The sequence below is a fragment of the Clinocottus analis genome, unplaced genomic scaffold (assembly GCF_023055335.1).
Source record: "Clinocottus analis isolate CAN_PGR_092001 unplaced genomic scaffold, fCliAna1.0.p SCAF_9, whole genome shotgun sequence".
Taxonomy (NCBI): domain Eukaryota; kingdom Metazoa; phylum Chordata; class Actinopteri; order Perciformes; family Cottidae; genus Clinocottus; species Clinocottus analis.
This window is the reverse complement of record NW_027176251.1, coordinates 9,683,981-9,756,069: the sequence shown is the minus strand read 5'-3', so window position 1 is coordinate 9,756,069 and position 72,089 is coordinate 9,683,981. Positions and strand designations below refer to the sequence as shown.

Here is a 72,089-nt window from a genome sequence, read left to right as displayed (position 1 = left end):
CCTTACCGGTGTTTGAACTTCAAGGTGGGGTGTGTCAAGTATACATGCTTCCCTAGCAGCGGCACAGTGGATGCACACGTGACGAGAGGCAGCGTCAATTTAGCCCAAGGCCTGGCCTAGACCTAAAGGTCACGACCTCCCTCTTGCAAATGTCTTGGTACCTGCACCTTAACCTGAGGGTTTAACCCTGCTTAGTTTTCAATCCTGAGTTTGACCTTTGCTTTGGTCTGACTTCAGGCATTTACTGTAGTGGCCTGTGCATTAAGAGATTCAGTGTGTTTGGGTGTGTAGTCTAGTATTTCAAATTATCACATACACATACATTCGTGGACAAAAACAGAGTTAATTAAACAAACCCTCAGAATAAAAATGAAAGATAAGCACACATACAACATACTGACACTGTTTTTCACACAAACTCACAAGCTTCCCTCAACCCATATGTTTCCCGTTTTTACTGTTTCATCATTCACTCACGGCTTGAAAAAAGAAAAGGAAAAAAAAGAAGACTTGCAAATGTAATATAAAAACAAAAGCCAGAGAATAACTGCAGGGGCTGGTAAACGAAGCATAAAGACCCCGAGTGACCGAGGGGAATTATTTGGCTCCATTAAGCAGGCATTAACATGAATTACTATCTAATTAAAATTAAACAGCTCATTAATAACTTTGCGGAGGGGCCTGAGTGTGGAAGTTCTGGAGAGTGTGTGTGTGTGTGTGTGTGAGAGAGAGTTGCTGTGTTGTGTCGTGGCCAAGAGAGCAATCAAGTGGGATAAAACTAAGCAGCTGCCCCAAAGAAACGTCAGGGCCTGAGAGGGCTTACCTGTGGAACAAAACAACTGCTCTGAAATAGCCAAATGCAAAGATGTTCTTCACCAAATAAAGTTAACTTTCATGCACCTTTTAAATTTGCAACAGCAAAAACTATAATAAAACAAAAACAGAACTCGGCAGGCTTGTGGAATGGAGGTTGTGGTGCACTGCATTCCTCATCGCCATGTGTTTTTTGACATCTCTCCACTTTCAGTTATTTAACAAAAGAAGGAAAGTGCTCCAAAAAATTTGACCTTAAAAAGGGAAAATGGATATTCAGATTGATGTGCTCAAGTTTAAAACAACTGCAGCACATCGAGGCTGTCAGGGGAAGACTCCAGATTGGCAACGTATCAGGACTTACATGCATTTTTGGGTTTAGACAAAACTTCTAAACTGATTTTAACATCTTTTGTTGATCTGATGCTTAAAAGGGACAACATATAGTTTGTAAAAAAAAAAGATGTTGTTAATACTCAACTCTAAAATAAAAGGGTAAAATGCTCGACCTATCAGAGTCATGAACAAACAGACTTTCCACAGCAGGTGACATGTTTGCACACACACACACACACACACACACTCTTTGAGACACGTCGCCTCACTCCTGCTGCGTCCTGTTGGGTCACGACCTTTGTGTTGGCCGGCCGCTCAGCCTTGCAGGATCTGTCAGGAGGAAAAGATAGGAAGAGAGAGAAAGAAAGCGAGAGGGGGTCACAAGTCTGAGATCATTATGTTAACGGCCTTGACATTATCATAACGAGAAGAGTTTTACAGTATGGAGTTTTAGTGGAGATGCAGTTGAGGCTGAATGAAGGTGGCGATAATCATAACAATAGTAACCACACCAATACTGACGGGGCATAAGAACAAAAACAACACCACCTGTAGCACATATATAACCTGCACTGATTTGTCCGTTCTTTGAAATGCAGCATCAGCACTGGGAGACCAAAAACTTTTGAGCCTGAAATCAGGTTTGCCACCACCCTCGCTCTCCGTGTATTGATAGTGGGACCTCATTGTCGGAATCCACAAGATTGTCCGAAAAGCAGGAACTCGACAATATAACAACCGAATAAGGTGAAGGAATAATGTTAGATAGTCCTCAGAGATGGTGAGTGAATAACCGAGGGAGAGGGATATGGAGTTAGGCCTCAAATGTATGCCAGCGCATGCATCCACTCTCCCTCTTCCACCTCTCCCCCTTCTTCCTTCTCCTGGCCAGGAGCTGTTTACCTCTCTATCAGCGGTGCTCTCTAAAAGCAGGGACTCCATCCATATTCACCGGCCTCAAACTCCTCTGCTTATCTCCCTCCAACCCTTGAAAAACCTCCCCGTGTTCCCCTCTGCACATACATACATACATAAACACGTCTTTATGGAGGCAAGAGGCAAACACGCTGGGCCAGGAGGGGGCCGGGGATAAGAATCACCTTGAATTCAAAGCAGAGGATTGTGGGTCCTCGGCGGGCAGACGGACAGGCAGCCAGCCACACAGGCTAAGGTTCACGCCGGCTAAGGCTCACGCCGGGGTGACACACAAACCACGGGACAGGTAGAGGAAGGCTTCAGGGGGAGTCAGGGGATGTGTGCACCAGGGGCCATTGGCAATCCAAGGGATTTAAAATATAGTGAGGTGTGGTGCTTTTGAAACTGTGTGTTGTTAGATGATAGGCGGCAGGTGCATGTACTGGCTTTGTTGCTGTATGTGAACACACACGTTTGTGTGTCAGATAGTGTAGTTATACTCGCGGAGTGAGCGTTAGACTTGTGACGTTTTTTTTAAATTTCTGCCTTATAAAATTTAAATTATACATTTGGTTTAATTGTCATGATCCAAAGAGCTCCGAAACCTCAAGTGACACAATAAATATATGTTTGGAACACTTCAGAAGTCACTGAGAAATCTAATTGGATTAGCAGTTATTCCCAATGTGGAGATTTACATGAAGTGGACAAGTCACTTATGTTGGTGGCTGCTTTGAAAATGGGAGCAGGAGACTGGCTGATAAGAGTTGACAGAATAAGTGAGGAGCTCAAATAGTGCTTGAGCAGAAGCAGAGACACATGGAGTAGGGGAGGGGGGACCGGTACCCCATTCCTCTGCAAGCTGCGTTGTTTGGGGGATTGAAGTTGGGAACTCTCTCCACTACTAATTGCGCGCTGGTGCCATTCATGAATATTCATTCTGCTGTGTTCAGACCCCGCCTAATTAGCCGAGAGATAGAGGAAGAAACTCGCACCTTTTACCACAAGAAAAGCCCTCCCCCTTTTTTTTTTTTTTTTGCATTCTCAGGGGGATGCTGGCAGAATAGCCCAAGTTCATTAGCCAAAAAAAGAAAGCGAAAAAAGTTACCTGAAAAGCACGGGACGATTTGGTCTTCAAAATGGATGGGCAAACAGGTTTTTCCCCCTATTGCATATTTAGTGCCTATTACGCATGTCTATCAAAAAAAGAAAAAGAAGAGAAAAAAAACTGGAAACGAAATACAATTATCTGATTGAGTGCGTTGGTGGATAATATTCTATTCGCTGTAGTTGGAGGGTACATCACATGAATTTTAAAATCCTAACATAGCTCGTGGCAGGTCGAAATGTTCCCCCTGGAATTGTGGAAGACTTGTATTTAACATCTAATATGAGGCCGAGGCCGTTTTAAGAGCGTGAGCGTATTATTCCAGGTGTACCTGTGTTAATACAATTCGATTTTTAGCTTAAACTTTACTTCAATGTTTGCATATTTATAACCTTATGGACGATGACCAAAATAAACTGTCCTAAAATCTAACTTTTCGCTTCAAAAACATCTAATTCAAGTTAGATTATTTTAATTGTTTTCTGATTATTAATAGCATTGCATTATCCGCATTATTGCGACATCTTATGCCTAAAACTCTGAACTATGTTGTCATGGGTCATTTTTACACATCATTAGATATTCTTTAATGCATATTGCACCGAGAGACAGAAGAGAAAGTTGTTTAATTGAAGAGTCAATGGGGTCCTATTGGTTGAGGTGCGTCCTGACAATAACTGCTGCATATTAAGCAGACTGGGGTGAAGGGTGGGGGGAGATTAACACGTGACTGAGGGGGAAAAAAAGAGCCCCTCATTCTAATAAATAATCCCTGAATTACAGAAGCAGCAATACACTCGCTGCATTTAGTTGAAGATCGTTTCCAAAAAATAAAGCAAGCACATTATGCTTGGGCACGTTTAGTGTCCTGTGCATGTTCACATTATTTTTTATAGAGTCCGTTTTTTTTCTTTCTCTTCAGTTCCTGCATGTTCTCTTTATGTCAAGACGCCACAGGAAAGAAACTCGTGAGAAAGTGAAGAATAAATTAGAGAATTGTGTTTTTAGGGTGATACAAAGAAGAGACTTATGTGCACACACTTATTTCTGGTGAAAGGGTCAGCCAACTTCCTCCGCACTCGTCTCCGCGGTTCACACTGAGTGTGCCTCGCGACTCCTTTTTATCGCTCTATTTTTTTTTTTTTAAATTGTATCCATCATATCGTGTTCATTTCCAGCCGCTTTTCCTGTACGGCACGTCATTCACCACAAACTTCTGTGTGATCCCTTTCATCGCGCGCTCCATGGAAACCTAGTGCGTCCTGGCAAAAATGCACCTCAGCGCACACAAGGCCATATTCTGTACAAAAGGGCCAAAGCATCTGGATCTTTCTTTTCCAGCAGCTCCTCGTCGGCATGGCAAAGCACAAGACTGGCTCTGTGTGGCAGAAACCACTGCTTTTTATAGACTGGGGGACAAGAACGACTGAATGGCTATAACGCATCTTCATTAACTGAGAGCTGCATGGAGAGTCTGCAGCGACACTGTCTCTCAGGAGTTTGAGCCCTGACAATAAGAAACGTCATCGCCTTTAATGAGTCGCGGTAGAGAAGCAGTGTGCATACGTGTCCTTTATTTATTTACGTTTTATTGGATTCCCCCCGGTTATATTCTCTCAACTATTGCAATAAATAATGCTGAGATCAATAAATATATGTATTGGCATATTGCTTTTATAGTTCAATCTATCCCATGTTGAAATTGGGTACTTTAATCATGCAAATTATTATTCATCGAGAATCAAAGAGAGAGAAAAAATGTTTGCAAAATGTAATCTATTAATCATGAGAAGTGTTTTCTTAAAATGAGATATATCACGAATACAGCCTGTAAAAGATGCATTGCTCTTAAAAATAATATTCATATATCTTCAAATCTGACATTGTTACTAATAAATTGCCCCTAAAAGGACACGCCGATAACTCGCGCGCGATTGTCTCCCACTCATCTTAAATAAATATATAAAGAGCGGGTGGACAAAAACCACGCCTTTCAAGAGATGATGACGAGCACCTGTGACCCCGACAACATCTTCCCCACACACACACACACGCACACACACACACACACACTCGCACACACGCACTAACACACACACACGCACTAACACGCACACGCACACACACGGTACATTGTTAACGCTGGAGACGAGAGCAAGGACGCGGTCACAGCGGAAAGGAGACAACTTACCTTTTAGTCATGTAGTCCCGGATTAAAATGAACTGAGTTGAGTCGTCCTGTAAATGGACACAGAGTGTCGTCGCGTGGGGAAGATGACAACAAACAAACACGCGGCAAAGAGAGAAAAAAATAAAGAGAGAGAAAAAAGGCAAAACATTGCTTTCAGGTAAATGATTAAAATGAGACTGTTGCGCGTGAAAAACCTTCCAAAAAGCTCCTGTTTTAGAAGGAGTGGAACATGTGCCTGATTGCAGAGTTTTAGGCGAATGGAACGGGAGAGATGTAAGATTTGTTTAAAGCCCCGCATTTCCATTTAAGAACGTGATTGTGTTTGCAAAGATCCCTTTCAATCTTCGCATCTCCCCCCCCACCCCCACCCCCCACCCCCTCTTCTTCTCTACCCCTCAGCGTCTCCGAGGCTGCTTTGCAATTCATAGAATTGGTAATTTGCTATTGGGACAAAACGTGAAGGGAAAAATAATCAGATCAACCGAGAGAGGTAGTGAGGAAGGAGCCAGGAGGAAGAAACACAAGGTTTCTCTCTGCAAGTTGCTGCTTAGTAAAATGCTTCGAGAGGTAAATGATATATATATATATATATATATATATATATATATATATATATATATATATATATATATATATATATATATATATATATATATATATATATATAGCCTATTTTATGTATAAGTCTAGATTTACAGGGAAAACAGGAGCAGCTTGGCAGCGAGGATACAATGTCTTGTAAAAATAATAAATAAACTGTTGTATGATACATTATAATTACCAGATATGGCACTTAACCTTCAGGATTACAAAATAAGATACTAAACGATATGAATAAACTGTATGATATTTGTCACCTGCACCATATGTGCACGCGCGTGTGTGTGAGTGTAGGAGAGGAGGGAGCGTGTCTTGGCCTATCGTCGACTAAGTGGGTTGTTATGATGAGATCATCTACAACATTGGGAATTACCGAGACAATACAAATAAATGGCATACGCGGAGGCTTTGAAATAAGAGCAAAGGCTCCGAAATTTGTCACACATTTGCAGCCGCATTCACAGACACATCACATGGCGCTTATTTACACGCCTCTCGTGGTGTGGGCGGCTGCGGAGCTGCAGCATCGCGCCTTATAATCTATTTAAAATGAGGAGCGCTATAATCATCAGTGACCTATTATAAAGGTGCACGGGTGCGTGTTGGTAAGTGCATGCGTGTGTTTCTTTTTTTTTGGGTGGCGGTGGGGGTTGGGGTGGGGGTAGAGCCAACCCTTCAAAAAGATCTCCGTACTCCCCCACGTGGTTATTTGCAAAACAACCGATCTAAACTCAAGGAAACCTAATCAAACCCCGCTGTTGCACTGTTCACCTTCTTTGGAGAGAATTGGAGAGAGAGAGAGAGAGAGAGAGAGAGAGAGAGAGAGAGAGAGAGAGAGAGAGAGAGAGAGAGAGAGAGAGAGAGTAGTAGATAGACGAGGCGATCTGTGCGCCGCAAGTCTCCGAAATGAGACGAGTGCTGTTAAAAACTCAAAGAGACATTTAATAAATAGAACATATGTTTTTCTATAACATGTGTAAGATCGGAGCTCTACCCATCCTGTGCCGTAGCATGCTCTGAAACCTCGCGCCTATTGAATATGTCCCCAGTGGGAGAGGAGCCAATGCAAGCGGAAGGGGGGCGTGTCTTCGCTCCTCCACAAGACCTCCCAGAGCAGGTTGTTGCGTTTTGGCTCTAAAGCCTGGAGACCTCCGAAGTGCTCGTCAGTTTTCGAAGTAGGAGCCATGGCGACAACAGCTCAGTATATTCCGAGGAATAACTCCTTACCGTCTAACCCGCTCATGCATCCGGATTCGGATAGGATGCATCAGGGGACGACCTACAGAGAGGTGCAGAAAATGATGCACCACGAGTACTTGCAAGGGCTCGCGGCGACCAACACGGGACACCCGATGAGCCTGACGCACCACCAGTGGCTGCCCACCTCCAACACCGACTGGTCCAGCGGCACCCACATCGGACAGCAGGAGCACAAAGCCAGCGTGCAGGCGACCCGGGAGGACCTGAGCAGCGGCTTCCACCACAGATCTCACCTGGTGCACCAGCAGACGCAGAGCACCCACCATGGCTCGTGGGCGCCCGCCACGACGCACCACTTGTCCCCGCTGTCCCCTGCATCCAACGGCCACCAGTCTCTGGTCTACTCGCAGCCTGGATACACAAACCTCAACGCGATGCTGAGTCCCCAGCCCGGCTCTCTGCACCACGGCATGCGGGACCCGCTCCACGACGAGTCGGGCAGCCACGACAACCAGATGGAGTCGCCCCAGCAGGCGTTCAGCCACCACCAGGACCACTCGGACGAGGACGCGCCCAGCTCCGACGACCTGGAGCAGTTCGCCAAGCAGTTCAAGCAGCGGCGGATCAAACTGGGCTTTACGCAGGCGGACGTGGGCTTGGCTTTAGGCACCCTGTATGGAAACGTCTTTTCTCAGACCACAATCTGCAGGTTTGAGGCGCTGCAGCTCAGCTTCAAGAACATGTGCAAACTTAAGCCGCTCCTAAACAAGTGGCTGGAGGAGACAGACTCAAACACGGGCAGTCCCACCAATTTGGACAAGATTGCTGCGCAGGGCAGGAAACGAAAGAAGAGAACCTCCATTGAAGTTGGGGTGAAAGGGGCGCTGGAGAATCATTTCTTAAAATGCCCAAAGCCGTCTGCTCATGAAATCACCAGTTTAGCCAACACTCTGCAGTTGGAAAAAGAGGTTGTCCGCGTTTGGTTTTGCAACAGAAGACAGAAAGAGAAAAGAATGACACCCATTGGGGTCCCTCACCCGAATATGGAGGACGTATATTCCCAAGCAGAGACCCCTCCTCTACACCGCACACTACAGAGTCCTGTACAGTGACTATTTTCATGAACAATCCGCTCATTTCCGCAGGGGGATAGAAAAGGGAAAGGGACTATGGAGTTTACAGTATTTAAGTTTGGCTTTTGTTTTCCTGAGAGAAAAGAGACGTGGAAAAGTTGAACAGTTTTGTCCTTAGTATTCGGAGATCGTCAACTAATAGATGGCAGAAGAAGAAGAAAAAACAAGAAAAAAACAACACAAAAAGACAAAAAATATTCGCTATTACTGATTCCGTGCGCATTTAAAGTGAAACAAAGATCTTTATTTACCAAAAGTATATGGAGGAGAAGGCATATAAAGTAAATTTGATATCCCATGGCTGTTTCAAATGGGGAGTAATTAAATGTGGCAACCGAGGCCATCTCCTCCTGGTGTACCACGAACTGTTGGCGCGCACCAGAACGAGGTGGCTGCCTGAAAACCACCAACACTGGAGATCTACACTGAATGAACATTTTGCTTCTTCAGGCTTAAACTGATTAACCAGATTTCTGAATATTAGTGTATACTTTCTTTGTTCTATTAAGTGTGATGTTTTGGTTTGGACATACTTTAACTTCAGTGTCTCTCTTTCTGTCTATGATTTCTTTCCTTATTTGCTGTGGGCACTGGGACTCATCAGAGCAGCCTCTCGGTGTGTCCTGTTTACTCAGTGGGAGTTGATGGTGGTAAAGTGATGGAAATTATGGCACCCGAAACACTCATAATTAGGGCCAGGCACATTTCAGAAAAATGCCCAGTGCAACAGGACGTTTAAGTTCTGACTGCATGCCTTCAAATTCTAGTTCACGCTTTGAAGCTGACCACGTCGAAATCTGACGCTAAAAGGGGAATTCTTTAAAAAAACAAAACGCATTTTCTTTTATTTGGGTCAGGGGTTTGTTTTTAAATGATTGTTTTCTTTGCATGGAGCACTTATTGTTTCGTTGATATTATTTTTATTGTTATTATTATTATTATTATTATTGCAATTTTATATTTGTTAATAAAATTGTGAGAGGGGCTGATCGCCATAGGCTTAAAACACAATAAATCCCATGTTTACAGGTCCCTGGTTGTCACCACAGAGCGCTGTCTCTCACACTGCTCACTGCCTGATAATCAATCCTGTTGTATTCCAAACACTTCAAGAGAGATTGGTCACATACGAAATGAAAAGTAATAATAACTCAGGTAACTTCAGTGCCCCATGTCGGAATATCACGCCTGTACATGATTTTTTTATGTTTGGTTCCTGTGTTTTTAGACGTTCCAATCTGGTTACAACCACACCGTTTCCTTTGTCCCACAAATCCACTGTATTATATTAAAACGCTGGATTCGGAGAATATAAAATAATAATTCCTCAAGGGGAGCGATGAAGGGACTTAACTAGATATATTTATTTTTTTCTGACCTGAAAGGAAATCTGAAAATCTCATGCGTTGTGTGTCGTTTCTCAATGTTGGACCAGTGCAAAAGTCTAAAGCAGTGATATTCAATACAGATGAGGAAAACATTTTTTTTTCAAGAAAAAATAATAATAGTAAAAAAAAGATTTTAGAGAAAATGTTGCCAGGATTATTTCCGATGTGTAAATATGTCCAATATGTAAACTTGTATTTGTCCTGAGATATTGTTTTGTTTTTGTTTCTTTCCGGGCAGTTTTGTACACTTACTAATTCCAAGAAGATATTTTAATATGATTTCATTTATGAATCTGACCATTTATATATATATATTTATTTCTTAAACGTGTTTGGAGCTTTTTGTTTGGCTCTGTTAATGGTTATGTTGCAGTGGATTTCAGTATGTTTCTCTTTTTGTTTACTACATTGGTTGTATGTTGATTGCTAAATGTAGACTGCAAAGTCACATTTATATTTATGTTATAGTAATATTTTATTACTTACATAAAACATATATACAAGAAATGGTCTTTTGTCTTCATTAAGAGCCAAACCACTCGTCCTTTGTTGCTGTCTATTGTAGCCTCTCCACAAACAAGGTAAACATGAGCATGACGGTCGGTGCGAGCACCGGGAGGTGGTCAGTGTTCGTTATGTAACAGGGGCTCGTTTAAATCACAAGCTGTGTACATGTGCTGTTAAAGGGAATAGACAACCGTATTTTACCTCAGGCATTCCCTGCTAAGTTCACACAGTCTCTGACGTTGTTCACATCTTTGTGTAATAATCGCAGTATTAAATTGTGCAATATCAACATACGGACTTATTGTCTTTTCATTGAGTGCTTATTATTTATATTACTACGATTATTATCAGTATTAGTAGTCGTAGTAGTGGTCAGGTGAGTTGTTTATTTAAGGAGTAGGCCTCCTATCATATTGGGCTGTTTTCCTTACATAAATCATCATAACTTGTCATGTTTTATGCATTTAAAAGGCGAACTGTGACGAATCTTTGATCTGAGACAGAGAGGCCTGCAGGCAAAAGTCAGCCTCTTTTCCAAAGATAGAGAGAAAACCTATAAAGGATGAACCAAAAAAAAAACACATTTAAAACGGCAGGCCCTAAAGTTTAATACGACGAGAGACAGGCCTACATTCACAGGCAACATATTTTAATGATTTTTGGCGCCTAAATAAATATTGAGTTTCTCTAAATCACATTTAAAATGTAGTCTTATAAAGTTAGGCCCTTGTGTCTTCCGCATTATCTCGTGCTACAGCGGCAGGGCGCATTGTTTCTACATGTATGATCTGCATTAGACCAGGGGACAGTTGGTCCACAGAGAGATTTTAATTCCTAACAACACATTAACGGTTTCATCCATTACACAGTACAACGTGAAAAGCTGCAACCAATTCTACATCCACGAGGCTTGCACATTTTAAAGTTTGTTAAAGATCAAAACTTATCTACATCAGGGCTATTATTTTAATTATAAGAGACACGCTATTTCTAATAGTTCTATATTTTATTAGACTACTTTCAAAAGGGGAAGAGTGACGATTTCTAACAAGAATACGCGATAAAAAAAAAAGTTTAATGTGACATTGAGTTTCTTAAAGAAACTCAGGTTATATTTTGTAGACAGAATCTTACTATAGCCTCGTATTAATTTCAATGCCGTTTACACATCTCGTGACACTCAATATATACGAATAGTTTCCCTCATTTTGCGTAATGCGATATATTTTTTTGGAGGTAATCAAATAAATGTGATTTTGTGTGCGGTCATTTGAAGCCGATACCGCCATGTCATGCGTTGAAAACATTGAGACATAATATAAAGACCGGATCGTTTTCAAATCGGCCTTCTTTTGCTGCTGTGATGAAAGTAAAAAACATGGTATTTGCACTGGCTGAGGTGGTCAAGACGTTGAGAGGAGGCCAACATTAAGAAGCGAACCAAGTCAGAGAACAGCGGGTCACAGGCGCCCCCTGCTGGCAGAAGGATAGTACTTCATCACCGAAGCTGTAGGTTACTTCCAAAGATGATAGAAATGAACAATAATACCAAAAACAACAATATAACATGAAAATCAAACTTACTCATCATTGCCAAGAACAGGTCACCTGTTTGTCTCTGTGAAACACACCAGCTCAAACACGCACGACAAATAACTGCACCTGCTCAAGCACAGTGTTCTGCACCATAAGAAGTTTACAACAGAGACTAAGTTTTCCTTTTCAAATATCAAGCACATGAATACATATCATTTGGGTTTAGGTGTACAGTACTGCTGGGTGTAAACTGTTGTTTACTGTGCAGGAGCACAAGTGGCATTGCCTGCCGTTAACTCAAACTCTAACTTAGTCGTTACTTCTTCATTGCCGTTGTGAACCAAGCAGAGAGACACTAGGTCCCATTTTTGTCCCTTTTTTTTTTTAGTTTTACGTCAACCCCCCCAGTAACAGGACAGCCACTCAGCCCACCGAGGGCCTCTAAGTGACCAATAGAAATGCTTTGAAATGCAATGCAAAACACAGAGTGAACATAGATAGAAGAATAGAGGTCCACAGAGAGTCCACAGTTGTCCAGACAAGAGAAATCTTGGTGACTGGTACCAACTGTTATTATATGATGATATGCATTTTTTATTCTGTGCCGTATGGAGGGACACAGCCCCCATTATACCGATAAATCAATAATACATGAGCAGAACTCATCACAAAACAGCAAAACCCAGCTATTTGACCTTACGAATCACTACAGTTCGCCCTTTCCTCCTATCCTCCTTTCCTCCTCTTCCCCTCTCAGCAGCCTGCTCTCCTACACTGAGTGGGCCCTCGGCAGCACTTGCAGAGGAGCTCCAGCCTCAGCAGTGCCCGGGCGCTCGTGAACACGATGCCTCCTTCATCGGGGAAGTATCGTCACACAGGAGATGTGGATTAGTGATGATTAGCAGGGATTATGGCTGGTTAATGGTGGGAAAATACATTAGGAACCATCGGCTCCGAGAGGGGGAGGGGATTTCACTCACGCTAGCGGATTTGCATTGATCCACAGCAAATGAATGAGGATTAGCAGCATCAAGCTATCTGCCAACAGATAAATAACATTAAGCGTATTATACGCCAACGCCTGTTATTAATGACATTACAAACACCAGTACAATGCTGGCAATTATGGAAATAATGGGAGCGGCTGAATAATTTACTTATTTGGGATTCTTGGGATTCCAGATCATCCTCATGTACAGCGACATGGGATGATGCTGGAGAGCCAAGATGGGAGGCAGAAGCGCCTGTAGTTCTCGGATACCTCTTTCTAATATGCATGCATTATGGGGTTTATATATTGGCAAAGCCTTTAATCATGTTCAATACATAATTTACGCCTACTTTATAGATTAGTAATACGCCGTTTGTAGGAACACGTTTTGGGTTGCTAAACTGTGAAATCCCTCATGGGTTGATGTATGTTCTCCTTCAGCAGCACTTGTCTTTTGTTCTTTTCAAAATTCAAATCACAACGAAGACCCCTCCAATAGCTAACTGTATCACTTACACATGGGGAAAAAAATGAAAAGCACCTGGACTAAAAGACATCCATTAACGCCAGACATATTATTATGGCAGTGAAAGAAGTCTTCATTAATATTTTAACTCACCTCCTAATAACCCAACGTGTGCATCTTCCAAAACCTGACAACCTCAGAATGATTCATAATATACATATTACATATCTATAAAGTATTAAATACATGATGTTTTAATAAGGTAATACATGATGTATTGCCTTATTAGAAAGTGTTTCTTGGCTTGATGCGACAGACGCTAAAGAAGCACATGCATAAATGCATCATTTACTCTGTGCTAATCATAGCAGGCTCACTCTTCTCAAATAGATGCTTTTTTTTTGTATTTTATGGCAGATAATGTTAAAGTTATATTGGGACCACACTGAGATATGCTTGACGGAGGGAGGGCATCTATAATATACATCCTCAGCATTGAAAGTGCTCATTCTTCCATCATACCTAGCTTTTTAACCTAACGGTGAAGGAGCCTGTAGCTTATGTACTCTCTATTACTAACTCTTCCTCCAGCTGAGTTCTGCTCTCCTTTTTTTATATATCGTTTATGTAATAAATACTCCACTCCCACATGTGAGTGGCAGAGAAGGGGGGATGAAAACTGGAAAAAAGAACAGAATAATGCATTTTTCCATCAAAAATTCTTTCTCTTCCCCTACCTCAAGGTTTCCTCCTCTGAGCCACTTGAAAGATGGGCAACAATGTGGCCACACAGTGAACACCTAGTTACCATATGAAACACTCTAGCAGTGAACTGGAGGAGACGGAGACAGGAGAGGAGAAGTCTTGTCTTATTTATGATACTGGGCCTTGTAGCTATATGGGTTCCCCCTTCATGTCGACTCCAAGGTATGGCCCCCATATGCGAAAGGGGTTTAAGTGTAGCTCTCCCCACTCCTCTGCATCTCTTTGCTCCTCACTCTGAGGTTTTGAAGAAGAGAAGTAGCCCGTCTCCCTCTTTCATGGCTTTGAGCGACATTTTATATCGCCTCAGGTGTCTGTCAGTGTGACTAACAGTTCTGAGAGTGGAGAACTAATATCTCAGGAACTTGCCTTCAGGCAGCAGCACATAGATGTTACTGTTGGTGGCATACAATGAGAAGAAAGTCATAGTTTAGAGGCATTTGGCAGCAGCAATTATGACTGACTTAGTGAGCTGGTTGGTACTAAACAATGAATGTGACAAGCTTAACAGGTGATAAGAGCAAAGTGTGAAAGGCAAGATAAATGCAATCATCCGTACAACACAAGCTGCCTTCATTTTGGATGATGTCTGACAAAAAGTAGCAAATAGAGCAAGGAATTATATTAAGGATAACACTCTAACCAAAGAAAGCAGAAATAATAATGTTTTTGTATAATCTTTTGTCTTTTTCAGGTCTGAAGTCACATAGGTGCTGAGGAGGTCCTTTTAAATTGCTGCACAAGGTTGCAAAGTTAATTGTTGCGCCAGGAGGGCATGCCATTCCCATGTTAAAGGTTGTCCCCTCTCTTCACCTTCAAGTTGGGCTTTTGTCAACTGTAGCAAAGGCATTGCAATGCCTCTTGACTGCAATAACAGGGTTCACTGCTGAGAGTAGAAGAAAAGATAAGACCTTGCAGTAAAGAGACACACGATAAACAATAGGAAGGTCATTTAACCCTAGAGCACATTGCGTTGGCCTTCCTTCATCAAGGATATTCAACAAGAAAACAAAAACACATGGCTGAAAATATGGCTGTTCACAAATGCAATGAAATATTTCCTCTCTACATACCCTGAGTAAGCCCTATGGTTCCTTTAAGAAGGCATATGGACAATCTTGGAAAGGATAACAGCTGAGGTAGTTCCAGCTCTGCTCTGCACTGTTTTGTTGCCAGCCCTATAATCCAAACCCAAACAATATTCTTTGCTGTAGTCGTTTACCCATGACTGATCCTTCGTGTTATGCATGCCGGAATGGATATTATATTGTGAACCCCGGCAAATTGGAGCCGGACATTAAACAGATCATCAAAGATGATCCCGTTGGCCCCGACAGTCGGCTTTGCCCTGCGATGCCGAGTTCAAAGGATGAAGATCGGTGGGCAAATGAGTGCTGTTGCTCAGCGCACAGTCAAGCGAAACAACAACAACAAAGATAAGGCTGATGGAAATATATAAATAAGGATCTAGGTGTGGGGGATAAGGCAAGTAAATGGGGAAGACACAGCACAGAGATGAAATGGAGACCTGCCACTGTGCTCAAGGACACCGCGTGCCACTGTGTAATTAGAAATGTACACAGATGATTTGGATGCAGCGATATGATTAGGCAAAGCAGTCCCCAGTCTTAGGCCTAATCAGCTCACTTCTGAGAGATACTCCAAGACTGCTGGTTTGTGTGTGTGTGTCATAGAAGTAAAGGGGGTGTTACTCACTACTAGGCATCGCTCCGCTCAGTGCTGGGAGGGTGCACTGGAGAAGATGTCATACAGACACCCTTGCACTTTAAGTTAGACATCGAGAGATGGGGAAACGAATAGCGATGGGTACGAGCAGACACGTCATTTGAACACATGCTTCTGTCAGCTATTGATTATGGAGATATTTCATATATACATGCAAGTGCATCTACACTGAAAATGTCACATTTAGTGTATCACGCTGAGTTACGAGTTTCTGGAAAAGTTTCTGAAGCCTGATTCCGCACACAGAAAGTTGGCTTGTCCTCTTTTTTTTTTTACTGTAGAATGGAACATTGGTACATGTTTTTATCAAGCCCTATTACACATGTCCTTTTCTATGTTCTCTACTGACAACAGATTCAGCATCTCTGCAGCCTCCAATCACGTAATCATCATTAGGTTTGTCATTCCCAGAAATGACACAGTTCCTTAGCGAAAGCACTTTCATCTTGGTGTGAGCGACAGATACATTTTAAACTACAATCATTTCATTTTGTACTTGTATATGTAGTCTGTTATTTGTTTATGTGGTACATGTGTGAAACATCTAAGCTGCCATCTTGGCCAGGATTCCCTTTTAAATGATATTCACAATCTCAATGGGTATATCCTGGCTGAATAAAATAAATGTAAAAAAAAAAACACCACATATACAAGATCTGTTTATGTTGTGAATTAGGGCCACCGTTGGTTGAAGAGGGAGCTACAATTGTTTGTACTGCATGTATTATGAACCATGCTGCTCAGCTAGTGTCAAAGACTTGCAATGATGAAAACACATGCCGAATGAGAGGAATGGAGGGTACCGTATAGTAGAGTATAGAAGACCGAGCGCCATGAAGGAGAAGATTAAGGGGAAAATGAAAGGAGTGATAGAGTAAGAGTTGGCAGGAGCCCTCATCATGCAGTTTTTCAGAAACATACATAGATAGTAAGTAATACTACACTTGACTGAAAGTAGGAGTCTTCCAATTCTACTCAGTTCTAGTCTGCGACGCTTTCAGGTCAAACTTCAAACCCGTCTTTTGAGAGCATCATATTTTGAGGTCGGCTCAAGAAGAATTGAGCGAAAAGACCTAAAACCCCAACACATATGTGCCCTGGAGCGAGAGGCCGGGACGTGCACAAAAGAGCTGATGGTCTACAAAGACCCGAGTAATGAGCAGAGGCCAATTAAAAAGAGCTGCTCCCTCCTCCTTCTCCTTTTCCTCATCTACCATCTCTCACGCTCTTCCTCCTCGGTCTATCTGTCCTTCTGCCACTCCTCCTCCAGTGGCTTGTTATTGATCACCTTTAACCCTGTCTCTCAGTGGTGTCAAAACTACCATTTAGGGTCGTCCCTTGGGCTGAGCGTGTGTCGATCGCACCCTGCCCCATAAATCATTACTGAGGGCGGTGGAGGGCCTGAAGAGCAGAAGGAAGGCCTGACTTTCACAGAAACATTTCGGCAGAGCCCCCATGGGTCAAGGGTCGTCAATGGTCCCATGGATTAACACCCAGACACCCCCACTAACCCTGCTTTCTCCAGCCGACCCACCCCTATTCCCCCACGGGCACAGCAGCGGCACCCTTTTGATTTTTAAATAAGACAAAAGGTCAGTCAGAGCCCTGACCCGTCTTCTCCGTTATCTACCTCCCTGAACGTGACGCTTCCTCTTTATTCGCGATGGATCCTAATTTTTTTGATACCCGACTAATAGGAGGAGCAAAGTTTTAGGGAACGGGAAGTTCACAGAACGATATGGTCGAGAGAGTTCCTCAGTGGCGCGAATGACTGTGAGCTACAGGAGACTATTGTTGTCACTGTCTATCTATTTGGCTATCTCTGATGGTCTCATACAAACTCCCCTCTACCTCCTCCTGGGCTGGAGGCGCCTCATCGCCTCAGTACACGGCTGCATATCAGCCAGATGCTGCATCCACCCACAGTCCTCCTCCTTTCTACACCCCTTTCCTCCCATCTCCAACCTATGTAGAGAGGCAAATAAACAATTCTGTCTGTCTCTTTCCTTCTAATCTGCCTCTGTCTGTTTGTTTGTCCACCTGCTGCTCTCCCTGCAGTGGTCAGACCAGGTTAGTTTATCCTCCCCAGTCGCAGTCAAGGGGCCTGGGGATGAGGGGATGATAGGCAGAGGTGACAGGTCCTTTGTTGGGGTAAAGACTCATGACCCATGGGTAGGCAGGCAAAGGACAGGGTAAGGGAATCTATCACTTTCCTCAAATCCTGAACCTTCATAGCTCCCTGAGTGGTGTGTAACTGGAGGGAATTGTGTTTATTTATTGTATAAGTTAGCAACCAGTGGTAGATTGTTGTAGAACCATAAAAGTACTAAAATACTAATGAAGCACTACTTTTTTGCTACTTAATTCATCTAGTTGAACTAAATTAAGAAGTAAATATTGTATTTTTTGCTCCAGTGCATTGATTTGACAATTATAGTTACCACTTAGATTGCAAGACACCTATTAGCTTCTAAAACATGATGTTGCAATGTTTGGGATTAAACACAATTATCACCTCCATCTTTAAAACAGCTGCTTCCATGTTAATTCTTCAGCAATAATAATAGTAATAGCATATTGCATTGTGTAACCACTGTGCATAGTAACTACTTTTACTTTAATATAACTACATTGATTCTGTAAGTAAAAACCTTTTTTTTACATGTTGGTATTGCTACTTTCACCTCATGAAAAAAATCGGAATACCTCTTCCATATTGTTAACAATGAATAAAAATGGTCAGATCTTTGTTGTCAAGCTTCCACATTCACTTTGATTCACATGTGATTGTTGCAGCTGCGTTAGTCGCATATACAGATGAAAGGTGATCCATTGATGCTGAAGGGGGGATGGTGGGGAAGCGGAGCAGCACGTGGTATGGATTTGGTACCCATTGTTGGTAGTGGGTTCCCATGTGCCTCTCCACCCACTCAAACCCACTCACCTCTCCCCTGCGGGACAACTCTACCAGGGGGTGCAGGCGTGGGACAGGACACTCTGCCACCGAGGGGATTAATTGGTGTGGCACCTCTTTGGTGCACATGGCCAAAGCAATTAAATAGTGGCCTTAGGCCTTCAGTTCACCATTACAAAACCAGTGACAAAGCAGCAAATTAGGCCTTTCTCTCTATACTTATGCCCACATATGAGCACATATGCCTGAGAGATTAAACAAATTCTGCATGTGTCTGCAGAAGTGGTTTTATGATGTGTGAACACTGGGAGGGGGAAAGGACTACAGGTATGTCAGCATCAACGTCATAAATGGGAATGATTGAGATTATAAACATGTATTCGTTAAAACTTGTGCTATGTGAGCATATTTGTGAATATGTGCCTACATGGACATTGGAATGGACAATGTGCAGACTATAAGCAGGGTCTGGTGGCTTTCTTATCTCTTCCACTGTCTCTCCCACTCCCTGCAGCCGTCAATTAGTGAGCCTGGGTGTGCAAAGGCCTTGTGCTCTTTCACATCAGCCTTTGTTGCTTCTCCCTCCCTCTCTCGGTCTCCCCCGTGTTTGAAGATTGAGAAAAGACACGAGGCAGGTTACTGTAGCTCCTCTCCAGGGTGTTGGTTGCTGTCTGCCCCTCTGTATGCCTGCCTGGGCCTGAAGCAGCAGACCACAGTGTCCACAGAGTCTCCAAACACAGGAGGGAAAATAAAGGCCCGGCCATGGAAATCCAACCTCCGTCAGAAAGGGATGGCTGTCTCAGATATACCATCACCTCTGCCAGTGCAGAAAGACGAATGGCCCCTGAGATGTGCATGTATGGTAAATGCATATTGTGTATAGGTGAAGGAGGAGAAGAAAGGGGAGAAATGCAAGGACTGTGCTGAGAGAAAGGAAAGGAGGCAGGTGAGGACACGGAGGGAACTGGATTAAAAAGGAGAAGGAGAGAGATGAAGAGAAAGAGGAGCAGACACGACAAGAAAGACAAGGAGGAAACGAGCAAGGAAAGGAAGATTAGAGAAATAAAAGGTGGATGAGGAGGGAGAACAATAGATAGAGAATAAAAGAAAGGATGAGTTTTGTGAAGGATTTTTCATGAAAGCAAATGAGGATGATGGACACGAAAATAACAAGAAGAGTGAAAATGAAAGTAGATGTGGAGAACAACGAATTTGGATGAAACGTCCAGTTTATCTTTTACATATTCATACTTTTATTTTTTTACTTACTATATACAATTTCCTACATGCCGCTCAGGTTAAAAAACGCTAAGCTTACTGTCTAGTAGACAGAGTCTAAACAACACTGAAAAGAACAAGAAACCACTTTGGTCCTGCAATTGTCACCAAAGTAAATTCATATGAAAAATAAGTGATTTTATATAAGTCTTTGAATATATTTAATATATATTCAGCTGTTACAAAATAACTTCCTTTAAGGTCAAGTACCAGTCTGTTTTTTATATAGACATGTTGAAGATTTAGCAGTTCACAGGTTCTCAGCAAAGGAAAAGCACCTCTCCATACACATTTGAAGCCCTTTTAATCTGTTAACTGTCAATGTCAAAACTGAGAGCAATTCCAGATTCTATGTTGAATAACCGACGGCTCCATTCAGAAATTCAAGTGGTTTAGCTAGCAGCGATTGTTCTATTTAGTTTAGCCTAGAAAGAACCACTGAATAAGCTTCTTTTTTTTTGTGCAGACAACCTTTGTCTAATAAGGGCCAGACGTGTTCACCCCCAACCGCCCGGCAGCCCTTCAGCCCTCCACCCCAGCCCAGATCTCCAGACACTGGGCTGGAGAGAGGCGTGAAGAAGGGGGCCAGACTACTGGCCATCCATCACACCAGTCTGACCCGCCCGCAGTGCTGAAAAGACCACGGTTATCACTCACCCCTGACACAGTCATCGACGTTTGCCCTTAGACGGACGCACACACTCCCACACACACAAACTCACACATACAAAGACACCGAGGCTCACATATGGACGATCTACAACACCGTTGCAGTCCCTCCAAAATGTCCCGTCACCCCTTGTACTTCCCTCCCTTGAACTCTCATCACCATCCATCAACCTTCATCATTCACCAAAATGCCAACACGCTCCACAGATGGCTTCCAATAAGATCATGAGAAATGCCAGGTGACTCCCATCGGGGACCAATTGTGTTATTCTGCACATTCAGCTATAGGAAACAGTCATTTCCAGTCCTAGAAAACAGTTATGCAAAGTGAGTGTCTGCTTCGATCTGGACTGGTGGGGCCCTTTGTGCAGATCTGAGTTGGGCGTTACAAAAGCTTGCATTGTGCTACTGCCTCTCAGCTTTATTACATATGTATGTGTTGATTGCTGCAAAACAACAATGCTAGTGCATGGCATTAAGCAGTAACAATAACAATGATGCTTGGCGCTCCTACTCAGCGTTGGATGTTTATCTAACAAACCTCTGTGTTTGCGCCCAGTACCCAATGGTGTGAAATACCAGCAAGGGAGCCAGCTTTGGAGTATCATGAATGGAAACTTTCTAGAATCAGATCAGGAGTGTTTGACTATATTTATTGTTGTACATATTGTGAAATATTGTGAAATAATACCGCAGAAGTCAATCCGAATCATTTTCAGTTTTGGCTTTATTGTGCTTTGTATCGAGTCTGAACACTAAGCTTTGAATAGGAACCCAATGAGATCCATACTGTGCAGATGTGCGATTGATACAGAATTCAGTGGCACAATGGACACATATGAGAGACCTCCATAGGCTCAAAGGTCACCTGGGCCACCCACGTCACTGTGGTGCAACAAGCCTGTGTGGAATGCCAGGGGGTCGTTCTGGTCGAAAACCTTGGGTTTGTCAACCGCTCAACCCTCCAAGCATCGTGACACACCCGAGCGGGCCAAGCAATGTGCCACCCCCGTCAGCACCCTGTGGTATCAGAGACCTCCCCACCCTTGGATCTCATTCACACAAACCCACACATGGGCGTACGCAGACAACAGCCATCTCTGATGCCCTTCTGATTCTTTGCGTTGGCATTTAGCTGCAGAAGTTTAGTGTGTGCGTGCGTATACTTGTGCCAATATGTGTGTGTTTGTTTCGGTGGGGCAGTGTGCAGCAGAAAGTGTGTGTGTGTGTGATGGAGGGGGGGGAGTGGAGGGGGGGCTGCGATGACAAGAGTTGTGGTGCAGATGTCCCAACAGCCAGCGGAGCCTCATGAATGGCCACTGTTGTGATGGTGATGGGGAAACGCGTTGGAGGCCTGGCCTACGCACTCCAGTCATCTGAATGGCTGGAATTCAACTTGGTCGAAAAGACAAGCTCATGCGTGCAGACTGGAAACAATGTGCCCTCTTTATTACTTTCTCTCTCTCTATCTGCCACTCTTACTCTTTATTCCTTGCCTTTGAATCATTCCCCCTCTGTAAACGTAGCTTTCATTTTTTATTGTGACGCAAATTGTTCATTGTAGCTTTAAAATTGCTGTTGAGCACTACATGTTATGTAATATATAAGACAAAAAACATGAAAGCCAATTGAATCATTCTTGACAATGCATCTAATGAAGCAAATTATTCTGAGAAGATGAAGCACATTCTACTGAAACAAAAGGAACAAAGATTGATAGGAAGTCACGGGTTAATTGATTTGAAGTGGAGATGTTATGATTGATCTATTGATTAGCTGTCCCGTGCTCTGGCCCTTTTTAACAGCAGACATACGGCTTCACTCAAGGGACCCTGAAGCTGGGGCCTTAGAGGGACACACACACACACACACACACACACACACACACACACACACACACACACACACCAAAGGTCTATCTATTTACCAATCCAACTATTGGGACAATGAGACAAAGGAGAGACAAGACGAGGCTGTCTTTTCAAGCTCCGTTCTATTAAACATCTGTTCAGCCAATCCAAGAAGTCAATGCTTTGTCAAACACATTTCCAGATTCACGGACTGTTTACATCTTTGAATTTATTATCACATATCAGCATTTTTCAGATGAAATGATGTGACTGATATTCAATTCACAAAATTACTGTATGGTGCTGAAAACTAATTTTCCAGACGAAAGTAAATCTTCCACTGCTCAGTCCGCTCTAGATAGTATTTACAGTACTCTGTCAACATCAGATAAAACTGAGAGCACATGCACATTTCCACTGATTCCCAAAAGACACATACGCCATGTTTTATTCAGAGTTGCAGTATTTATCAGTCACAGATTGATTATACTATTAGTTTTATCAAAACCACAACCATGAATTGACAACAGCTTTACCAAACGTGTGAGATGACACCCACTCACATGACATGATCACCCATACACAACTAAAAATATCTTAGCAAAACAAATCAGATTTCTTTGTTAGAATTTACATATTAAATATTAAACGTCTTCAACTTGTGTTTGATACCATTATGTATCTACACCTTGCTTCACAGTGAAGTGGTAAGCCAGACTACAGTGAAGTCCTTTATCCTGATTTAACAAACAGATAAATCACTCAGCTCCGACCCACACAGTCTCTCTCTCACACACACACACACACACACACACACACACACACACACACACACACACACACACGGGAGCAACAGATAGTAAAAGTCTGACGTGTCCCAAGAGAAAGCAAGAAAAGGATTCTTGTTTGAAGCAGGAAGGGTTCATTGTTCACGAGATGCCAGAGCGTGGGCATCCAGGCACAGATTAGCTACAGGGTAACATTATCTCTCCGGGCCAGTTTACAAGACCCAGTCTGGCCTGGCTCGGTACTGGCATAGTTTGGTCATCTAGGTACTTTATGTTCTGCGTGGCTCTTGTCTCCCGCAAGGAACAAAGTGCTGGATTGTCGGAGAAACCCAGAGGGGTGAGTCCCTGCGCTCCTCGTTGCTTCTCCTCCTCTCCTCACCTCTGGTCCCCAGACCAACTGTGAGGCTGTTGGAGTTCAAGCCTGGCCACGTGTTGGCCATTACACTCCCACAATGACCTTGTTGAGCTCAACATTTAGAGTCTCATAAAAACATTATTGTCCAACTCCTGGGATCATTTGTCCAATACCACAAAGACACAGAGAAAAACAAAATGTTAACCCCTCGGGGTTTTGCGTAGGCACATTTTTCAGATTCTGCCCCTCTCTGCCCATCCACCCTCCCGGTACCACATTGCACCCACACTGACGTACTTCCCATCGATGCCCACATGACACTCCTACACCAGCGCATTCAGATATGAAGAAGGCTGCTTGGTCAAAATGCTGCTCCATCAAACAGCCATTTTGTGTTTTGTAAAGAACAAAACCAACAATAATATCCATTCTCTTTTCCATACGTCACAATTTCAGCCTTTCTCCTCTCAACTAATTGCCTTTTGGCCACTAATGTTCCTGCTTGTCATCTATTCATCTGTCCATCCATCTATCCCTCCCTTGTTTAGATGCGTAACTATGGACCCATAACAGCTAAAAGTCCTTAATGGTCATTTAGTCTCTAAATATGTCTTTTTCACATTGGCTGCTTACATGTACCTGCGGAGTGAATGGGCAAGGTCGTGCCAGCCTATTAGCCGTATTAAAAACCAACCCATTATGGTAATTGGGGAGGTCTAATGCATGTACAGGTTGCTTAGCGCCCATGTATTAGCTCTGATAGATGACTCAGTGATTAGCATTGAAAGGTACATTGTAGTGCAGCAATGCTGCTTGCCCCCATGCTTGCTGTCCTCTGATCCCGTCTCTCCATGTGGCGACCTCTACTGTGGACACTTAGGTCAGTTATGCATGTCCCTGACCAAATGTTTGCTGCTGGGAATCAGAGGGACCGCTCTGGACAAGGACATTCGTCATCCACTGTGACAATGACAAAGAAAAGTTACTTCTTTTTTTTAATGGGCTGAAAACCATATTTAATTTACATTTGGCCATCAGGACATAAATGTGGTTAGAAATTTAGGAAGGCACATGTTTCCTTCTCTTACCTAACCTAACAAACACAGACTTAAGAAGTAAATGTAGAAACTGGGTTCTGATTCTCTACGACAACACACCCACATTGTCAAAAGTACAGTACATGCCAAATGTTTTATTATTACATTAAAAACAATATTGGGAATTAGTACTGATCAGCATACTTTTTTAATATTGGGACTATCTTATTTAATTATTATTTATGCAAATATGTCAGAATTCCAAAAGCAATACAAATTTTTGAATGGAAAATATGGGAGGGAGGTGACAAGAACCCATGGTCATACTGATGAATGGTAATACTAAACTACACGTTTTTCATTCAGAAATCTATAAGGAAAATGCTTTGCCTTGAGTATCCAAATCTCATTTCATAAAATTGTACCTTCTGTCCTGAACCACCAGCACCCTCCCAAATCCCCGTTTTACTCCCAATCCAGAGCTCCTGCTCTATGAGCGGCCGTGACTGGGTCTCTTAGGGAAGGGAGCACATTCTCCTTTCATCCCCTCTTAGAGGACAAACATCAGTCCCATCACACCGCCCATCCATATTCATGAGCCGCTTATAAATATCTGATAGCAGCCTCGCTACAGCTGTTTAGCTGGGAGAGCAACGTAAAGCGTCTCGCACAAACACACACACGCACACACACACACACACACACACACACGCGCACGGACACGGACACGTTTTGACCGGACATGCATGTGCACAGACACGCATGTTTAAATTGTGCGTATTGTTCTTCACGCACATGCATCCACTGGGCAGAGGCCAGATATCGGCTCCACATCTCCCAGTGGTTCTACCTGCTTGGCCCCCTGATAGCATCGGCTCATTGCAGGGCTATCGCTCTCTCCCGTTCTCTCTTGCTGGCTTTAATTAAAGCGTAAATGTGACTACAAAATGAGAGAGGAATCCCTAAGTGCTGTATTTACCTTCTCTCTGACAGGGCTCATGCTTATCAGTGAGGCGAGAGTATACTGGAGCCAAGAGACAGGGACTTCTCAAAGGCCTGAGTAATCGCTCAGGCCCCTCCGCCTCAATTACACCTACACTCTTATACACACACACCGCTCAACCTCAGCATCACCCGTCTTGAGACGCCTCTCTCCCTGTTAATGCAGATGGGATATAAATGCTTAATATTGGTTCTCATCAATTGCAGGATTTTAAATGATCTAATGAAACTTACAGTAAGTACCTGAAGCCACATTTGTGGCACCTCATTAATTAAGACCCAAAACAACAACATAACGTGTGAAAGGGGAATTTCTTATGTTCAGTCATTTGGCTGTAGCGATTCATGACAATTATTCTTCTACTAATTCCAAACAAACAAAGGCTTTTCACTGTTGCTGGAACATTTCACTTTCATAAAACTAGTACAATTTGTATCACTAATGTGCTACATGGAATGTAGACAGAAAACACAACACACAAGAAGATGTTCATGAAAGTGCAGCAAAGTATTGAATGGTAAATGTAGTGTGAGAAAACGTCAGGATCGCCGGCTGTGAGTGAAAGCAGAAGGCAAATATTTGGCTCTTTACCAGCTAAATGTTCCACTACGCTCACCAGCTAGTCGCTAACCTCGTCTGTCGCTTGTGCAGTTAACGCACAGTGGGGTTTATTTTAGTTTCTTTGTTAAAAACAGCTGGGAAAGGCTGGAAACAATTCGGATGAGAGTGAACCAAAACTGTATTTTCTTTTGTTGACGTAAAACCAAAACAATGAGCTGAAACAAGATGCTAAAACTCTCCGTAGACCTGAGGAGCAATGCAGAGTCGCATGATGATTCACTGTGTGTTCGTGTCTATGAGCTTTCACGTTCATTTCATCCATTGCTAGCATAAACATATTGATTATAGCAGCTTTAAATCAAGTATGTTTTTATTATTATCTTAATGCAAGATAAAAAGCTGTCTTCGATTTTCTATATATGAAGGGGAGTCTTGCACAAATTTACAATGCAAAATCCTTGGGAGAGGAAAACAGAAGGGGGCTTTCTTTTTCCCAGATTAGAACGGTGATATGAACACCTCCCTATCAATGTCTGCTCGTGGCTTCCTAATCACATTCCTGCAACTGATAGTGAGGCAGAAACAGGACGTGAGAGGGAGGGTGAGCAAGAAGGGGAGAGAGAGCGAGCGAGAGAGAGAGAGAGAGAGAGAGAGAGAGAGAGAGAGAGAGAGAGAGAGAGAGAGAGAGAGAGAGAGAGAGGCTGGTAAAGGCACAATCTTGGAAATCAAATACAATCCACTGCATGCTTAGTGTGGCAGAGATAGAGCGACAATATTCAGAGGTGACATTGCAATCAACGGACAATACTGGCACGAGTTCCCGCACTTGCAGAACGGCCCAAAACTGCACTTGTGAGGAATATTCATGGTGTTTCTTTTCTTTTGATTCCTTTTTTAAAATTTTTAATTTACTGATACCTAACCCTTCCAGTCGCTCGTCTTCTCCTCCAACTAATTAGAAACATTAGAAATGCTGATGGCGGCAAGAAAAAAAACACATTTTGCTTCGGTTCTGAGGAATATCTTTGTTCTGCTTCCAATAAAAATAAAAGGAGATTTAAATATTGCTCCTCTGGAGTGTGGCTGTGGAAGAGAGGCAGGCAAAGAGAGAGTTTGAGTGTGCATCTGTGTGTTGAGCCGCTATTGGTTGTGCACACGGAAGGATGAGGAATTGTGTGAGCTAGTATGTGTGTGACACTGTGTGTGTCCCAGAGGGTATTTCTGTTCCTTGTGTGGAGTACAGTTAAAGCGAACAATAGGCTGCACTACAACCTATGCAGCGTGATACTACAGAACATCAACAAAAGACAGACAACAGGCTTTGTAGAGGAATCTGGATTCTACTACTACCTCACTTTTGGAAATGGTCAAAAATGCTGCGAGGTCTTAGCCTCAAAGGTCTTGAATATATAAACGGTAAACCAAGACGAAGGCGTAGAAGTTGGATCAGAAGGGCCAGTGGTAAACCTCTACTTGGCATAGACAACAGAAGACATCCAGTTGAACTGTGCACTGCAACAGGTGCATTAGTCCGTTTCACAAGTCAGCCATCCAAACGAAAGCACAAGGACAAAACAGTGGGGGAATAATGATAACAACACATGCAATTCACAGGAAATACATCAGAAATTGCGGGAGAGTAACGGAGGCAGTGATATTAAATTACACTTAAGCTGAGGAGGAGGAAATTGAAGCATAACAGAGGTGAAATAAGTAAATGAATAAAAAAACAAGAAGAGGAAAGGAAAAAAGAGAGGAGAAAATGAAAATAGAAGGTGGAGAATTGAAAAGAGAAAGGGGAGGGAAAGCTGAAGCTAGCTAGCTTTTCTCATTAGCCATGCAGAGCATCTTGGCTCTGCTCCCACACCTCCCGGCTCATCCTTGCCTGGGCCCTGGCTGCCAGCGCACCCCCACCACCATGAGCCAACCCTCCCTCCCTCCCCTTCCAGCCCCTATAATCACACCCGCAATCGCAGCCCCTAATTAGGTTAATTAATTTGTATCAGCCCTTGTAGGGACTTGGCTGATGAGGCAGCCGTAATAGCACCAGCGATGGGGCCCCCTGCAAAAAAAAAAAAAAAAAAAAGATAAAGAGGAAAAAAAGATCTGATGCAAGCCTGTCAGTGACAAGACAGGACTATAAACCACGGGGTCACGTTTACCTCCCCACCCCCAACCTCTCTCTCTACTACGTCTGTTCTCCCCTCTAACCCAAACTCATCCCTTCCCCCTGCTCTTATTATCCAACAGGGGTGACACTGACACCTAAATACTGATATACAACTCATCCTTTGACATTGTGTCCACTGCAATGAAAAGATCCTGTAAAAATAATAATAGAGTCGGCCTCTAATAATTGAGTGTGCATCTTCTCAGTGGCACACTTCAATGCTGACAGAAGTGTTGTGTTTTGCTTGTTTGTTGACACTTTGGCAGTCTGTCGTGGTGTTCCAAAAGTAGGGGAAAAAAGTGTGCGGTATGATAATGATTATCTTGGCGGTTTGTCTCAGTCGTCGTCGTCAGAGAGACCGATTGAAGCATCGCATTACAATCAGCGGCCCTCCTCGCCCCTCATCAGGCCACTGACGAACAAACTCTGATTAACACCCCATCTGATTACTGCAATCACCCGGGCTAACCACACACATGCACTGTCCCCCTCCAGTGCGCACATACACGATACAAGGCACATGTGTACACAAAAAGCAGCTCTCATCAGGCATTTGCCATTAAAGACGCAACACACCAACACAGAAGAGACAAAAAAAGTGCATGGTGGCAGCGGAGTGTTTTTGTGTGAAAGACAGAAGTAGAAATTAAGAGACTGGGAATATTATAATGACGTGTAAAGGAGATTGAAGGAGGGAACTAATGAGTAGTTTTGAAAAACTTACACACCTGAAGTATCAAACCCAAGTACTGTGTCCAGTGTGTGTTGCCAGAATAATGCCCTGGACTCCCCTCTTCCCCCCTCCTCCAACCCTCATACACTAGAACTGGGTGCGTTCAATTGTGATGCAAGCAGACACATGCATAAATATACACACACACGCACAATCTCAGGCAGACAATGACACGGGGAGGCTGGGAGACAAGGACAGATCCGGTAGTTAAAGCGTAATGAACACGTCCCCGAGGCGCGCGCCTGGCATTCCCCTGAATGATGGACTGACAGTAATACCGGGGCAGATGGGTGCCCTCCACGCCCCCTTCAACACCACACACACATGTACACACCCTCCCCCTGGTCTATCCTGTCCCTCTCTCCTGCCGAGAGATACCCCCGTAGGTCTGATATGTGGAGGTGGAGCGGATGGGGGAGACCAGGGAGGTGCTCTATGTATGTGTGAGTGTGTGTGTGTGTGTGTGTGTGTGTGTGTGTGTGTGTGTGTGTGTGTGTGTGCACCTAGAGGTGGGGGTGAGGGGGGCATAAGTATGAGGCCCCCGCCATGATTTAGGCTCCCATGCAAATTTAATCAATTCGAGTACCTCTCGCCAGCCAGGGCTCATTAGCGGCAATTTAAAAAGGGGGCTCTGTGATCCCCACCTCACTGCATGAGCCAGACATTCAACTCAGGCACACATGCACACACTTGCACATGCACGTGTAACGGAGTTGATGATTCCACTTGATACACACACACACACACACACACACACACACACACACACACAAACGCACACACACAAACATGCTAAGATACACACGCGTGTCCAAATACTCACACACAAATACACAAAAACGCACACGTCAGGGGCACTGTCAAGACTGTAAAGATTTTCCTTCAGACGTCTTCCCCCTGGCACGGAGAGAGACCCGGCCTGCACGCCAGCCGAACCCCCCTCTTCTGTCCCTCCTCTCTATCCACTACTTCAAAAGCCCCATGACACCCAGCTTCAAGTTAAAGGGGAGAGGGATCTGAAGATAAAGACTACCTCTCATCCCCCCACCCCTTGCATTCTGAGACACCCTCCCAACACTCAAACCGCAGGCTACCTCTCTTCTCCCCAACTCTCGCTCTCTGACTCTCCGTAATTGGGGGATCGATTATTATTGTCCTTAACCATCCTTAACCTTGGCTCTGTGCACTGGCTTTGGAGCAGGGCAGCGCTGTGTTGGTGAATGGTGACGGTGGAAGTGCAGCGCTTGTGCTTTGCAAGGATCAAATGCCAGGTTAAAGCATGTGGGGAGGTTATAGTGTTTGTGACCAATTTGTATTCTGTATTATATCATCTAATATTAAACGAAATGTGACCACAAAATGACAATAACAAAAAAAGAACGACGGAAAGGTTTGGTTCACCAATATTACAGTAAAATGCTTTGTAGTTTTGTTTTTTGTTTTTATTTGCTGAGATATTTATATCTCTGGTTTATTATAGTTTAACATGTAACAGCTACATCACTTTCCAGAAAAAGTGTCATTCTGTGTAATGCACAGGACACCCTGTCAACAGCTCTCAGGAGTAGTTCTAATGAAAACTGTTCATGCTGAGGTTTGGAGAATATCCAGAATAACTAGCGTATCGTCTGGAAAAGAAAAATTACATTTTTTTAATGACATTTTTCAATACTGCAGGTAGCAAGAAGGAAGTTTTGTTCACTTCTAATGTATTGTGGCTGAAATCTCAAGGATACGTATCTCAAAACCTGGGAAATTAAAACCAAATCTGTGAGTAAGTAAAATACACTTATATTTTTTTGTAATTTCAATTCACTGACCCTTTAGATAAATATATTCATCAATAGATCAATAAAACTACATGTGAAGCAGAGAACAGCGCACGTTTATCTCAAATGTTAAATACAGTACAGCATCAAATACATTGGTGTCAAAGACACGGGACATGGATGTTGTATGTGCACAGATTGTAAAGCCATCTGAGGCAAATTTGTCATTTGTGATTTTAGGCTATACAAAATAAACTGAATTGAATTGAAAAAGATCAGAAAAAGTTCTCCTTATTTAAATGACTGTTTTGTCCATAATATGTGCGATAACTAAACTTGTCGAACAGAGATCCATTGTTTTGTTCCCATTCTTAACCAGGCTACACTTTTACTCTCAGTTACTATATTTCTCGGGGCCAAAGTCATACCCTGCAGCTGTGCGACTATACAGCACTCCACTTCCAACTCCCCCATGTTCCAAAAATGACTATTTGTTAGCAAACCTCCAGGGTCATTAACTTAAGAGATGCCTTTGTGGGGAACAGGATGGCCTGTGCCAGTCGTCAAATGAGTTATGAGGCTTTCGACAATAGAGAAATGCCTGTCTATATCTTTAAAATCAGAAGGTCGCCCACTGTGTCCACCCCTGAGCCCTGCCACCGCTTCCAGTCCCGTTGCTCGGTTGGAATGAAAGGACAGCGTGAGGAGGAACAGTGGCCTTTCTGTGTCTTGGGTCGCCCAGTCGGGTAGGGGTCCCGGAACTGCGCACATAGTGTTTTGACCCCTGGGCTCTCCTCATCGTCCTCGACCCCCTCGGCTTACAGATGCCGGGCCCGAGGGTCCCGATACACGCACACTCTCTCAGCGGTGTGACGCAGTAGCAGAAGGCCCGAGGGAGTGGGAAGAAGGCGTAAGGAGGGCGGGGCGCTGAGTTCGCCAAAAGACGTCAATCACTTTTTTTTTTACTGGGTACGCCACAATTCTGACATGAGTGCTCAACACTGAAATGCCACTGGGAGGACTTTGCCATCCCTTTTGTGTGCATTCATATACTGTACATGTACACATAGGCGTATACATATTTTGTGTTTTTATCAACAGTCATACTGCAATTAAGAAACTGCTGAGTTTTAAGTGAGAGTAGCCCGTCCAAGCAGACACACACAGTCACTCTTCCCCTGTTTTTGGCCCGTCATGAGGTGTTGGCTTATCTTTGCTCTGGTCAGCAGTGTTTGGGCCAAGGCCTCGGCTCTCTCTCCTCCAGCCGCTCCACCTCTCACTGCGCCTGGTGACATTTCTGGCTGGCTCCCTCTTTTCCCTCTTCCCCTCCACTGGCTCCCAGGAGAGGCTGATGGATGGGCCCTGTTTATGAAGCTGCTGCCACCACAGTGATCAATCAAACCTGGGTCACTGTGATCTGCTGCCGGGCGCCAGGTCTTCAGTCTATTTCACACTGTAGGTTGGAGGAAACCTACACGTACAGTTTGTTAGTACTTGAGGCATGCACATGCATGGCCAATGGAGAAAGACAGCACTCTGAAGAACTAGAAAAGCATACATTTGGTGAAGAATATTTAAGTGGGCTTGCCTCACCTGCAATGTGGTACCTGAGTACATGGAGTACTTGACTCAACAAACTTCAATTGTCAGGGCAGGACTTGGCGGGGACAGATGGCAGGAGGATCAACTGAGGAGTTGGCCTTAGTAGTAAATCAGGGATCTTTTTACAATGAGACATCTGAGCTAATCCGCACTCCACCGCGGCACTCAGGCAAACTGATCAGCACACTCACACACTTTCTTGGGAAGTCTAATTAGCCAAAGACGATGTGCCTGTTTGAGCTGGATAGTCTTGGGAGAGCAGAAAGATGTGAGGAAGACATGGCAAATGACAGCTCCTGTAGGCCTTTATCATGGAATACATTTTTGACATGTCACAGTATGAAAGGCGGAGGTGTAATTAATTACATTAGAGACGGTTGAAATCCATTTAGCAGCTTCAATTTCTGGCGCTGGTATTGTGCATGCTGACTCACTGTCATGGCTTACTGGGACACCTGGATGTAACAGAGCCATCTTAAATGTCATTTGTAACACCTTTGTTTTTTTAAAGAGTCAACATGTTTGCTGTGAAGAATAAAAGGCCCTGGAGTACATGCACACTGATTTAGTTCAATAATATATCCGATGACCTGTAGCAAATCTATGGCGGCATCACATCAAGATAAATAGATAAGAGTGAGAATAAACTGAAGAAACAGGTGCAGCTCCAACAATAGTTGCATTTGTCTCAATGGAGCCTTCCACTAGAGGTATTTTTGCACAAGCACAGCTGTAGCTAATAAAATGCTTGATAATTTTGATTAAAGTAAGCTAATGAGCAAGCATTGATGATAGTATTATCAATGCAAGCTAACTGATGCCTAAACCATAGTTGAAAATAGCTGCAGCTGTGACATGTAGGAGGGGTCTGTTGGAGGTTCGCTCCATCCTCAATCAAAGTCTGTACCTAAGGTGTGTCCCTCAGAGGTTCTGAAGACTTAAGCCGAACCTGTGCCTCCACTACACAACTGTAGTGACACCCACCATCACATTACATACACGTGTATTTGTAGTAAAAAAAAATAAAAAAATACACTAATTATCGTCGAACTGGCACGTAAACTCTGATAAGTTCCCATGGGATTGACAATAAATTATGACACAGTAGTTTACCCCCAGCTTCAATTTGTTAATTGGAGTGACATTTTCACTGCTTCACATCATGTCTTTTACCAGTGACTGATGAACACATGAATTAAAATATCTAATAAATATGACATTGACATGCAATACTTTGACTTAATGAGACAAACTGAATGCAACCAATTGGCTGCAATGAGCTGGGGGGGTGCTGAGGGTTGCCAAAGTTGTCTTTTATATTTTGGCAGGAAAACAATGCATTTCTTAGGCGTTCTTGACGAAGCCTTTGAAATGGAACATCACAGTTAAAGTTATGACAGGTTTGAAATTTGGATAAGGGGCTCAGGTGCTCAGTTACTAACCTACTAAACTAGAGAGCCGTTTGAGACACAAAGAGAGAGCATGTCACTGACAATCTTTGAGAAACAAAATCAAACCACGATTAACCTGTGAAGTCTAAATGTTGGGTCATAATAAGGGACTTCAAGCTCTTTGTTTTCTCTACGCAAGATCCAGTGTCTCGAGCCACCAACAGACCCCCTCCACCCCAAAGAATGTGACGAAGTACACTAATGCCACCTACTGGTACGAAACAAAATACAATCTACTCCCACAATTGTGATGAAATACAAGTCAAAAAATCACAAATGTAAATTTTCTTCAGATATTTATTTGAAAAAGAAACTAAAAGTCATTGATAAATATGTACAAAATTGCAACATATAAGGGGGAAAAGCAGAAGTCCATTATTTTACCATTATCTCTTTGGTAAACTTGGTGATTTCTTCTCAACATGATGATTAATCTCCTCTCAGCGCTTCCTCTTGACCTCAAACTTGTAGATGGCTGAAGCATTGGGAGTCTCCTTTTTTACCTTCACTTTATTGTTCTTATCCTGGTGAAAAGAGAAAAGAAAAGTGAGACAGTCATTTGCAATTGAAAACCAAAATGCTTGTCGTGATGAAGCGCATCTCTTTCTCCTCACCTGCAGGTCCTTGCGGGTCTGAATCTTCTGGCTGATTACAAACAATTTCTTTTCTCTGTCAATCCTCTGGGTAAGGATCTTATACTGGTGATTCCTCTGCTTGGCCAATTTCTACAGTCAGTAAAGAGAAAACATGAACCATCAGTGGGTATATGCAGTACGTATTCCGTTTCTATGGGACGGTCAAACTGCAAATGAAGCTGACCACAATGCATTATAAACACAGACCCTCAAATGGCGAGGCGCCACGACTCCCTGGATGCTCTTGGTCTCCAGAGTTTTCAGAGTGGGTCGGTTGAACACTCTGTCCACCAGCTCAGGAGCTGTGTCGAGGTGCTTTGCCAGGTCGAATGACTGCACTGAGGGAAGACAGCAAAATACTCATTGAAGCTTTTCAACTTCTCTGGTAACCTAAAAACTTTACAAGCCCACAAAGATAAGGCCGTCTGTTCACATCATAAATAACTACTGTACGTATATTTACCTTCCGCTTTGGAATCCACAAAAAACGTATGCCTGTTTTTTTCTTTGCTCCCTGCATCTAGAAGATGTAGCTCTCCTTTCAGCCTCTCAATTTTCTGAAAGGGAATGATGAACAAAGATTTACAAGGGGGCAACAACAGAAGCCCCTATTTTGTAGCGTCCAGATTTAGTGTGTGTGTGTTATTTTATTCCAAATTTTAAAGATGTATTAAATAAAGTCAGTCAGGCACAAGAGGTTATCCAAGCGTGATCCATAACGGGAAAAATAAACCTACCTTTGCCTCTGCAACTCTTTTCATCTCCACATATTTTATATCCTGTGTCCTCATCACTCTCTTCTGCTCCTCCGTCACTTCCACTTCTTCTTTGGGTTTGTTCGGTATGTGAACTCCATCCTGATAACATGTCACAACACAAGACATGCATATTAAAATCATTCAGCCACAGAGATCACATAAAGGGTAACTCATTTTCTCGGCCTTGTGATGTTGACACTTCTCTTACCTGCAGCTTAGAGCTGATCATGTTGTAGTAAAACTCATCCGGGTTCTTATCCAGAGCTTTCTTTCGCAGAGCAGCAAGGGTGTTCTCTTTCCTGTGGTAGTCCCTTTAAAGCAAGCAAAGAAATCAATGACAAGACTTATTCCTCGATCACTTGTGACATTGAAAGTGTGAAACCTAGAACATGAGTCTTAAACTTCATTCAACTCACTCTGCGCGGAGTTTATAGTCTTTTTTCTTCTCCAGCAGTCCGAAATGTTTCCTGAACTCAGGCTGCAAAAATGGTACATTTGATTCAAGTTATACACACGCAGAGTTCACGTTTACTTCTTGGCAATACATGCAATACGTCGATGATAACCTGTAGACGCCTCAAATGTTGCTTGCATGCTAACAAGCTAGCCAGCCAAACAGTGAAACGCTCACCTGAGATCTTTCATGGTGGTTTCTCTGTCGGGATTTCAACGCTTTCCTGAACGACGCCATTCTGAAAAGATGTCCTCAAGCGTAACAAAACAAAATGTTTTAGTCAAAGCAGGTATACGAGGAGCTTTTCTACACTGTGCAGACACTGAAACCTTCTTGCTGCCTCGGGTCTAGCGCTTCCCTGATGGCTGAACATGTGGGTTCCTGGTTCATGCCTGGGTTGTGTTTCATTTCCTTACCGCAGATTCGCAACTCAAGTCGCATCGAAAACGTCATCAGGAATTATTATATTATCATCTATACCGGCCGAAATTTTACAAACATAATATTACGATAATTTCTTTTTGGCATTTGATAAGAAATGGAAACGAAATGACAGATAATCTTTATATAATAAAATGTTGTAAATGTCGTGCTACGTGTTGCAGAAGCGCGTGACTAACACTAGATGGTGCTGTTGCATACTTTTAAAACGTTAAAGTGGACTCAGTCTCAGTTGTGGACAGTAACTAAGTACATTAACTCAAGTACTGTACCTACATACAGTATTTAAGTATTTGTACTTAACTTACATGTTTTTTTAATGGTATGTTACTTTATACCCACAGTACACATTTCACAGGGTAAAGCTGTGTTTTTTACTCCACTACATAGACCACGTAACTGCTTTCATTACTATTTACTATGCATAAGATCGTATAAAACTAGAAATATATGGTCAATTTATCAAATATGAACTACTGTAATGGATTTAATAACTCTATATTTCTTTGATGTGTTACATCTTCACCAGCGACAACATAAAAATACATCTCCCAGGTTAATGTATATCCACACATTACTATTCATAAAGTATTACATTCACAAAGGTCGTTCTGCTGCATAATATCGCTTCTAATTAACTAAATAACTTGGAGTTTTTTCATATTGTGTTGTGCTATTTTTACTTGAGATAAGAATCTGAATACCTCGTCCTCCGCTAGTATTATGTTAATACGTAATTTCATAATGAATAATGGGGTTTCAATAACTTTTGAACAACTTAATTATCCAATTTCCTTAATGTTTTTTATCTGATCACGTCATGTCGTTTGAGTTCAAAGCCCTGTAATATTCAATCTGGCTTTAGATATTCAAGACCTGAAGGGAAAAGGGTTTCATTATATTCATCCGAGAAGACCGGTGCAATTTATCTGTAATTTAGATGTTGTACACAAGCCAGGCTTGGCACAGGATTGGCGGAGAACAAGTGAGGGTCATCACAGTGCTGCTGACTTCATATGTTTGGACTGCAGTGTTCATACACCAAATTATTTAGGTCATTATAATGAGGGCTTGCATTTGCCAGAGTGCACACTTAACACTAATTGGTAACAAGTCTATGTTTTTCCAACAAGGACATTTATTGCATGTTTCCGTTGGGGTTCCAGGCCCCTGTTTTGATTCCCGTCCAAACCGATAGACCGAAAAGAGATTACAAAGAAACTCCTTAAAACATTCTCACACACAGCTCTGCAGGAACTTGGACGATGAGGCGCTCATCACTCCACACTGGGGGAGAAGACTATCCCCTTCCTAACATGATATTTTGGGTCGCGGGTAGACACAGACAAAGCCGCAATGGCACCAGTCCCCTAATCTCACCCAGACTCCCAACTCTTTGTGGATGTGAGAAGAAGACTTCATGACCGAGAGTGATATTCCACCAAACAGACATTTTTCCCCCATGGCTGCTCACTATCCCCTCACCAACCGCAAGGAATTTATTTTATATGTGTGAGATTTGCCCGGCATGCAGAATGTTTTGCGGGTGATTAGACCAATGAATGGGATCAGTGTTTCCACATTATGTCACAGACTTGTTTATCAGTCTAATGGCTAATGACCCCGATTCCTGTGAAGATTTCTGCCTACGGCCCGACTGGTCCACCCAACCACCGTAACGTGTATATCTGGGAACCGACAGCAGTCAGGATTTACAGGTAGAAAGTCAGCGTTCCGACTTATTTGGCTCCTTGCTGTTTAATTCTTGGAAGTCTTTATCATTACAAGTGAAATGCCGGGTGAGCCACAACAGGGGTAAATACTACTTTGGAAATCAGGGGCTTGTAGCAAGCTGATGCAAGAGCCGGAGGACAAGAGGTTGAGGGTTTGTTCAGGGTCAGCAATGAAGGAATGCCTTGTGGGGCAGATGCAGGTCCGTTTGGTTTTCTAATATGACCCTGTAAAAATAACACTGCTGACATGTTGTAAGACTGCTGCACTTGGGCTGAGCTCAGGGCTTTGGTATGTCTCCCCTGACCATGTTGGTCCTCATCTGCAGCGAGACACCAGGCAAGCCCAGTTGAAAAATGCATGAGCCAGAAGTTCCTCCTGTGCGATGATTTAGGCGCGTCTCTTAAAATTAACACAAAGCACACGCTGGCTGTGAAGGAACCCAGTAAAGTACAATTGTGAGGTACCGCGACTTTAATCATTTCCATTTCCTGCTAATTCATCATACTTAATAAATCTTTCACTCTGTTATAGAGGTAAATATTGTAGTTTTTACCACACTACATTTATATGACAGCGAAAGTCACTTATTATCTGTAAGAGTTTCTTCAAGATATTACTTTAAGAAACTCTTCCACCGAACTAAACTAAACTGCATTAGCAGTTAAAACGTAGCTCCACCTCGACCAACTATACAATTCAGTCCACGATGCATTAGGATTAACAATCTAATAATGTAACATGAAATAATGTTACACTCACATGGACCTTATTTTCTACAAAGTACTTTTACTTTTGATACTTACTAAGTTTGTTCTTTTACTTGAACCAAGCTTCTAAATACTTCTTTCACCACTTGTTATTGGTCATTCCTGGTCTTAGCTCCAAATATTCCCTTGTTCTGCTCGATGCCCGAGCCGTACAGTAGATGCACTCCTGGGTGGGAGTCTCAGCATTACCACAAACCCTTGTAAAACTAAAATTGTCTACAATTAAGTGCTAATACGGTGCTTATTTTCTCTGCTTGAGATTTGAAGTGTCTATTATAGCATGAGTTGTTTTATACTCTACACAATCACAGCAGTGAAGTGGCGAGAAGTGGATGAGTTTCAGATGAGGAAAAGCATACGTCAAGTGAGCTGTAAAAGAGCTATTATTACCAGTATCATCAAATGGATCTTTCAGTTGATGACGGTCTCTTGATAGTTGGTCTTGATCCTTTAAAAGCCAGCATGCCCACGAAAGCTGCAAACACATTGTAAATGCATTATCTTTATTCTAACTCCCTTTGATTATGAGATGTCTTGTACATGTTAGCAACATGCTACGTTTCCACTCACCGTATATGTATGTCATAAACACAGACAATTATTGCTCCAAGTCATAGCTGCTTATTACTTTATTGGGACGACAACTGAATTCCCTCATTAGTCTGTGCTCAGGGCCATGATGCTCATTAAAGATTATTACACTCAGTTGTTCCAAAGCCACACATCCAAGAAAAGAGTTTAAGCTTTACAATTTATTTCAAGTTTCATTTTGCAGCATGACAGTCACCTGAGTGGTCATCATCACTGTTCATACGTTAAAAAAGAAGGTTTTACATTTGTATTTTGCAATTCCATATGTATGGTTTTTTTTCTCCATTTACATTCACTTCAATATAAATGTTCTCACTTTGAACTGATACTCAGCAAGTTAATTTACTTTTCCAAAACTAAAAAAGGTCAAAAGAGCTGCCCTTAATCTTTTTTACAGAGAAAGAAAGAAACAGTGAGGGAGTCATCATGCTATTTGTCCTATAATGAATTGACAGTCATCCATCCTCAAATGTTTTGCAAGCAGCCTGACAGGACCACACCTCATAGTGTAAAATTAGAAAGCATAAGTAAGGAGTTGTGGGGAATACAAGCGTCAGACCATTCGTTCAGTTGTCACAGACCCACGAAAGACAAGAGTTACATGTTTGGACAGTTGCTTGAAAATGTCTTCTGTGTTTAGCAAGATATGCATGTCACACTTTGCAGCTGCTTTTGCATTTCTAAAGAAATAGAAAATTAAATTGTGTTTTAATACTTTTACTGTGCCCAGTGGCCTTGTCTAGCTTTCAAGTGTTTATTAGGATTCATAGTTCACTCTTAAGCAAAGAACAATTATTTGTTACTTGTGGCAAAAATGTATTAATATCCAAGGTTGTTAGCTAAACATATTTTAGCTAACGTTATTCAATAGTTAGCGAGTCCAGTAGCCACTCCTTTTAGTTTAGGGAAATATCTGGCTTCTTAGCTTCTCAGTGCTTCTCTATGTTCAGCAGCTAGTTGCAAACTCTTTGCTGCTTGGCGAGTACAGTACAGAGGATTTATCAGAGCTTTTTAGCTGTTGCTTGAAATGAGGTTGAGGAGAGAAAAACAGGTCAGTCACAGGCCAGAAAACTAAAGCAGCTAGTTCTAAAACTAAAAGACTCTAAAATGCTCTGTAGATGTGGGAAACTGCAGAGATGGTTTATAATGACTTGTTGGTAATACACAATTTGATTAATGGATTTTTAATTGATCCATAACATGCATATATTAGAATAAGTAGAACATGTCTGCTATAAAAGAAGTAGAACAATGCTATCTGTCATACGCGGCGGTGCTTCTGCCAACAACACCGTGGCTACGCACTGATTACCGCAATGACTCAAATGATAAACTGTAAAAATTCTGTACTCTTTCTGTGTCCTGACTACAATGACACATCAGGGCCGGAGAAAGGACCCCTGTAGAATAAGGAAGTGAAAACAGCTTCGTTGGTCTTCACCCTGAATTCAAGGCGTGCGATGCATTGTCAGCAAAGGTCACTAGGGACAAAGTACAAACAGAAAAAGTCATATGGTGTTTTATTTTATACATAAACTGTTCAATTACACCAATTCTATCCTCAAATATGTATATGCATTTAATACCCTTACCTAAAACCCAACCTACACCTACACACAAGCTATTTCTCATTCTAAGCCGACCAGCTGTTTTTTAAACATTTTACTGACATTATGTGGTTATGTGATTGTAAAGTTCCAGACTCCTCAAGTGTGAACTAAGCCCATTGTTGTGAGTGATTAATCTCTTTAATTGACCACTCGTTCTGATTCACAGGGAAGAAACTTACAAGGTTTATTGTTTTAGGAAATTCAGAAAGGGCTTTCTTTGCAAACCCACACATAATGTATCTTAAAACTCAGGTAATTATATTGCTTAAAATGCCAAAGCTTGTAGTTTTTTATTGACTTTCCTAAATATGATTGCTGACTGCTGCCATAATACAGACTGATAGTTTAGTAATGAACCTGACTTTGACTTTGACTGGCTAATTAACAAAATGTATTAAAACGAAGCTTACAAGCACAAAGCAGTCAACGCTCCCTTGTTCAGAAACCTCATAATAAATCATTTCCACTACTACTCACCATTAAAAAACCCAGGCTGATTATTACAAAAGACTGAAAATAACCAGCACGTAGACAGAGGGCCCTGCTGGGAGCTCCCATCACACCCTCCGCTGCCCAGACTTTCTGCTCTCGTTTGAAGTCGCAGGAGGGAGGGAGGAATGGCTTTTTGTGTGTGTGTGTGTGTGCGTGTGTGTGTGTGTGTGTGTGTGTGTGTGTGTGTGTGTGTGTGTGTGTGTGTGTGTGTGTGTGTGTGTGTGTGTGTGAGGGGGGGGGCGGGACCTTGTGACTCACCAGCAACTTCCTCAGTAGTAGGACAAATGTAGCCGGCAAAAGTGCATCACTCTCTGCCGCAGAGATTTGACTACTGTCAGAAGGAAACACAGCAAAAAAGTTTTACAGCTGCCGAGCGACGCTGCCGAGCCGCCGGAGGAGCGACCTGCAGACTGATCCCAGATCTGATCTGAGCGAGTGTCCGCTGACAGAGACGCTGAAGCGCGTTGCCCCTGTCAAGTTGACTTGAGTACTCCTGGTAGGACCACTTTTTATTCCTATCGACACTTTTTTGTTTAACGTGTTTCATTGTCCGGCTCTTCGACCTAAGTTTAAGATTACTTCGAAAAATGTTATATTTAATGTATGGGGAAATTAACCAGTGTATCGCCACATCTCATTTCAAGCATCATAAGGGTTGTGGTTATGGTTTCACAATGAAAATGCATGGCATGAAGAATCACTGAAGATCGTTAACTTCAAAGGTTGTGACAGCAATAGTGTAACTTTTTGAATCTATGATTAATGGTTCTAACCGCCTTTCATGAAACCATCTTCATTTCTATATGTGTATTATTATTTTCAGTATAGTAGTGGCAGTACGGCTAGTTGAACAGTGATGATGATCAGTAAACTTATGATTTAACACAGTAACTATTAACTGTAAACATATCATTTAGCCTTAAGATGAAATTTGTTTCTGTACTTTTAATTTTGAGAGTTTCTGCTGCTGTTTAGTGAAACAGCTGTGAGTGTAAAGATTAAAGCAGGCATGGGCTTGACATTATGACAAGCCTTGATGCTTCACACCTTAGTCAAACATGCCACCTGGGGAGTAAAACCTTGACTAAAAAGGACCCACTTCCTGTGACAAGAGAGGGAGTCTGGACATTTTGTGTCTGCCTCTGTGTTTTTCTGTCTCGTTTGTTTCTGCCTTTTTCTTCTCTTTTCTCTGCCGAACTCACACCTGCACTCATGTCAGTATCTCATCGGTGGAGGAACAGACTGCATTGGGCCGTGTGACCCACTGAACTGTGTGGAGGAAGGATTAAGGAACGACTGTTGTGTCACAGAAGCTCCCAGCTGAGCGGCGTGTAAAGGCCTGAGAGAGCAAAGTCCCTCAAACTAATTTGGTCTTTTCTTCAGCAGCAAGAAGTGGGATATGGCAGCGGGCGTCTGGAACGGGTGTGTTTGTGCTGCAACTTCCAGTTTTGTTTTGGCCGTCCATCGCAGCTCGTAGTAGTAGTAGTAGTAGTAGTAGTAGTATTAGTAGTAGTAGTAGTAGTAGTAGTATCATCCCTGTGACGGTTGTTTGGTGTTCCACCTGTTGCGTCATCTGGGCGCAGTGTTTGGAAAGTCAAGTGTTGGGACTTGCCAACAGAGAATATTTGATCAAGATCTTACATGTTGTTCTGGGAATGTATCATCCTTTCTTCAACACTATTGGGAACAGTGAAAAAATAAAGATGAAATCTTGCTTTTTAGCTTTTCTTCTAAAAGACAGTTGGAAGAACTGTTTATGTTACTTGGCACTCAGACTTGTTAGAAACAAAAAGTAATGAGTTTTTTTAATATCTAATTAGACATCTCATTAGCATATGGCAACATTATATCTGTCTGCTTCACTATGTCCGCCAGCTGTGCTGCAAACTGTTTGGTGCTCGGCAGGTACTGGAAGGTGGATTTATCACAGCTAATATGATGCTGCGAGAAAAGAGATTGACGCGAGCAGTGACATTTAATAAAAAACAGTACATGTGCCTCCCCTAAAAAAATGTAAAAACATTGATAATGTAAAAATAGGAATTGGTGAAGCTTTTATAGATCTTTGACATACAGCGATCAGAAGATTTAAAATGAAGGACAGAATACAACAGTTATAATTTAAAACCACTCTGTTCCTCAATCTGTAAGTTACAGCCATTGCAAAAACTACGGCTGGAATGATGCAGATCTCTTTTCTGTCTGTTACTTGAGAAATTACACCTTAAGGGAATTTCAACTCTTATGCATCCCGCTGTGCTTTCACCACTGACAATGTATTTTTACACAAACTGTTTGTCTCAGTAACAAGAAGGGGAAAAAAAATCCCCTTGCAGCCAAAAGCCGGTCATTCTGTCCCATTTCGCATCCGGGAAGTTGGTCTTGACAGCGTGGGCTGTATAATGTATTTGTTTGCTTTCTTCCTCTTCCTCTCTTCCTCTCTGCTTCATTGACCATGGTCACATTCTTCTGAGGTCTCAGTGTTTTTCAAAGGTTAGCCCCACGTGGTGGTTGGACCCCGGCCAGCTCCAAACTGCAGCCGTGCTGCAGCTAAATGATTCGGACTGGTTGTGGCTGGTTTTATGGGTTGATGGAGAATAGGCAGTCAAGTGTTTGCAGGTGGTTAGGGAGCAGAATTTAGATTTGTGTTGAAGGTCTTTATCTTCAGACATTTTGCAGCTGTCTGACCCTCCATGCTCTTTTTCAGAGGACACATTCTGTGTCCTGCTTCGTTCAATCGGCAGGTTTTTACATCCAAAACGGCTGGTGATATTTGATGATTTTTACTTCAGACTGTAATGCATCAACTGCTTGTTCACTTACATTTTCTCTTTGTAGTGTCTTGTCCAAATTTCGGCAAACATTTTGAGAATCCACAAGTTGGAGCACAGCTATTAAGTTGCTTAACTTGTTTTCAACCTTGACTCCGACCAGAATCAAACAATCTAACCAAATCCAGATTTTAGTAAAAAACAGACAAAAAAACAAAAAAAAACCATCACATCTGTGCTACATGTGAGATAAAAAAAAGGACATTATAACTTATAAAACGTTTTCTGTTTCAGCGTGAACAGAACACACAACTGTTCTTTGAACTGTATCTGTGCTTTTTTAATCATAATTCAGAAGTTATTTTCAGTTTGCTGCATGTGTCTCCGAGTCTTGCCCCCTGGTGGTCAGCACCCTCTTCTGCTGTGGGGGCGCGTGGCTAGCAGCAGGAGTGTGTCTGAATTCCCTGAAAGGGAGGAAGTGTCCTCAGGTTTCCTGTGTGGGGATAGCCAGGTGCTGGGGTGTTATTGTGAGGGGCGCAAGACTTCCTCCATGGCTGCATTGTTGGTAAATGTCTGAAACTTGATCCGCTGAGCCAGGGCCCCAGTGGGAGGTTATGTGCCCCCCTCACAATCCAGTCATCCTGCCTCCTCACTCTCCTTCCCTCCCTCTCTTCTTTCTCACTCATTGTGCACTTTTTACCACAGCGTTCACTCCATGTGAAATTGTTTGTAAAGAGAACATAAACTTTATACAGGCAGTTCTGGAGTGTGAAAGGTAACTGACTCTGTGCTAATGGGGTAATTACATTCTTTCAGGGATGCAATTACAGGTCTATACCTAGCACTTACCTGCTACCCTCAAAGGAAGTACTGCTTTCAAAGGAAATACAAAATTGTAAACACAGAATTGCAGATGCCTCATAATGACACTTACTAATTTAATACAAACTAATAATATGTTATTAAGAATGGGGCTATGCTTTGCGTCACTTGATCTACTATGAACTATTAATCAGACACCTCCATCTGCACTATTTGCACTTTTTTGGTAGTTATCTTTCATGTCCTTTTTTGTCTTTTTTAATATTTTTTTTGTCTGTTTCACATGAAAAAGATTATGGTTAGGTGCCGAAATCCTGTCGATTCACTGCTGCATCATCACATTGGGCCATGTTGTGAGCTTGAGGAAAGGTATGAGTCAGGCATGACTGTTTCCCTGCGCCCTCGCCTTAGGGTCATGCTCCAATGGAAGTGTATGGCATGTGCAATTTCACAGGAGATGATGAAAAGAATGCTATGACGCAAGATGTGTGGTGGTTACCAACTTCACCGTCATGTATGTACCTGACGCAATTTTGATCCCACACAAACCTTTTCCTTTTCCCTTCAAACTCCCTGTCCCTGTGGGTTAAAAGATTCATTGCCAATTTGTGTGCAAATCTATCTAGAATTGCTTAATGTCACTGCTTGCTCAATACAATGGCACCTATACAAATATGTCATTCTGGGTAAATGGTACATTTCTACACAGGGAATAAATGTTGTGAAAGCCCATAAATAAGCAAACAGCTGGATAAATTCAGTCAGCAAACTGGCTCCAAAAGCAACTAAGTCCCTTCAAGGAGGATTGAGAGCAAAGCACACATTTGAAGTCTGCAGACAAATTGCAGTGGTTTTTGTACAACTGGTAATGGGATGTGTATTATGAATTTATATAACTAATGGTCATGCCGGGCTGTGACTAATGGCTAAATCATAGGATAACCTATGGTTAATGGAGGCACTTGAGGAGAAAAATGTTGGGTGAAGAGAATTTCTTGTACGCACGGCAATAAGATGTTATTTCACCCTGCTAGATCAAGAGAGATGACAACGTTAAAAGCCAAGGCTTGCACTTCATACTGTTACACCACAGCTTTATATCTGGGATAAGAGAGGGATCTTCTTCTGGATAATGTTGTTATTGAGGGAATCACTGGTCCATTGACCTACAATTATCATGGCTTCTGTCAAAAGTGGATTACTATATTATTGCTTTATTTGCTTATTGTCGACTCAGTAAATCATGTTATACCAAAGTGTTGTGGTGGACCGACACTCCTACACTCTGTGACATCATTGAGTAGAAACTTCTCATGGAAATAAGCTTCAGTATAAGTAAGTCTGCAATCATTTAACAGCAACCTTAGAAAGAACAGAGTAGTTTAATCTCTCTGGGAGCAGCAATGTCGTCACCTTTCCCATTGGAGGTTTTTGTACACTAACTTAATTGGGCAATCATTTGAGACCATGTGGCATGCAGTCTTTAACTACGCAGTGATACACAGCAGGCACTAAACAAGGCAACAATGCCTGAGGCTCAAAATGTCACCTTTCAAACCACTGTAAACCCCTGAGAGCCTGGGCCGTTAACAAAGTATTTCTCCACAGCAGCATGTTAGCGGGACCCTGTTCTCATAACAGATGTCTTGGAGAGGTAATTAAGCCTTGGCACTGTATACGTGCTTTGTTTGCTCCACCATGCCACCACTATGCCTCAACGTCCACCCTTGTTGCCGTGGTAGTTGTGTCTTTTTATGGCTATACCTTCAGTAGCCACAATGCCAACTGCATTATTGTTGATTGGTTCCCAGACACTTCATAGAGTTTGGTTCCACATCTGCAAAGAATGAACCCAGACTGACATCATGGCAGAGGAAGTGCAGCCATAAGAGCGTGTGTGGGTGTACGGCAAAGTGTTGCTGTTCAGCATGTGCATTTTTATTCAAACGTGCAGTAATGCTCTCTGTGTTGCACAACCATCTTCCAGTGGTGAACCATAAGAACCGGACTTGTTTCAGTTACGCATCCTGATTAGATGTGTATTATCTTGTATGAATACAAGACTGTTTATTTGGAGTGCAGCCGTGAGCGAGAGCATTCCCCCCGCTGAAAGTAAACACTGTTAAAACGCCTACTCTGCATGATGAAACTAGCAAGCGATCAAGAATGTGTTACACCATCTTACACCATTGTCATTCTTATCCGCTATGTCTTTTGCTTGCTCGTATTTGACACACACACACACACACACACACACACACACACACACACACACACACACACACAAACAAAAACAACACACTCAGACTCACCCTCTCATGTTCATCTCCATGGCTCTGTTGGAAAGACAAAGGTCTCGACAGAGACAGGCTTAGACAAGCCAGACGCGCTACGAACTCTCTGGTGTGAATTTATGTCAGTCACTAGTCCGTCAATTGGACTGTATTCGACACAGCACCTTTATCAAAATACAGAGAAGAGTGCACTTTGCACTGCTCGGGCCCACTTTGGTACACATTTTGTGAGCTGTCAAAGTTGAGTTGAATACACGAAGGAAGCGGGCAGAATGTTTCTTGGCCTCCTTTGCTTCCCTGAGTTCACTCACCTTCATGGGATACTAGGCGGCTCTCGCACCAGGCTTTGGGGGAGCCATAAATGGCAGAAAGTGTCCTTGGTGTGGCTATAAAAGGATGTCAGCTTGACGATGAGAAGATGCCGCTGATTTACAATTGAGGCGAGTAAGAGAGAGCGAAGGAGGGATTTCTTGGCTTGTTCGGGTGAAGTTGAGGGAGAGAATGAACGGATGAGGAGTGGCTCGAGTACACTATTATTGCCAACGGGTGCATCTGTCAACGCGCCATCACAGAAAGACGCAATCGAAGACAAATGCAAGTCCCTGTGTTTTGAAGTCTGCAAAAGTGGTGCGGTGAGAACGTTACAGTGAAGTACTGCTTTGTTTGACAGCATATTTATAACCAATAGATCATATTGAGCTCAGTATGTTTGTAATAATTGGACAGAACTCAGTCCAGAGGAAGATCAGTGCATTTACAGTCAAACCAAATGATTCACAGACCTCCAGTACCAGATAATTCTGTAGTTTTTTTTTCTGCTTTGACTGTTACTGTAGCTTAATCATCTGTTATTGGAAGACCCTTTAGCTAGAAAGGAAATCTGGGCTGTACACCATCTTTATTTTTACCAAGCTCCAAAGGTCTTTAGATGCAGGCGTGAACGTGAAAATCATTTTAAATTATTTTCCCTGCAGAAACCAATAACGAATTTAAACATTTTAAAATACATTTTTACAGCCTCCTAAAGAAAATGTAGTCGTATGATGTTACTATTTTCTAGTTCTGAGATGACAAAAACACATATGCACAATCATAAATGTAGTTTATAACATGAAAAGAAACGCCAACGTATAGCCTTCTGTTTCTCCTCCACAGCTGTAAAAGTATAGATGGGTACAGTCAAGAGCACTCGCTGCACTCCATATGGTTCTGCAATACGTTTACAGATGGGACACTCAAGTAGAAAAACAGTGACTTTCGTAACAATTAAATTTCAATGGAGGGGCACAAATTACAGATGTCTGGACCTCAATGTCATTAATGGTATCTTCAACCTGAAAAGAAACATATTTTTGTGTCTTTGGAAAGTCTTCCTTCCTGTCATTCAAAAGCAATTATCTTCTGGAACAGCACTAAAGAAACAACAGACTACACTTAATAATCTCGTCAGTTAGGTGTAACTTTCTCTTCTTAATGGTATTTCATAGTGTAGTATATTTAGTCCTCTCTGAGCTTTAAGACATCCTGTTTATCTTTAGAGTCATTCCGAGAAATGAAGCCTTCTCTGTGATGCCAGTAAAATTGTGTGAGAGATAAAATCCTCCATTACAAATGGCAGCTTGATGGAGTGTATATGTCTCGGGCCTTCGACCAAGCCACCTAGATGTTGCTTGACCGCATTAGCAGCAGCGAAGAGCAAATGTAGCACATCTCTTCCACCAATCTATATGTACATGCTCATACATTTGCATAAACTGTGACATGCAAACCCCAAATTATGCACAAACAATTCAAACATGCGGCAGGCTGCTTGAGCATTGGCGATGTAAGTGATCTTGTGAGAGAAAGGTAATTCAGATTTTGTTTAATTTCAATTCCATTCATTAACATTAATTGAAACCAGCTCAGAGGCTTGGATGCAAGCATCTCATTAACACGTTTAAGTAGGATCGAAGGTTTTCCCACCTCACTGAACGCTGCTCAAATCTGTACATTCTGTTGAGTCCTAGCGTCTGGCAATCATCACTAAGTTGTTTTCTTCTTTACTTTTCTCAAGGCCCACCATACTTTAGCAATTCTGTCAGTGCTTTAATGGGCCTAAACATTCAGCTTCAAACGGAACCACATCCAATGTTGGCAATGGAAATTAGATCAATGGGTAAAATGGGGGCCAGACGGTAAGCAGAGCGTAGCAGAGGGCCAATGACAGAAGCACCATGACTTCACTGAGGAAGCATTCAACCCCCCTTAAAAAAGAACCCATCCTTCATCCTATCGTACCCTTTCTCAACACTGGTGAGTGGAAACTGTTCAAGATTTATTGATTGCAAAAGAAAGACCAATGACCATCATCGTGCATGAGTGTCCCTCATGCATGATGATGGTCATTGGTCACACCGTGTCATGCTTGCGGGGATCTGTCAGGGGAGTATTACAGTTTGTCTGCACAGCACTGTTTGTAAGTTTGAGCCATGTTTCTTTTCACCTTCATCCACCAGTGCCATTGGATTCTGCTAGTCCAATAATCAAGGCAGAGGCATGTTCATTTACACAATGTGTGGCATACATTTACAATTCACTTGATGGATGAAGCGGCCATGGAGCCGTTGTGCCTTCAACTAGCTGCCTCTCACTATGTTTGTGTCTGTTTTGTGTTCAGCAGTCTTCCCGCATCCCTCGAAGCTAAGAATACTTGTGTAGGAGAAAGAAGCAGGATAAAGGCAGAATGAGGTCGGACAAGAGTCGGCTGAGAGTTGTGGTTATTAGATTTGAAAGAGATAGACAGGTCTGCTTGGGAAGCAACATAATTCAACCACGCTATCAGTGTTTACCAAAGCACCTGTTCTCACGTCGCCTCTCCATTTAACAACTGCAGCTGGGTCTTTGCATTTTATCACTGATAATGAATTAGGTGGGGAAGATGAATGGTGTTTTGCATGGCTGCATGATAAAGAGATCCTAGTGTGTGACACTGGGAGATAAGGACCTGACGGATTGCAGCTTTGTTCTGGCAAAGTCGAGAAACTAGCTATAGGATTTCTGAACTTGCAGCTCTTCTCGAGACTTAAATGAACCTTAGATGAATCCGCTGGGACCCATTGTCTACCAACGGGAGTATTGCTTTTTGATACCACCACTAATCGGTTTTGAGCGAGTACATGTTTACATCTATCGCTACCATTCCACTGCTCCACTGTTCTTTTGCTACAATAGATTTCTACATGACCTGCTAACCTCCAGAGTACTACAGAATCAAATGCACCTCTCCTGACGGTGTGGGTGGATGCAAACGCTCAAGTAAGAAATGGTAACGCACAAAGGCTCAAGGTCTAAGCAAACCTAGGCTGGAAAGACAGCAGAGAGAAAGAGAAAGGGTAGGTGGGTGAGCGACGGGGGGACGTGGAGGGTGGAGGCAGTCTTGGGATGCATGGCACCATGATTTATGGACACCTTTGAAGTGAGCTCATTCCAGCCACACAGCCTGCCTGCTGCATTTCAGAGCAGGGACCTTCTGGCGGCACGGCGAGGGGGATGAATGACCCTGAGGTCTCTAACCTCCACTAGCGTACCACTCACATATGCACTTCCTGATTATGTGGCAATTCATCAGTGTGTTTGGTTTCCAACAGGCCAAAATGAGCTCCAAGGGCATCCAATGGACTCGTGACTCCCTCCACAGTGATCAATTTAGAGGTCAAAGCGAACAGGGAGAGTGACATAGAGGAAAAAGGAGGCGGCCCCTCTGTGGGATAATCAAAATTGGGTCAAGAGAGATGTGTTCCTACAGAGCCCAGCTATTTCATTTTGCTGCTGTATGCAGAATTATCAGGGGAAATTTAGAGTATCTGCTGTACAGTCTGAATGGAAACTGTTTGTATCATTCTTTGCCATTTAAATCTCTCGCTCCAGTAGTCTCACCAAGGATGACATCATTGTTTGAATAAGTAGAGCTTCCATCTTTTGCTCTGCTGGTGAGGATTGAGGGCTAAGGCTGGTGGCTTGGCAGTAGTCAGTCCCAGTGCCTCAGTCTGGTTTGAATTAATCAGCTACTCAATGTGATTGGATTGTCAGAACCAAGATCTTCCCACTTTGTTTGAAACTCATTTCCTAAATACATCAAATTGTTTGATCTTATCAGCTTCATTCATGCGAGCAGAAAACCAGGGATTGTGAATATGAGCAGTAATTACACTCAAGGGGAAGTCCCCACAAAGGGACTTAAACAAACTGAGGGTGTGTGTATGCAGCTGCTCACTGTGTCTGCTCTTCCTGCACAAGTCGCCCATTGTCCCCCAGTTCGGCTGCTGTGTTTATTTTTTCGTTTGATCCCTCTATCTACCCCCAGCTTTGCATGTTTAGATGTGCGTGAGCATACTACTGTAGGTGCGTGATGTCTCACGCATATGGCTGCAGGTGTGTCTGTGTCTTTGTGACTTTGTACTTTTGCAGGACTGTGTCTGCAGACATAATACGGCTGTGTGTGCGTGTGTGTGTGTGTGTGTGTGTGTGTGTGTGTGTGTCTGTGTGTATGTGTGTGGTGAACTGTCTCATTTATTTTAGGTCAGTTTGACCTGATTTTCTACATCTGTGTTACAGGCCCCAGTGTAGAAATAGCAGGAACTAAAGTCTCTATAAGTGACCTAACTTTGGGATGTATTAATATCTGACATCTGAGTTCCCTTGTGGGTTCAATATATTTAATAGCACATTTTCACATTGCCACAATGAAACGTTGGGTTGAACCCTCAGTCAGCGCTGCGCAGCATGAAACGAGAACGCAGTGTCCACCGCCAAGAGGTTTATGGTCCAGGGGAATGAGGACACTGTTTACACGTTACCATGGAAATGTGTCTGAAAAGGGGAAAAAATGGCTGCATGTACTGGAAATGACTTCTTAGACATGCATCCCAGTCTTTTTTACATTTGGCAGACACCCCTTGATTTTCTAAGAAAACATACAACTTTTCTTCTTATTAGCATGAACTAGTCTTCTGAAGGTTATAGTGTCAGGAATGAAGGTGTCATAGATGTAGATCTTTCTTACTGCTTATAGTGTACAATACCCATGAAAAGCATATAATAATTCGAAACATCCACCTGCTTATGTGCAACATGCTGAATATTCATGACTGACGATGTCGGGATGTATACTTTAATAAATACCAGTCTTATCCGGGCCTCAGGGTCAGGTGCCATCACTGCAGCCACGAGCCGCAAGTCTGAATGAGTTATAAATAATTGCTAGCAGTTGTGGGTGTGCTCTGCACAGTTGTGTGTGTGGCATGCTTAGATTGCTGAGTGTGCGGCCTGTGAAACCTTATCCCAGCTCCTTGATGTTGTGGCTGGTTTCACTGACTCAGCAACATTAGAAGACCACCTGGGAATGGCCAGTCTTCTGGAGCCATTTTAGGTCTTTTGGTTCGCAGTCGGCCTTGGTCCTCGTTCCCTGTGGGTCAGCCACAAAGGTAGTGCGTAAACACACGCTGTCACGTTTACATCACAACAGATGATGCACTCATTGTCGTCATGCTTGGGCTTGTTTTTAACCATTATGTATCCTCATACAACTTTATTTATGAATATCTAGCAATCCAAGTAATCAGTGCACCTTGAGATGAGAGTAAACTTCCTAACTTTCCTCAAGACAAAACACAAAAACAACTGATAAAACTGTATTATTTTGGCTTATGTCAAGGCCACACTCTTGTACAGCTGGCCTTGTGGCCACACAAGGCCAGCTGTATAAGATGCATTTCTCCCAAAGTTCAACAATAAATGCATAGCCAAAGTCAAAGCATCCTCATTGACCCATGGTCAGATTCCATGGTCCAAAACCCCACAGCAACAACTCAAAGGCACGTGCCTCAAATCCATATTAGGACCTATGTAAATCAAAGGAGGCCAGATTGGCCTCTACGTCTCTTGGCTCTGACAGTTGAAAGCAGTTAGTTTTATTTATAGGAACGGTCCAGAGGTAATTTTCCATTGTAACATCTTGCAAGACGTTTTCTGTGTCTGCCTGGCCTCTAAACGCACACACACACACACACACACACACACACACACACACACACACACACACACACACACACACACACACACACACACACACACACACAAGTGTTGATATTTCTGTTTTGTCGCGAAAGATATTGCATCAGAAGGGCTCTTTCGGGCTGGTCATGTGAAAACAACGTCCTCTCCAGGGGCTTGCACACCAGTAGCGTACCCTGACCTCACTATGCATACTTCTTATTCTACTCTGATATGAATGGAGACTGGGCTGTTTTACACATGTTAAGTGCAGTATGTGTAGGCCAGGGTGCTTTCAAATTAAATGCATTTATGTAAACAACAGCTCCACAGTCCAAAACAAAGCAGGCGTCAAAACTGAGATGGGTCTTCACTGAACAGTGGAGGCTTCGGGTTTCAAAGGGATGCCCTATCCCATGGATGACAGGGTAATGGACGACAGGGACGATGTGAAGATATTAGGATAATGACTAAGATGTCCATTTTAGGGCACAAATCCGCCCTGGGAAACTTTGGAGTAAAGGAGTCCCTGGGATTATTAGCCATGTTTGTTCAAAGACAAATAATATACCCATCCTCTCATACAGAGGCTTTAGCGCAACCCTACTGAACTTATTTATTCTAAAAAAAGAAAACTTAAGCACCTTTCTCAGTTTTCCTTATATACAGTATTCTTATCTTTGTGGCGTGGGCAGTTTTGTTCAGCAGGCAGCGGCTTTTAATCTTTTGGTTGTCTATTGGATGTTTATCACACACTCTTTAACTCCATTGTTTCTGCATTCCTCACCTTCCTCTCCTCTCAGCACACTATTTACCGCCTCAGAGTGTATCCAAAGATCAGCTCACACACTGTCAAGATTCTTTTTTCTTGGAGAGAGGGAGAGGGAGAAAGAGAGAGAGGGAGAGAAAGAGAGGGAGAGAGGGAGAGAAAGAGAGGGACAGACAGAGAGAGACAGAGAGAGAGAGAGAGAGAGAGAGAGAGAGAGAGAGAGAGAGAGAGAGAGAGAGAGCTTTTCTTGCATTCTCCAGGCAGTGACTCGCCAAAACCTCCCCTGGCACACAGGAGTTGACTGCATAGTTTCCTTAATGTAAACCAGATGCGACGCACTAATGTATGGCAGCATTTTTTTCTTCAAAGGACGACAAATGCCAAAAATGTAGCCTCCTGGTCATCCAGAGACACGGTGATATAAAAATAAATTCAGATCCATTCCTGAGTTCTAAACTTTCCCTCATGGTGGTTGGAACAGTACTGTATGATTTAAAATAATTGCGACGTTATTGTTTGGTGTTGGTGGCGTATTCTGGAACATTGGGATTGAGACACGCCTGTGGAAGGGGACCGATGAGTTGTGACAATTGCCCTTTCAGCCGCTCCCTCCTTCAGAAAGTCATCCGTATGCACATGGAGGCCTCCTTGCTTGCATGTTCTCAAGTTTCTGTGTGCCAAGCAACTGTCAGATTATGACTAATGTATGTTTTAAGTATAACCAAACATACGTCAGTGCAGGCTTGTGCTGTGCTTTTGTTTATCTTTTTGTACACATTTAAATCACCACATCAAATCCTTTTAATAATTGAGTCCAGAAGGTTTGACGTGCAGTTTACTTGCAGCTTTGCTCTAATGCTGCAGTGTGTACCGCAGAACAGAATCCAGACTAATATTAGAAGACATCGAGTCGTATCCATACAACAGCACGGTCGTTAAAAGCTGCCAAGGTTGCCAAATTACAAAGACCGTGGTGACATTTTACGCTGCAGGTAGTCATTTTCCTCCTTTATGTTTACGATGTTGGCTTTCATTTGAGCCCTCTGCTCTGTCCCACTCACACCAAGCAGTGTTTAATGCTCTGGGACAATAACAGGTTAGCGTTCCAGCGTCTGGTCCTGCAGCCTGTACTGTATCTTGAAGTCTGACCCAGTTTCCCACAGAGAAGCAGTCTCAGGTGCCTCCGGACCAACCCCCACTCTTACTCCCCTCTGCCCTGCCACAGCTTGTTCATTGATGTTAAAAAAGAAGAAGAAGAAAGTCTGTAAATGAAGCTGTTTTATAGCTAGATGCTCAAAGGCTTACGGTAGTGTCCTGAGAATGTGGGTGGTCATGGTTCTCTTCTCATGCAAGATCGAGCGATTACAAAAATGACAACACTCAAAGTAGAGCCGCCGGTTGTTTTCCAAGTTCAACTGAACGTCCGCTGAGTGCTGACCCCATCGTATAAAATGATGACCGCACATTGCTCAAAGTCGTAAATGTCACAGTGATGATTGCAGTTTTGTTTTTCTGGCTTAGAATCTATGTCACAATGACACTAAACAGCATGATGCTTTATTAAACTCACATTTCTTACAAACTATAAGTATACAAAATCCTTTCTTAACATCAGAATTAAAATAGTTTTTTTATGGTTTGTATGTCCCTAACCAGTACTTATAAGCTTGTTTAAATAAGGACATTTGTTTAAGAAAGAGCATTTTCTGTCCATGAGCAACTTCTTCCGCTTCCTGTAATAATAATATCCATTGTGTGTCGTTTCAATTCCTAGTCTTTCTTTATCTGATGCGCGCCAAACGTATGACTAATGTATAACAAATATAGTATAATAATTCAATCTCCACTTTTTGTGTCGTTTTATTGTGTATTTATTGACCCTGAATGGATGTGACTACTTGTCCATGCACACGTTCAGCCATGTTGGTGTGATTAAGCTTGTGCAGTTTCACACATAATGTGGCTCTAGAAGCTTCTCCCAAAGGACCTGACCTCAGTTTCCTGTCCCTTGAAGAAAAACATGAACGTAATCCCTTTGACATTGTGTCATAAACACAAGTTCTGGACCATTAAAAAAGTCTTTTGCAATTCATGCCTTTGTCTTTTCGCATTAGTCACCAAATGGAAAAGTCTTCCACGGTTGTGAGGCGCTGGAATAAATAAGATCAGACGACTTCCCCATCAGGCTCCTTTCAAGTGGCCACTGAACACAGACACAAATGAACTATTCTGAAGTGTGTTTTTGACATTGTACTTTATTTTTGATACGCTAAACCAGGCCCTCAAATGATATACTCAAGTGTCCAGTGCTGTACTTTTTCTACATCTCAAAACCAGCCAAGGAGCATTAGTGTCTCTGGAAGATGTCCAAACACCAAACAGAAGGCGATGTGGTGGTATGCGTTCATCCAAATTCAGCCGTCTCACTTTTTTAAACAAAAATCAAATTACTTGGCCAAAAAAACTCAAGAGTGCTGCTTTACTGAAGAAACTTGCTCATCTAACTCATCTAATCAAACCACAGGTTGCACGTCTGGGTGTTATCTTAGACGTTGTGTGCGCCATATTAATAAAGTGATCAAAGTAGCCTTAATCCATCGAAGACATATTGCAAAAGTACAGCCTCTATTGAATCACCTAATGCAGTCATCTTATCTCAAGTAGACTAGACAACTGCAATGCACTCTTTATTGCAAAATCCATTGAGATGCGGTATGTTATCTAAAACTCTGCTTTGAGACTGCTAACAAGAGCAAAATAAAGAACACATCACTCCAGACGAGGCTATAGGCTGCGCTGGCTGCCTATAGCCTCCAGTATTGATTTTAAAGCCCTTTTAGTTGTCTACAAAGCTCTCAACAGCTTAAGACCAGCCGACATCACAGACTCCCTGTTGCTCGATGTTCCTCCATGAACCCTCAGATCCTCCACTGCAGGGTTTCTAGTTCCTCGAAACCCCTCGAAAATGAAAATTGGAAATGCACTTTTTTCACTAACGCACACAAACTGCCAACCCCGAAACATTAGAGACAGCCTCTGTGGAAATTTTCAAGCATAATTTTACAACATTATTTTCCCAAATCTTTCTTTTCTGACAGCACTTCATGTGCGTTCCACAGAATAACACATCTGTCTTTCAACCTTTTGTGTATTTAAACTCTTACGTCTCTTAAGAAAATATTTATTTATTTGTAATTTAAAATGTTTTGCAGTTTTTTCTCATTGTTGAATTTTTTTCAATTACACTTCAAATGTAAGCATGCTCTGTAAAAGGCAGGTTTTATGTTTTTATGTATTAATTAAAATGTACACTTTGAGCAAAGAAATGTGATAAATTAATGTACATTATTATCATTATTTTTTACTTTCTTCTACTTTGATTTAAGTTTTGTCAGAGGTTTTTAAGATCCTGCTTCAGCATCCATTTGCTTCTACACTGTAACCTTCTTAAAGTTTAAAGCTGAAAGTTCTCTTTTGTCTCTTGTCCTCTTGTTGTGTTTGATTTCTTCTCCGTTCCTTCATCACTCCCTCTGGGAGCTGTATAAAGAGGAATCATCATCTCACTCTATTCTCTGTTTACTGCCAAAAGATCAAACAGTAAAATGCAGTGGCGGGCCGTGGGTTTTAAACCTAGGCCTTCAATGAGTGCCGTATAGTCCACATCATAGGCGGACTGGGGGCGAAAAAGTGGGAGCCACTCCACCAGTATGACGCGAAAAAAAGGAGACGCTGCTGTTGAGCAATGCGCAGGGCGCGTGGACCAACCCACGAAGCCACTTCATCCACCAGCGCGGACTCCCCGCCGAGCAACGCACAATTATGCAGCGCCTCTTGGCCGACCGAGCCACCCCACGCCCCCAGCAGGCTGAAGGCAGAGCAACAGTGGATGACAGGATCTGTGCTTTGGGAAAATAATACAAATAATTATAATACATGTAATTTGTGAAAAACACTTAAATGATAAAATAGCTATAATTTTGGCTTGCAGTGATGGCTTGGAAGGCCCTGTCGGCCCACCACTGGTAAAATGTGACTAAGTGGCTTCATAGCCGCCACTTTGTCAAAGTAAATCAGACCTAATCACTCTGCATGCTAACATCCACACTTGTTAAAGGATACACTTGGACATAAAAGCCTACGACTCACAATGGACCGATATACACAGACCTAACAAGTAAAGCCCTGGTCGTGAAATGGTTTCTAACTATCTGCATTACTTGCAGACCTCATTCTACAGCAATTGCCCCTTGGCATTAATCCAAACCGTTTAAAAATGTGTCATGCATCATTGTCAGACTGAGTCATGTTGGTCTTATCAGGTGGGATACAGTTGCACCACTTCCGCTATGTGACGTTTTTGTGGCAGAGATATGACACTCTTACATTGGCCACTGTGTGCTTTGTTGTTGTTGTTGTTGTTGTTGTTGTAGTGAGAAAAAGGAAGACAAAAACAGAGTGAGCAGCAGCTGCTCCACTGACATTAACTGTATGGACTCATGGAAAATCCTCATCATTTAGCTTAAAATAGAACCTAATTTAATTTGTAGCACTAAATAAAAGGAAACTCAAAATGTTGTATCTCCTGGAAATACTGTGTGCTGAATTGTGAAGCTAGAGTTAATTTTATATTTTTCTGTTTACCTTTGTTGACTGTAAATTGGGCTATTGCCTGATGCAATATTACAAGACAACAATAATTAATACTAAATAATTAAACTACACACAAGCTTATCCATAATAGGTGCCTGCGTATCTTAACAATTGATTTGTCTTGTCATAGTAAAACAGGTATTTAACAAGCACATTCTACTCATGCATGGCGGGGGAAGGAACTGGCGGGCTCGTTCCCAGCAAGTTGTGTGGACTGATCATTTAGAATCAACCAGAGCGTAAGCAAAGTTTGTGCTGGGGATTACCGGGCCTGCCTGTGGGACCGGACTGGACTCGACAGGGTATATCTGCTGGCCCTTCGTTGACCAACCATATGTGGCCCTGCAACAGTATGCAGCCTGCTTTCTAGCACTGGTCTGTTGCTCTGCGGTGAACAGTCATAAATTGACACACACAATTAATTTTGATCGTGCTTTTCTCTTTGAAAGAAGTCCCTAAATATAGTTTCCGAGTGGCAGAGCTTGTGTGGTTTTCATTAAGCCTTAGTGGTGAGCCTAAAAATGTAAAGATCGTCCATAAAGGAACAACCGTATAAAATTCATCCATCTGCTTTGGATAGACTTGGTTTTGAGAAACAGACTAATTTACTGACCAATGAGAATGCCATTGTAAGGCCTTTCATCCAGCAGACAGACTTGCAATGGTTAAGAAAGCCAGATGAAGATAGTTCTGCAGAGTCATTCAAACCCATACAGCCATATCAAATAATACACATTTTAGTCTCTCTCTCACAGGAACTCCCTCTGATTCATTATTGTGAATGGAATGCACTGTTGCCTCTATTAAATAGAGATTCACACGTATTGCAATACTGTAATTAAACTCAGTAGAATAATTCGAGACCATTGTCTTGTAGAGAGGCCGATTTCCTTGAAACCCACATTTTTTCCCATGGGCCTAAATTCAGTTTTTGCTCTGGTATTTGGGAACAATATTAACTCAGAGCAGGGTTGTTAGTCACTGGGTTCTGGACATGAAGTAGATGGACCTCTGCTGAGAAGTTGGCATATACAGTAGCAGTCAGATACAAACCCCCTGTGAGAACTGGCCTCCGGACTGAAGTTCATTGTGACCCAGATCCTTCTCTTCTCCCTTCAATTTGCTGTTGTATGTTTTGGGTCAGCGAGTACTCTATGCAGTCACATCTTAGTCCATCGTCCGGGGGGGGTCAGTGCACTGACGTCATGCCCCCTCTCTGTGAGAGCCTGTGTGATGAGGAGTTCATGTCAGGCTCTGCATTGACTCCTCAAACACTGATACTCAAGGTGAAATTTATCTGAAATACAATCCCTTCATCTGCTTTCTAAAGGATTACATATTTATGTTTGGAATCTTTGCAATTGAGTGTAACGTTCCCATCTGTGCTTTTGTGAGTTCTCCTTTACTTAATACGAACCAGATAGCTGGCAAACTAGTTATTCTAGCTCAAACATCCCTCTGGAGACCTTAAAAAAACTTGTTGTGAAGGAAAAAATGCAACCAGGGACACCTTAAGTGATCCATCTCAGGTACAGGGACCTTGGCTAGTTAGACATCTGTGTTTAAGGAAGTTCCATGACCTACTTTCTATAGCCTCTGACTACTTATGTGGATGATACATCGGAAATCGGGGAGGGCGATAAACAGTTGCCTGATTTGCTTTGGAAATTAAAGCTGACATCAGACGTCATAGCGCTGGCCTGCCGGCTTTGTGAGTCATGCCCCGTCTCGTTCTCTTACCTGGCAAGCAAACGCAGCACATACCTACTAGCACTGCAGATAACATTAAGGTCATAATGCTCGTTTTCAGCTCTTTACTTTGTTGATCTAATCTTGAGGTTGCGGTTACGTGGGCTGATAGCAACGTCTGAAGAATGGTGTGTCAAATGCACTGAAATGTAAGTTAAAACTCTGACTCGGCACTTTGCTGTACATTGCCCAGGCCAACTACAGCTGCTTATTCTGATATTGTTTTATAACCCCCTGATGGATCCTATAACATGAGGCATCAGAAACTAAAAGGTATCCATTCAGTCATTAGAAATATTTGGCTGCCCGGTGATGCAAGCCAGTGTGCACACACGGCTGCAGGGCTGCTTGACCTGTCTTAACGTTATCGAACTGTGTTCTTTCCAGTTCGGGGGAGTGGTGTTGGGGGAGCAAAAAGTCTGTCACTGGCTTAAATATGAATACTGTGAGCAGGTGAAGTTTGTTGGGTCTTGACTTTCTCACCCCGACTCATTAAGAGCTTTTGTCTCGCAAAGGGCTGAGACAGAGGAAACATGAGAGTCTGGGACTAATGCTTTCTTTGATGATGGATCTTGTGTGATTTGGCTTTTAGTCTTTGTTCCCTCTTTCTGTGTCACCCTGTATTAGAGTCTCCGCATGTCTGCTACGTGCTTTGTGTAAATGACGTTTGGGCACTTGCGTAGTTGGACTTTGTGGTTTATTGTGTAAGACAGGCAGCACAGTGCCAGTTTGCGGTTTGATTGATTAATATCTCAGATTATTATTACTGGGTGGTGGGAATGAATAGCCAGAAGCGCATCGTGCCAGAGGGTTGTATCACTTATCACTGGGTTTTCCTCCAGCCATGCTGTAATGTTTTGGCAACCTGATATTGTTGCCATAATGCTCTCACAATATTATTCTGTCACTTTGTTGTGTGCTCAGTCATGATCGAGGGGCCTATCACACGGTGAGAACCATGCACAGTACACTTTCTGTGTGTGTGCATGTTACTGTCGGTGCGTCTTTATGCTGACACGAAGACACTTTTTTCGGGAGTCGTGTTCAAACAGCTCCGAGTGTCTGTGCCTTTGACACACGCAAACACTTGAATGCTTCGTAGAGTTTCTCCATCTGTTGGTGGTCCACGCTCTACTTGCAGATACGTTCTTGGCTCATGAATATTAACAGGTGTGTATGATGTGCGGGCTTATACACTATACACTACCGTATGCCCACTCAGTCATGAGAGAAGTTATTCAGTTTGCATTTGTGCTCTTTGATGCTGCTTCATGCTCCAGACTCCGAGTGGTCGACAGCGACAGGAAAGAGTTCTGGTAGTTACCGAGAGAAAGTAAAGTAACAGCTCCTTCGCTTGTCCCCTCCCTCCGCATCAGTCACACTTTCATTGCACAGGAATAAAAGTTAATAGGGATTTTGCTCTCTCTCTCTCTCTCTCTCTCTCTCTCTCTCTCTCTCTCTCTCTCTCTCTCTCTCTTTCTCTCTCTCTCTCTCTCTCTCTTTTTCCACTTGCTCCCACTTGCACGCCGTGTTTTGTTTGAGCCCAACTTCATCGCTGGTACAAGTGGAAGTATTTACAGAGTAAACATTGGCAGTGAAAGACTATACTGCTGGGCCGGAAAAGGTGACTGAATCATCCTCTTCTTTGGGCTCATCCCTTTGTTCTTTGCCTCATCTTGTTTGAAGTTGTTCACCTTTGTTGTCTTTTTTGTTTTTGTTTCAATTGTTGCTTTACTTTGTTTCAGATTTAAAGAACATTACAATGGCTGACAGCTTTGACTGTACCAACTGCAAGGAGTCCTTGTATGGCCGCAAGTACATCCAGTCAGACGACAGCCCCTACTGCATCCCCTGTTACGACAGCCGCTTCTCAAACACTTGCGATGAATGCAAAGAGCTGATCGGCCATGACGCAAGGGTAAGGCATCCTTTTTGACATGATCAGACCTGCATCATCTATCTGCTACTCAACAGGAACATGTGGAGTCTATGCAGAATTAAATCGTGAACGCCACCAAGTTTTATGTATAATTAAAAGAAGAAAACATTACATGTTACTCAAATATGTCTGTAACATTCATTTTTGGTAATACATGCAGTGGAATTAACCGCACAAACGTGCCCTTTATCTTTCCACAATATGAGCCACATAACTAATATATCGTCCTAATTAGTTTAAGCCATTGTTTTAGACCATGGTTTGACTTTTCTTTGATTGCTATAAGAGAAGTTATGTCATTTAATGACACATAATTCATGCTAGATGAGACATGCTTTATATATTTTGAGTGGCAAGACAGTAAAGGTTAATTTAACATGCAATTATACAGCACTTTTTCACTGAATCCAAATAAACCAACAGCTAGTTTGGTCCCAGATTATAAAAGTGCAGCATGAGGTTCTCCTATAATTCCCACAATCAAGTTCAACTTGAATCTTGCCTGAATGGAAAACATGAACATGAAGTGGATCATTTAAGACTGGCATACACTGCTTAGTGGAGTTTACAACGTGGGGAAGTAGTAGTTAGTAGTATTAGTAGTTTGTTTAGCTAAGGAGGCCAATGAGTTATCAACAAGTGGGTGAAAAATAAAGCCATGTGTGATACTTTTGTGTGAACAGTCATGCTCAAAAGTGCAGTCCATTCTGTACATGTACACACACAGTGTAACCAGGTACTGGTTACTGCCTATGCAGACTATATGCCAGTTTGACCCTCACCAATTTGACCCAAACCCAATTTGTTGGTGTTAAATTTTGCAGTCTTTTTTCTTATTTGCCTCAATTCTGAAACTGTAAAAGATGAAAACAAATTTAAAAGACTGATAATTATAATGGTCGTTGAATTTATTGTTGTCTCCTCTTGTTTTCTTGCCAGGAGCTCTTCTATGAGGATCGGCACTATCACGAGCACTGCTTCCGCTGTTTCCGCTGTGATCGCTCGTTGGCGGACGAGCCTTTCACCAGCCAGGAGGACGCGCTGCTCTGCAATGACTGCTACTGTAATGAGTTCTCCTCCAAGTGTGTGGCCTGCGACAAAATTGTCATGCCAGGTAAAGTTGCAAGATACAACTGGGTGTTGAGATACAAGGCTTATCCCCTATGTGCTCTCTGAAAGACTCACTTTCCAACTACGCCGTGTTTTTTTGGACGTGAACAAGCTTTATTTAAAATCCAAGAAGTGGGAGGTGATTTAAATAAAATTAGAATGAAGGAGGGAGCGACATACTTTGCATGAAATGCATTTGACAGTGCCATATATTATGGTACTTCACTCACCCACTAAGCATTAGTCTCGTTCATCCACATTTTATTTTATAAATTCAAATTTCAAAATAGATAGGGAAATTACTTTGGAAAATGATGATGTGACAAATTCCAGGAAGCAGAGACAAATGAAAAGTATAAAGTAACAGATCAAGTAGATATAGAAAGGAGAGAGGTTTTAGAAAGAATAAAAAAGAAGGAGAGAAGAAAGAGACAGAGGATCCAGGATTCACCAGCCAGGGCTGAATTTGACAGAGTAATTGCCCGTCTGCTTGACTTGTTGTACGTAAGCCAGATCCCCAGGGCTCGTGGGCTGCCAGCAGACTGATGATAACAAAAGATAAGCAAGTCACTTATTGCAGCCCCCCCATAGTAGCTTACACAGTCCCCTTTATTTCTAATGTAGACAACCTTGTGTTTTCTTATCAAGGTCACACTTTTGCATTACATTGTTCAATTATGCACTGGTAAGTCACCTTGAGAGGAAAAAAGTTTTAGAGAGTGTTGAGGTCAAATATATTTTAACTAGGACATATCCTGGTGATTAGTCGTATACGGTACAATACTGCATCACTGTTTCAAAAAATGCTGCAATTTTAGAGAGTGTTCTCCAACAATAGAACAAAACAGCCCTTTTTTGCTGAGACAAAACAAATCCTCCCTCAAAAGAGACAGACACACTTCACTTTGTTTGACAACTGAAGTTGAACAGCTTAAGCTGTTAATGTCGGAGACGGAAGCAGAGAGAAAACTTAATACCAACACCATACAAATGGACTGTTTTTTTTTTTTATTGGACCAGATAAATCTATAATAACATCTTCACCAACTGAAGAGGTTTAATAGACACAGATAGTGCTAAATACATAAAGACAAAAAAAAGGAAACACAACATTCTTGCGCATTATTCCAAGAGCAGTTTGTGTTTAAAAATATAGCAAGAGAGATGAATAGATTTAGGCTGAATCTAGTCAGATTCCTTTTTCCTGACTAAGTCGACATAAATGGCACCTTAAAGTCCAACCAATAATTGGACCTAAGATTGTAGTTTTTTGTGCATGCGTAACGTGCCGAGAATAACCTACAATGACCCCCAAAATTATACCTATTTAGCATTTCAGTGTGTTCGCTTTTATTCTAATTGTCAAATACCTAACTGCTAATATTTACCTCCTTGAGCTACTGTTAAATTTTATAACCTTGGATGTTTTTTGTGTTTTTTTCTGATTTTGACTAGAGACACAGCTTCAGCACATAGCCTGTAGCAATGAAACGATAGAGTGTATTGTCGGCTTCACCCGAATCACTGCATCACCAAATAATAAACCAACCATCATAATAAAAACCTCAACAGCTAAGGGATATAAGAAATGGTATTATCTCTTTCTGTATGGCATCCCGCCAGTTAGTAGCAGTAGGAAAAAAGTATGGGGCCTGTGGTATGATGATTTAAAATGAAATAAATCTAAGAGACAAAACGTGTTGTATATGCCTTCAAACAATTGAAGTGTATCATTTCATAGTTCAATAAAATTACCACAAAAACACAAAACAAGATGCATTCTACACAAAAAGTTAAGTCTCCCTCTGCTCTCTTTCAATCTTTCTAACCTTCTTCCTATTTTTCTTTCTCTGCCTCCTGTCATCACTCTCTCTCTGCCAGGTACAAGGAAGTTGGAGTATTCAGGCTCTACATGGCACGAGGGCTGCTTCATCTGTCACAGTTGCGAACAGCCAATTGGCTCGAAGTCTTTCATCCCTGACAAGGATGAACACTACTGTGTGTCCTGCTATGAGGACAAGTTCGCCCCGCGATGCACACGCTGTAAAAAGGTGAGTAAAGTCATCCAAAAAAATCCCAATGACCCTCGCCTGGTATTCAAATAGAAAATGCAAACAAATGGGAAACACAAGTGGGAAAAGATCAAGGGATGGAAGGATGGCGCCCTATACTTATTGCCAGATTTTCACAAAATATTTTAGAAGTGAATTGAAAAGACCTTTGACCTCTCTCATTTTCAGACCCTGGCTAAAGGTGGTGTGACCTATCGGGAGGAGCCGTGGCATAAGGAGTGTTTTGTGTGCACCAGCTGCAAGACACAGCTGGCGGGGCAACACTTCACCTCCCGGGACGAGAGTCCTTACTGCCTCAAGTGCTTTGGCAACCTGTATGCCAAGAAGTGTGAGGCTTGCAGCAAACCGATCACAGGTAAGATGACGTGACTATGTTGTTCACGATAATATTGATTTTAGCTAGCGCACTTTTTGGTATTGATTTCAGGTTAAATGTGAAAAATAGACTGACTCAAAGGTTGGCAGCCAGTTTCTTCATTTGCGTGCAACTATTTTAACTCAGATCTTTGCTTATTTACTCATGGATGTCAGCGTTACAAAGAAATAATTACATTTTTTAACTTAAACTACAAAAATTCCCGAAGATTTCTTAATCCCATAGCTATGTTTTGAAGCATGTGTGGTTTGCTGAATTCAAAAGTCTGAAGCTGCTCTTCTTGTCTTAGGTTTTGGAGGAGGAAAGTACATCTCGTTTGAGGATCGCCAGTGGCATCAACCATGCTTCACCTGCTCCCAGTGCTCTGCCTCACTGGTGGGCGCCGGCTTTTTCCCTGATGGTCCCGACAGGATCCTGTGCCGTGATTGCAACAGCAACCTATAGAGCAGTCCTTCACCACATTCTCACCCTTGACTTACCTTTTACCTTTCACCACAGCATTTCAAGAACCCCAAGTCATTACCGAAGAAGGTAACGCAGGCTAACAAATGCTGCCTCTCAGGTTGTTTGTATATAAAGAGATCCGTTCCCTGTGGTCCTTGATCTTCATCCATGAGTTAGTGCTGCAATGTTGTTTCACAAAGATTTCCTCTTTGACAAAAAAGTTAATGATTTTATGCAACAAAGTTTATGCAGTGCCTTAAGAATAACACCATTTATATGGTATGAATAATTGAACCAAATAAATGCAAATTGCGAGTCACTTTGCAAAAAGATAGTCGTATTTTATATAAAATAGTTGCCACTTCAGGTAGGGATCAGACTGAGGAGGAGAGGCAGAACACTGCTACAGTATAGTATGTAAACCTCAGTCTGTATTTCAAAGTATGGTGGAGGTACTATTTGTCTGTTTTAATGTCCTTATAACTGCAGTTTTAAGCATTTTAATTAGAATGTCAGAGAGTAAAAACAAGGCCAAAATGTGGAAAAGCTTTGCTAATTATGCTTTCAGTGAGGTAGTCAGTTTATGCTAGTTATGATCATTAAAGTCCTTTGCACTTTTGATAAGATATTATTTTGCTACCATGTTATGTGCACAATAAAACACAATTAAAAAACATGGCACGCAGACCACTTTTGTTATCTGTATCTGCTTTTGTTGAACTTTGCAATGACACATACATATTCATCTTATTTCTGTCTTTTTTATTTTTTGTAATAATTATTTTTTCTTTTTTTTTATCACCCTTGCTCAAAGAGCCAGCATTTGACCCCAAAGAAGCTGAATTGAAACGTTGTTGCATATTGCAGGAGTATGCATGCCATGATTTGCGGAAATACTTATGTTGTTGCTCTAAACACTGTTAGTATTCTGTTTTCCATTGTCAGTTTGTAACATGTATGTGAAAAGTTATTAAAAAGAAATACCTGTATTTCATAATTTCAGCTTTGATGCTGGTGAGTCAGAGTTGCCAAAAAAAAGATGGAAATTGTAAGATGGAAAATATAACATTGAGACAATAACAGTATGAACTTACTGTAAAAAAAAAAGAAAAAAAAAAAAAAGAAGAGAAAGATGATAATTGATATGGCTTAATACTATATGGTTAGTTTTACTTGTGAAGTTTTATTAAATAAATGAACATGTTTATTATTCTCTGTGTATTTGTGGTTCCAGTAAAATATCTATTACTGATTTAGCTGTCGGCCGTAGCTTTCTGTGGACTTGTTTTTTCCGTCTAAGCCGGAGAAAACCCTTCTGGTGTGTTTAAAAATTCTTTCGAGGAAAGATCAGTGTGTGTGTGTGTGTGTGTGTGTGTGTGTGTGTGTGTGTGTGTGTGTGTGTGTGTGTGTGTGTGTGTGTGTGTGTGTGTGTGTGTGTGTGTGTGTGTGTGTGTGTGTGCGTGTGTGTGTGTGTGTGAGAGGAAAAGAGAGTGAGTGAGTGCACCGAGGGAAGGACATAAAACTGTGAGAAAGTGTTAGAGAGAGAAACCATGTGTGTGTGTAATAAAAGACAGTAGAAAGTGTTTGTGTGTGACTTTAGGTTCAAGATATTTGCATGTGTGTGTAAGAGAGAGAGAGAGAGACAGTAAAAGACGTGTGTCTGTGTGTTTGTGCCTGAACGTGTGTGTGTGTGTATATATAGAAAACACTGTTGTTTATGCTGAGTCGACTGTTTCATTGCCGTGATGAAGCACACACACAGACCGCCAGACACATCTCCTGCCGGCATTGGCGAAATGTCCTCCTCCCTGCATGCGTTTCAGATTTTTTCACCAAAAAAGGAAATGGAAAACTCGTAGCTGCACGGGGGAGGGAGGGGCAGGGGGTAACTGGTGGTGGATGTGAGAGAGAAAAGAGTGTGGGAGGGAGAAAGAAAGGGAGGATGTTCACATCTGGAGTTGCTCCATGGCACTTTCACTGGAGGGGTCAGCTCCACACATGGCCCTTTGGATTTTTTGGAAGGAGGTGGCAGCAAGCAGGAAAGGGTGAGAGGAAGAGACGTTAACTGTATCATAAGGTACAAGCACTCCGTGCACAGGTTCAACTTTTACAACCACTACTATTTGAAAAGCTGCATCCTTATCTCACGGCCTTTCTGATACTCAGCAACAATGTGTTCTCTGACCCACTTTCTCAATGAATGTGTCCCATGTCTATGTTATCACTGTCACCCAAGTTTATCAAGAAGTCCCTGAAAAACAGAACATGCCTGAGAAAGTACGGCTTTTCTATTTACTCAAAGGCTCACAATTTTAACATTTCACTAAAATGAAACTCTTGATGCAAAAACAAACAGTATTACTTGTCTTCAGGCTCTGAAACTGACAAGACTAACACAAGGAGACCGAGTCAGACTTCCTCAGTCATCCGTAGTTGATATAACATGTCAGGCTTCTGCCAATGATGTCATTTACAATTTTACAACATGAAAGACCCGGGTGCAGGTCACAAACTGAACACAGCTCCGTTTATTTTAATCCAAGCTGCACATGTCAAGTTTAAACTGTGTGTGAAATTGAACATGTCTTATCAGCCTGAATCACAGTTTAACTTCACTGCTAAAGGGCCCTTAGCTTCCTGAGCAACACACTACGAGCTTATAGTTTTGCTTGCTGAACAGACACAAATTCTACACATTTTTGTGAAATACACATTGAATTATGAATAGTAGCAAGTGCTATTTAGTGCTTTGGGGTCCTTTGCGTTGCTTCTGTTCATTTGTTACTGATACACGTCTGTAGCCATTCTAGTTTTTTTAAATGCTTAATTTTTTTATATTGAATTGAATTACAGCTTTTCATGGTTTGTACTATAGGGTGCATTTTAAAGAATAAAATAAAATGAAAAAAGAGAATCTTTATTGATCGCTCATAAACCTCTCATTCCAGTTCACTTCTGTAACAAAATTACAATTCATTCAGAAAGGTTGATCAAGCCCGGACGAGCAGCGGTGAGTGTTATTACTTGTGATGTCATATACAAAGTCTAGACCAGCAAATAATAGTATGAGTCAGTTAAACAATGTGACTTTTCACTCCTCAGTTTCATTTATCAGCATGAGGGGATGGACAATAATTTGGTATGACCTGTTACAATCATTACACATAGCGCGGTCATTGAAACTATATTTGTTCATTTCAGGACAATTTGTTCCCAGCATTGATTTGTGTAGCAACTCCCACACCTGGTGGGAATGATTGTGTCAATAGTGTCTCGCCTGCTTTTTACTGGGAAACACACCTGCGGCAAGTCATCTGGCTTGTATACGTACATAGTGAGGTGTGTTATACGTACATAGTGAGGTGTGTTATACGTACATAGTGAGGTGTGTTACACGTACATAGTGAGGTGTGTTATACGTACACAGTGAGGTGTGTTATACGTACATAGTGAGGTGTGTTATACGCCCATTTGGCATCAGGAAGTTCAGCGGAATCAAAATACTTCTGTGAACCAATTATTTTCTGCTCCATTCATATGGGGTTTGAGCAGATTTGGGCATTGATCACCCCAACTTGTGGTGTGTCGTCAGAGCTGTTGAATTCGACTGTAAAACCAGTGATAAAAACCTTCCAATGTCCAAATATCTAATCAGTATGTAGTTTAACGCAATCAATATATGTTGGATTGAGACTTTACAACATTTTATTTCTGGTTCTTACCATAGTTCAAGCTTTTCTTTGAAGTCCAACATTTGCATTGTTTGCATCCATTCACATCTGTGCATTGACTTTGCATTTAATCTACTCATTTATAACGCTTTTGGTGTGAATGTAGCATAATAACACGTAGCAACACCCTTTTAATCATGTGAGGCTCGGGAATCTTGTCTGTAGCAATCCAAATGAGATTGACGTCTCTTTTAGCCAAACAAATTCATCAAGTTTCCTCCGCATATCTCCACCTGGGGCCGGATGTGCTGCAACACAGCCGAGATATTTAATGCAGCAACTAACAATTATATTTACTATCAAGTCAATGTATATAAATTGTTCCCAGGTTTAATATACACAGTTTGGAAGACAAAAGAAACAAAAGAGTTTCAACAGAACGATTAAGAACCCATAAATATTTTTCATGCTGGATTATGGAGGCTGTCACAGCTGTCGAGAGACAGACAGTTAAACCCTTTGGTTTCTTCCTGCTCTCCCCCGTCCTGTGTCATTACTCTGTAGCGTTAGGTGTCCACTTGACAAAGTGCACCGGTCCACCGCGCTCTCGTCTGTCGTATGTAACTTCAGCAGACGTGGGTTAACCCCAAATGTTTGAGGGATTAAACTCTCAGTGGTAATTCAGCATAGCTCAGTGACTACTTGACTGGTTGATGTTTGCTACTGGAGAAGCTAGACGATGGTGATACAGAGACGGAATTAAATGAAGTTACAAAGCATGTTCTCCGTTTAACTCAAATATTGAAAATGTTCCATTCGATAAACTACGGAAGGGGGGCGGGGGGGGGGGGGATTGTTGCAAAGGCCAGTTTAAAGACACATATTGATGGATCTGTCACTGAGAGATAACACACTGTTTTTATTGTGTAGATTTAAACTATAACAGCACTATTAAATTATACCTAAAGGCATTTGTTTTTACAAATCAATGTGTTTCCTTGTAGTAAGCAGCTGTATTAGAACCAGGTGGGCTTTGTAGTCACGGCATTCATCTTAAGTGTGCCCTTTTCCTTACATTTTTTTTTTCTTTTCTGAGATGGCAGTGTTTGTTAGTGTGTTGGAGCAAACACAGTTTTGCTATGATTATATAAAGGTTATGTTGTCTGAGTTGGCAGTGTTTGTTAGTGTGTTGGAGTGTGTCATGAAAAGAGTCCATAGTGGATCAACTAAACCTCTGCAATCAGTTGCATTCCTTCCATGTATTTCTATATTGGGTGTTTCATTAAAGTCTTTTTTTTTTTTTAGATTTCGAAAATACAGTTATTTTCTTCATTTTCAAAAGATACATTTATTCCATTATAAGACTTGATCTCGTCCTCTTTCTCTGCCCAGCAACAAATGCATTCATGTTTCCCAGGTGATGAATTTCGAGGAAATCATTGATCTCTTGACTTCAACTCTAACATAGCCATCAAGTTAAAATGTCAGCGTCTAATTCTTTGATGGAGGACCAAATACCTGCCAGACTAATGACTTCAGGACAGACAGTCCACAGGACGGGCAGGAGGCCGCTGTTTGTGTCCTGTGCCGAACAAAAGGTAAAGGTTGCAATTCTGTCCCGTCATTTGCTAATCACTTGAGTTGTTCGTCACTTATGAGAGATGTTGATAGTCAGCCAACTTAACGTAAACAATGCTCGTTTCCTAAATCTAACGAAGTGTTTTTGTAGCCTGTGAAGGTAGGCATTTATTTTGAAAAGACACGATATGAGTGGAAACTGCCATGCCGTTCATGCCACTTCTTAAACTGACGCTAGAGGGGAGGGTAAATAATAGCTTGATTATATTTATTCTGTCTGTATTGTAGATCCTTTACTGTTTTTTTTTTTTTTTTTACCATTTGTTATTTATATTACTTGTTTTGATGTTTTACTCTGTCTCTTGTGTACCCACAAGAGCCATGTTTGCTGCTCTAATCATGCAAATTTCCACACTGCGAGACTAATAAAGAAATATCTATGTAATCTAAAGACAGG

The 72,089-nt window shown here is 42.2% G+C and overlaps 3 protein-coding genes across 3 annotated transcripts; 2 read left to right on the top strand and 1 right to left on the bottom strand.

The window, feature by feature from the left end:
- The first annotated feature begins 6,920 nt into the window (after positions 1–6,920).
- On the top strand, positions 6,921–10,463 carry pou3f1 (POU class 3 homeobox 1). Its single transcript, XM_068570792.1, is given in 2 exon segments — positions 6,921–7,014; positions 7,017–10,463. Coding segments are annotated over 2 exon segments (1,353 nt in total). The 3' UTR covers positions 8,276–10,463.
- Positions 10,464–34,149: 23,686 nt separating this feature from the next.
- On the bottom strand, positions 34,150–36,098 carry utp11 (UTP11 small subunit processome component). The gene is made up of 8 exons (XM_068570432.1): positions 35,897–36,098; positions 35,682–35,743; positions 35,474–35,576; positions 35,245–35,364; positions 34,971–35,064; positions 34,715–34,845; positions 34,487–34,597; positions 34,150–34,396 (listed from the first exon to the last, which is right to left on the bottom strand). The coding sequence occupies exons 1-8, from the start codon at positions 35,954–35,956 to the stop codon at positions 34,313–34,315; spliced, it is 765 nt and encodes a 254-aa protein (XP_068426533.1). The 5' UTR covers positions 35,957–36,098; the 3' UTR covers positions 34,150–34,312.
- A 5,585-nt stretch (positions 36,099–41,683) lies between these two features.
- Positions 41,684–67,555, top strand: fhl3a (four and a half LIM domains 3a). Its single transcript, XM_068569610.1, has 6 exons — positions 41,684–41,850; positions 62,188–62,360; positions 63,321–63,495; positions 65,373–65,542; positions 65,732–65,918; positions 66,229–67,555. The coding sequence occupies exons 2-6, from the start codon at positions 62,205–62,207 to the stop codon at positions 66,381–66,383; spliced, it is 843 nt and encodes a 280-aa protein (XP_068425711.1). The 5' UTR covers positions 41,684–41,850; positions 62,188–62,204; the 3' UTR covers positions 66,384–67,555.
- The last annotated feature ends 4,534 nt before the right edge of the window (positions 67,556–72,089 follow it).

Coding starts and splice junctions, on each gene's coding strand:
- fhl3a (XM_068569610.1), top strand. CDS start 62,205: ATGGCTGACAGCTTTGACTGTACCAACTGCAAGGAGTCCTTGTATGGC. Junction 62,361..63,320: donor TGATCGGCCATGACGCAAGG/GTAAGGCATCCT, acceptor TTTTCTTGCCAG/GAGCTCTTCTATGAGGATCG. Junction 65,919..66,228: donor TTGCAGCAAACCGATCACAG/GTAAGATGACGT, acceptor TTCTTGTCTTAG/GTTTTGGAGGAGGAAAGTAC.
- utp11 (XM_068570432.1), bottom strand. CDS start 35,956: ATGGCGTCGTTCAGGAAAGCGTTGAAATCCCGACAGAGAAACCACCAT. Junction 35,577..35,681: donor GACTATAAACTCCGCGCAGA/GTGAGTTGAATG, acceptor CTTGCTTTAAAG/GGACTACCACAGGAAAGAGA. Junction 34,846..34,970: donor TGTGGATTCCAAAGCGGAAG/GTAAATATACGT, acceptor GTCTTCCCTCAG/TGCAGTCATTCGACCTGGCA.